Below are 72,089 nucleotides of genomic sequence, written 5' to 3'. Positions count from 1 at the left end.
TCTGGCTGCATCTACTGTGATTATCTTGCTGGCTGAACTGTTACTTGTACCTCCTGTATCGTTGGGGGCGGGCTGGGGGCCAGATGGGCATTGGGCCCCCGGGCCGCTCCGTGTGATAGCTGTTTGGGCTGGCTACACCCCGTTGATTACTATATTTCATTAATATTACAAGTGGCCGCATCACAAGACATGCGATGCGGCCGCCTGTGCGCCCACCGGGCTGAACTTTGCCAGCCCGCGCCTGTGTATCGTGCTGCCTTATTGTGGTCACATATACCTGCTGCATTACCATCTCTACTTTGTTGCTGGACTGTTCATGCTATTGCTATATTTGAATACACTGATTATACTGCTATATTGTATTCACTCATACTACATTGCCGGTGGCACTGCTCACCCTGTTCCTATGTTCCTTGTGCCAATATACCAAGACTGTTCTGTGATCATCCAATCATCATTAAATCGCTGATTGTACTTTTATCCTGCATCTGTTGTCTATTCGCTGTCTGGGTATAGAACTGACATTACCAGTGTGCCTACCCCACACCAGCTACTATTACTCTCCCAGGACTCTGCCCAACACTCCTGGTAGGGACTGCGACCTGCGGGCGAACGCCGCTAAACCCAAGTCACCTTGCGGTGACCGCTGGTGAAAACCATTCGCTTGTTAGACTCCTCGCTCTGCTAGGGGTAACATCTGTTGGGTGGATCCAAGAGTCCAGAATAACAAACCGTGACAAACCTGATTTTTATTGATTTGTTTTGTAATAAGTTTTGTCCAATATAATGGAAGGAGGGTCTATTTAAACATCCCTCAACACTTGTTTGCACTATCCTTGACAAAGTCCCTTGATCGGACGAAACGCGTTGACAATAGACTTTTTTGACAACAACAAGCCACCGCACATTGTACGTTCCATTGCTTCATTTCTGCATTCCAGACGCGGAAACACGTTGTTCTCATCACGGAGGACCGACATACAAAAACTTCTCTGCCCCGGGACCTTAACGATAGGGAATTCTAGGGTAAGATTCTTCTTTTTATGACTGTTTACTTGGATTTGGATTTGGCTTAGAAGATAATGTTATGCGTTATCGCGGACTTACATTTCCATTATCAAGTCATCACAGAAAGAGCTTAAACATTTCAACTTATTGTGTGTATTGTTTTTGTCTGTTTTACAGCCACTCAATCATATTGGTATCTTCTTTGCCCATAATTGACTATCGTAACCCCTCAGGAGGTGTTATATTAAACCTAGTATATATTCAGTATATATAAAGCACTGGTTATCTCACCATCTATATTTGCACATTGCGCCCTCCCTTTTTTTGATTGCTTTAACCCAGCAGACATTACAACCAAAATGCAGTTTGTACAGCAGTACCAGAAGAAGGAAGCTGCTGAATGCCAGGCTTCGGATAGGCGCGCGGCCATGGAGGCCACGGAGAAGCGCACAGCCATGGAGGCCGGGGAGCCTCAAGCTCAGCGCCAGACAGAAAGAGAAGCTGCCGAATGAGAGGCAGAAAGGAGATACCAGCTGGAGCTTGCTAAACTCCAATGCCAGCCAGAAGCCAGATGTTCCTTCATGAATCAGGCCCATTGTATCTGAGTTTTTACAAAACTGCACATCTAGGACTGGTATGTGGAACACTACACTTCTCGGACTGTTACTGAGAATACTTATCCTGCACTTCTCAGACTTACTGAGAATACTTATCCTGCACCTCTAGGACTGTTACAAAAGATAAATACTTCAGTACATTTTTAGCTGAGAGGTAGTTGATAACAGACTGTGTGGAGACAGAAAGAGAAAGGGTTTAATCAGGTAGCGTGGCCGAGCGGTCTAAGGCGCTGGATTAAGGCTCCAGTCTCTTCGGGGGCGTGGGTTCGAATCCCACCGCTGCCAAAGTTTTTTTTGCTTGTTTTTTTTAGTATTTTCACATTATGAATTAGCAAAGTGTTTCTCAAATCCAGTCCTTGTGGAGCCCAATCAGTGCAAGCTTTCCAGGTCACAAGGGAGATAATTAGTAGCACCTGTGGCTCTTTAAAAATGTGTCAATGACTAATGACCTGACTTGTGCTTGAGCATAGACAAAAATAAGAAAAAAATTAATTTTTCAATGTCTATTCCCAAAAAACCTATTAAATAATTAGTGCAACACAGCAATGTACCTCTAGCTACCTCTTGTGACTATAAGGAAGAAAATTATTTCTACTTTGTACAAGGTCTAATGGCCTAGAGATAACAGTAAACATTTTATTTTCTGATGCATTTTCTCTTCTGAAGTGACATATCGACATAACATATATATCACTACATATATATCACTGCATTAATTCTTATTAATGCAAAAAAACTGGGCTCGTCCGGGATTTGAACCCGGGACCTCTCGCACCCAAAGCGAGAATCATACCCCTAGACCAACGAGCCAGCTGCTAAAATATTGTTATTTGAGACCTATGAGATCTAGTCAAAGGTGGTTTTCAAAGTCAGGCAACATCAGACGAAAATAATTTTCATTGAAGACTTATGATTGCTCCTTATTCTATGCTGTGTCTGTGCCTGGGGGTATTCCACTCCCCACCTAGAATAGAGCTGTAATACATACATACATGACAACTGCTGTGAGCAGTAAAACCTGTTCAATCTATTGCTGGGTGTTCTGTGTGCTTGTGATCTCAAACAGTGAGTGTAGTGGTGAGACCACCAGCACTAATGAAACTCTCCTGTATAAGGTCGATACTCAACATACACTTCCTTCTTAAAAACTGAGCAGCAGCTCTTGCCTGCATGGTAGCGGTCCCTTGCTTCGAGACCCTCTTAGAATGTGGAAATGTAGAAAGAGAGTAATAATGTATAGGAGATGTAGTAATTGAGTTCTTGCAGAGTCATAAAATAGAAGAGGAGGCCAAAGTCAGTCCAAACCTCAGTTTCAACTCTTCATGCCAGGCAGAACTTTGAGCAGGCTTGATAATACAGTGATTAAATAGAAGACTCTGAATGAGCTGTTGCAGAGAAAGGGAGTGGCTGGGAAATTAGTACAGCAGGCTGATTAACAGGGGGAATTTTGCAAGGAAATGAACTGACAGATCAAAAAAACAAACTTTCTTGAGGTGAGAAGGAGATACAAATAGGAGAAGTCAAAACAAACTTCTTGAGGAATGAAGCGAGCAGTCAGGGAGAGAAGAAAACATCAAAGGAGTGCACTATGGAGTTATAGGTGGTTGTTGAAAGTTGTCCTCATGTAGCTGTGTTTCCTATTAGAATCTTCCCCTCTTGTCCACCACTAGTGTAACTCTTAATATAGTATATAAATCTGTCTATACACTGGTAACAAATCTACACTTAAAACAAAAACACATTTCCCCCGGGGAGATCCGGGAGCTTTGCCTACTCTTCTGGGAGTTCGCGAGGACTCCCCGAAATTTGGGAGCCTCCCGGGAATTCCGGGAGCGTAGACAAGTATGCACTAGCTAACACAGCCTACATCTGTTGATTAAGTAGTGTCAAAGAGTCATGTGGTCACTTTCTTAAATTAACCCCCAATAAACTCGCACTACAAAGATAGTAATACAATCCTTAGCAAACAAATACTAGAGGAGCAAGCAAACCATAAATCAAATAACAAAAAACTGCACACCTGACCCCTTGAAAGACAATTGTTGCAAGGTTGGTGAGAAATATGTAGCATAAGTCATTTTGTTCATTTGCATCATTTGTTTCAGTGGCGCACGCAGGGGGGGTTTCTGGGTCTCCAGAAACCCCTCCCCTCCGTTAAAGAAGTGCCCTACATAGCGGCACTGTACTATATAGCAGCCACAGCGCTGTCAAAGAAGCGTCCGCGGCGGTGCTATATTGTATACAGCACCACCGCGGACACTTCTTTGACAGTGCCGCGGCTGCTGTATAGTACAGTGCTGCCGAAATGGAGCTGCTGCGCATGTGCGGGCACTTTTTTTTTCGGTGGAGGGGAAACCCCCCCTTAAAAATCCTCCGTGCGCCCCTGTGTTTGTATGTTTTGTGTGCGCCTGTAGGTATAAGAATGTTCAGAGCGTGAGAGAAGAAGCCTCCCAGTATCAAGTTAATATTACTTAAGAGTAGAGATGAGCGCACTCGGATTTTGTGAATCCGAGCCCACCAGAACCTTTCCGACCCGAGTTGGATCCGAGACAGATCCGGGTATTGGCGCCAAATGAAAACTTGAAACCGAGGCTCTGAGTCATAATCTTGCTGTCAGATCTCGCGATACTCGGAACCTATAAATTCCCCGCTAGTCGCCGCCATCTTCACTCGGGCATTGATCAGGGTAGAGGGAGGGTGTGTTAGGTGGTCCTCTGTCCTAGTAAATCTCGTGCTGTGCTGTTTAGTTCTGTGCTGTGCTGTGCTGTGCTGTGCTGTGCTGTTTAGTTCTGTGCTGTGCTGTGCTGTGCTGTGCTGTGCTGTTTAGTTCTGTGCTGTGCTGTGTTCTGCAGTATCAGTCCAGTGGTGCTGTGTGCTGTGCTCTGTCAATTTTGAGTTCAGTGGTGCTGCTGGGTCCTGTGCTGTGTCCTGTTCAGTCCAGTGGTGCTGTGTCCTGTGCTCTGTGCTTCTAAGGGCATAGTTATTTCCCCATTATTCCCAAGTGTTTTAAAAAATAAAAAAAGTTATTAAAAAAAATACCAAAAAATAAATACTTTAAAAAAAAAATAATTACAACAAAATTTGCAAAACCAATCCTGCAGTATAAGCCCATTGGTACTGCAATATTACCAAGTTCACACATTCAACAGTAAAAGTCCAGTGGTGCTGTGTACTGTGCTCTGTCAATTTTGAGTTCAGTGGTGCTGCTGGGTCCTGTGCTGTGCCCTGTTCAGTCCAGTGGTCCAGTGGTCCTGTGTCCTGTGCTCTGTGCTTCTAAGGGCATAGTTATTTCCCCATTATTCCCAAGTGTTTTAAAAAATAAAAAAAAGTTATAAAAAAAATACAAAAAAAAATAATAAAAAAAAAATTAATTACAACAAAATTTGCAAAACCAATCCTGCAGTATATAAGCCCATTGGTACTGCAATATTATATTGCCAAGTTCACTGATTCAGCAGTATAAGTCCAGTGGTACTGCTATTACAAAGTTCACTGATTCAGCAGTATAAGTCCAGTGGTACTGCTATTACAAAGTTCACTGATTCAGCAGTATAAGTCCAGTGGTACTGATATTACAAAGTTCACTGATTCAGCAGTATAAGTCCAGTGATACTGATATATTACAAAGTTCATTGATTCAGCAGTATAAGTCCAGTGGTACTGCTATTACAAAGTTCACTGATTCAGCAGTGTACTATAAGTCCAGTGGTACTGCTATTACAAAGTTCACTGATTCAGCAGTATAAGTCCAGTGGTACTGCTATTACAAAGTTCTCTGATTCAGCAGTGTATAAGTCCAGTGGTACTGCTATTACAAAGTTCACTGATTCAGCAGTATAAGTCCAGTGGTACTGCTATTACAAAGTTCACTGATTCAGCAGTGTATAAGTCCAGTAGTACTGCTATTGCAAAGTTCACTGATTCAGCAGTATAAGTCCAGTGGTACTGCTATTACAAAGTTCACTGATTCAGCAGTATAAGTCCAGTGGTACTGCTATTACAAAGTTCACTGATTCAGCAGTTTATAAGTCCAGTGGTACTGCTATTACAAAGTTCACTGATTCAGCAGTATAAGTCCAGTGCTACTCTCCTGTGCCGCATATAATTTTTAAAGTGTCGAGTGTGTGTGGCTTAGGGGTACGCTCTCTTGTGCTACATATAATGGAAAACAAAAATTTGGAGGATAAAGTAGGGAAAGATCAAGACCCACTTCCTCCTAATGCTGAAGCTGCTGCCACTAGTCATGACATAGACGATGAAATACTATCAACATCGTCTGGCAAGCCTGATGCCCAATCTCCTAGTACAGGGCATGTAAAATCCAAAAAGCCCAAGTTCTCAAAAAATAGCAAAAAGAGAAACTTAAAATCATCTGAGGAGAAACGTAAAGTTGGCAATATGCCATTTACGACACGTAGTGGCAAGGAACGGCTTAGGCCCTGGCCCGTGTTCATGACTAGCTGTCCAGCTTCACCCAAGGATCTAAGCCCTCCTCCTCCCCCCCCCTACAAAAAATTTAAGAGAGTTATGCTGTCAGCAACAACAACAAAACAGCAAAGAACTCTGCCTTCTAAACAGATGACATCACAAATCCCCAAGGCGAGTCCAAGGGTGTTGTTGGTTGTGAACCCTGACCTTCCCATCAATGTACGGGAAGAGGTGACTCCATCCAGCATTTGCAGCACGCCCTCTGCATATGCTGGAAGGATCACCCACAGTCCAGTTACAGATTTGGCTAATGAAGGTGTGAATGTTGTACACCGGGAGGAGGATATTGATGTAGCTGGCGCTGAGGAGGATGTTGATGATTATGATGCAGACAGATACCAAATTGCCTTTCTCAATTTCTATTTATATTCTAGATTATATAATGGCTGAATAGTTTTCTATTTTACTCCTAGTGGAGAGGGGATCTGATGCAGACAGATACCAAACTGCCTTTGTCCATTTCTTTGTATATTTGAATTTCTAGTTCTACAGTCTATGCAGGCTGCTTTATTTATATTCAACTACAAGTGTAGGGCGGGGGGGCATAGATAGCCACCAAAGTAACGTGGTCCATTTAATTTCACTTTCTAGCTCCACAGTCTTTATCTTCAAAGTATTTATATTTACAAGCCTTGCAATCTAAATTAACTAGAGGTAGTGACGTGGTAGAACTCCAAAAGGCAGTTTGGAAGCCCCTGTACAAACTGGCTCTATTTTTTAACTGAGTTGTCCCCCCTCCAGTGTGTACTCGGAAAGAGTTTTTAGTGCAGCGGGGAACCTGGTCAGTGAGCGGCGAAGGAGGTTGCTTCCTCACAACGTTGAAAAAATGATGTTTATAAAAATGAATAATCAATTCCTCAATGAAGTACAGCACTGCCGTTCAGATAGTACAGAGGGACCTGTGGTTGTGGAGTCCAGCGGGGACGAATTGATAATGTGTGAGGAGGAGGAAGTACACACTGTAGGGGGAGAGGAATCAGAGGTTGAGGATGAGGACGACATCTTTCCTCAGTAGAGCCTGTTTAGTTTGTACAGGGAGAGATGAATTGTTTTTTTGGTGTGGGGGCCCCAAACAAACCAATCATTTCAGCCACAGTTGTTTGGTAGGCCCTGTCGCTGAAATGATTGGTTTGTTAAAGTGTGCATGTCCTATTTCAACAACATAAGGGTGGGTGGGAGGGCCCAAGGACAATTCCATCTTGCAACTATTTTTTTGGCATTATGTGACCATTCAACAGTCGTTTGCCATGTTCAAAAAGTAAAAGAAAATGCCAACAAATTCAATAAATTAAATCAAAAGTTAAATGCCCTGTCATTATTTAAAACAAGAGGTTTTGACGTGCTAGAATTAGTGTAGTGTTAAGATGTTATAAACACTACACTTGGAACTTAGAGGAGGTATTGTGGCCCCGGTATCAAATTGGGTACCGGGGCCACCCCACTACGCAGTCCAGATACTTGTTTGGTGGAATTCTGACCAGTTGAGGGTGTATTTATTTTATTGTGGCCCCGGTATCAAATTGGGTACCGGGGCCACCCCACTACGCAGTCCAGATACTTGTTTGGTGGAATTCTGACCAGTTGAGGGTTTTATTATTATATTGTGGGGACCACTCTATACCACACTACCACTCTATACCACTCTATTTAATACTTTAATTCTATTTAATACTTTAATTCTATTACTAATTCCCATAAAGAGGAACTGCCGCTTCTATTTAATACTTTAATTTTATTAGTTACCATAAAGAGGAACAAATTAAACAAATTTTACCAAAAGTATAATATGACTTACAAACACTACACTTGAAAGATGGTGCCTTTAAATGAAAAAGTCAGTCTTCATTGCACGACTATGTGCAACAGGGACAGTTTTTTGGTTTACAAAGTCAACCAATAACGCTTCGACCCTGTCCGTCTTTAACATACTTGATGGGATCTCAATGATGAATGCTCTGTAACATGGTTGGAGGAGGTATTGTGGCCCCGGTACCAAATTGGGTGCCGGGGCCACTCCACTATGCAGTCCAGATAGAGGTGTATCAGATATTAAACAACGTTGACTGTTGCTGCAAAATTTTTAAATAATATTGTGGGGAGCACTACACTACGCAGTCCATAAAGTTTTTGGGTGGAATTCAGACCCGTGGAGGGTTTTTTAATTATATTGTGGTGACCACTCCTCTACACAGTCCAGATACATTTATTGGTGCGAATCATACAAGTTCAGTGTTTTTAATTTATATTGTGGTGACCCACTCCTCTATGCAGTCCAGGTACATTATTGGTGCGAATCATACAAGTTCAGGGTTTTTAATTTATATTGTGGTGACCCACTCCTCTACGCAGTCCAGGTACATTATTGGTGCGAATCATACAAGTTCAGGGTTTTTAATTTATATTGTGGTGACCCACTCCTCTACGCAGTCCAGGTACATTATTCGGTGCGATTCTTCATACCAGTTGATGGTTTTCTTATTATATATATTGTGGTGACCCACTCCTCTACGCAGTCCAGGTACATTATTGGTGCGAATCATACAAGTACAGGGTTTTTAATTTATATTGTGGTGACCCACTCCTCTACGCAGTCCAGGTACATTATTCGGTGCGATTCATACCAGTTGATGGTTTTCTTATTATATATATTGTGGTGACCCACTCCTCTACGCAGTCCAGGTACATTTTTTGGTGCGATTAAGACCAGTTGATGGTTTTCTTATTATATTGTGGGGACCACTCCACTACGCAGTCCAGAAAGATACCTCGTTGCAACGTTTTGGACTAATAACTATATTGTGAGGTGTTCAGAATACACGGTAAATTAGTGGAAATGCTTGTTATTGAATGTTATTGAGGTTAATAATAGCGTAGGAGTGAAAATAAGCCCAAAAACTTGATTTTTGAACTTTTTATGCTTTTTTCAAAAAAAATCCGAATCCAAAACCTTAAATCCGAACCAAAACCTTTCGGCAGGTGTTTTGCGAAACAAATCCGAACCCAAAACATCACGGAAATCCGAATCCAAAACACAAAACACGAGACACCAAAAGTCGCCGGTGCACATCTCTACTTAAGAGCTCAGGGGTTTGATTTACTGACAACCTTGTGAATTCATTGCTGTATTATTATAACTGTCCTGTATGCTGTGCTACTGATTGTGTTTGTGATCTAATTGCGTGTGTTCGATATAGCATCCTTCTCTGACTTCACTAAAGTACATGCTGAGACCTCATATACACATTCTCCTTGTCAACTACATTCCTAGCCCCATAGCATGCAGTTTTTCAGGGGCTACACATAGACCCACCACTAGGTGGAGACATAATTATATATAATACTCCCAGGGAAGTAACATTCTGCATTAATGTTTGTGGAACGCTGGAATGACTTTCTCCTTTTATACATTGTACAGGTCTTTTGCGGCAATAAGCAAAACAATTCTTATAAGTAGCAATTACTGTGCAATTTGTAGCCATTTATATTTTATTTAATGCTACAATTCTTCTCTACAAGGGATACCTCTATAGTGAAGGAAAACAGGCAGATACCTTACATATGATGGTTTCTATGTGAATATTTTAGTATCTGCATTTGTTTGACACTGAACTGATGACATCAAACCTGGGTATAAGAATCAGAACTCACTCAGACTACTTATGTCTGTCTGTGTGTGTGTTAGGAAGTTTAACTGTAAGCTCCAATAGGGCAGGGTGTCACTCACCGGACTGTGAGTGCTACTTCTCGTGTGTTTAGGAACCGTGGCCGTCCACCATCCTGAGGGTCTGCGCATGTGCAGCCCTTTCAAACCTTCAGTACATGTTCCTTTTAGTTAATTGGCTGATCAGGCAACACTCCCTATTTAAAGCACCTGTTGTCTATACCTGGTTGCCTGATCTTGGAGTCTCATTCCCCATGAGCCTCTGAAGGTGTTCCTGTGTTTCCTCGTGTATTCAGCTCCTGCTGATTCCTGTTGTTCCTTGTGGTTTCCAGACCACTTCAACTCTCCTGTGTTTCATTGTGACTGCACCAGCTGATTCCTATCCGCTGCCTCCGTTTATCTGCTGTATCCTGCTCAGCTCAACTCTCCCGTGTTTCATCGTGACTGCACCAGCTGATTCCTATCCGCTGCCTCCGTGTATCTACTGTATCCTGCTCAGCTCAACTCTCCCGTGTTTCATCGTGACTGCACCAGCTGATTCCTATCCGCTGCCTCCGTGTATCTGCAGTGTCCTGCTCATCGCTACCCTCCAGTACTCCTCGTGTCTGCAGCCAGCTGATCCGCTCTCCGTGCTTCTACAGTGTTCCTGCCTGTGTCAACTCGCCTGTCTGCATTGGATCAACGCTCCGCTGCTGTCTTCTCTGCCATACCACTTCTTCTCTTCAGTGATCTCCAGGTGACCAGTCCTATATACTACTGCTTCCTGAGTATTGTTTCCATCGTTGCTGGTCTACCTACCTGTGCGCTGCACCTACTTGGTTACCGCTTCCATTTTCCTGGGACTTCGTATCCTGCCGGCCTCCAGCCGCTCAGGTATCTCTGCACTCCTTTCTGACAGCCTGCTCTTCTGAACCACGGTATGCATACTTATCATTGACTGTGCTGGTGTATTGCATACCTTGCTGGACTGAGTTGTTCTTCTCTGGAGTTGCCTATCCTCTGAGACTATTGCCATCATTTGACTGTGTTACCTTTTATTTTGGATAGTTCTTGTGACTTTGTATATTTGTGCCATGCTGCTCAGTTATTACTTTTTTGTGCATATCATCGTGGGATCAAGTTCAGTGTGCCGTGTATACTCTGCATTACATTTATCTCCCCGTGCTCCTCCTCACATATATATTTCAGTGGTACAACTTGCTAGAGGCAGACCACTGATCCCTGTTTCCTGAGTCACCTGTTTCCAGTATCCTTCCACATAGCAGTGGTACAACTTGCTAACGCAGACCACTGACTTCCCGGATACTTCCACCTGGATTCCATTCCCTCACTTAGACAGCGGTACAACTTGCTATACGCAGACCGCTGACTCTCATCACCTCCTCGTTACTTCTGGACATTCCTCCTCACTATAGCAGTGGTACAACTTGCTATCCGCAGACCACTGACTACCCTCACGTTTCCTTTGTCCATTCAGTTCCTCGTATACTATTATCTATATATTACCAGTGCTGCTAGTCATAGACTTTCCACGAGCATTCTCTACCATCTGCTGTCTCCTGTTCCGTGATCACCCCGCTACCAGAGTACCATATTACCACCTATACTGCTCTGGTAAGTCCATCATCTGGTGATCCCTGGGTAAAGACTTCTAGTGCCCGTGACACAGGGACTGATGTGAGTGAGTTCTCTGTACAGCGCTGCAGAATTAGTGGCACTATATAAATAAATGGTGACGATGATGATGCACATGGCAATTTACTTGCGTATTACAGAAAGATAAATTAAAGATAAAGTATGAAAAAACAAACTTATTAACAATGTGTATTATGCTTTTGTATATCAGTAGTATCCCTTTAATATCAGTATTTTCCCTGTTCTATACCCATCTCTTAGGTCCATATTTTGGCAGTACACAGAGACCTTGCTCTTGACCCAGGTGGTAAAAACTTTCCACAGTCAAATAAACTATTGCCTAGTTTTTGTTTGAGAGTAATAAATAACTTGGTATCTGTAGACCTTGGGACGTGTTTGCCTGCTTTATCATGCAAGTCATTATAAACAAATGGGATAGGATAAGTCTGAACTTACAGCCTGAAATATACAACGATCAGCCACAACATGAAAAAAACCTGCCTAAAGTTTTGTAGGTCCCTCTCGAACCACCAAAACAGCTCTGACCCGTTGAGGCATGGACTCCACAAGATCCCTGAAGGTGCTCTGTGGTACCTGACCCCAAGATATTAGCAGCAGACCCTTTCCTGTAAATTGTGAGGTGGGACCTCCAAGGCTCGGACTTGTTTTTCCCGCACATCCCACAGATGCTCAATCTGATTGAGATCTGGGGAATTTGGGTGCTAAGTCACCTTGAACTCTTTTTGTCACATTCCTCAAACTATTCCTGAACAAGTTTTGCAGTGTGGCAGGGGCATTATCCTGCTGAAAGAGGCTACTGCCATCAGGGAATACCATTGCCATGAAGGAGCATACTTGGTCTGCAGCAATGTTTAGGTAGGTGATACATGTCAAAGTAACATCCACATGAATGTCAGGACCCAAGGTTTTCCAGCAGAACATTGCCCAAAGCACCACACTGCCTCAGACGGCTTCCCTTCTTCTCATAGCACATCCTGGTGTATCTCTCCAGGTAAATGCTGGACACGCACCGGGACGTCCACATGATAAAAAGAAAACGTGATTCATCAGACCAGGCCTCCTTCTTCCATTACTCCATGGTCCAGTTCTGGGGCTCATGTGTCCATTGTAGGCACTTTCGTCAGTGGACAGGGGTCAGCATGGGCACTCTGACGGGTCTGTGGCTACACAGCCGCATACTCAGCAAGCTGCGATGCACTGTATGCTCTGACACATTTCTATAATACAAAATACTATAATAATTGGTATATCTGTGCAGGCCAACCAGAAGCAGGGCCATCTTAACAACATTATGGGCCCCCGGGCAAAGCAGTGCACCGTGGCCCCTAGATATAGATATAGATATAGATATATAGATGTATACAGATATAGATATAGATAAAGATATATAGAGATAGAGATAGATAGATGTACTTGCTCAGTGACCCTTGTAGGTTATTTTTGCAGGTTTTTTTATTTTGCAGGATTATTTATTCTCATTAAGAGCCATGCCTATGGGGTCCCCTTGCCCGTGGGGCCCCCGGGCAGCTGCCCATCGTGCCCAATGGAAAAGATGGCCCTGACCGGAAGCAGCCCTCTGTACACACACACACACAAACACACACACACACACACACCACATATAATGTGCAACAAACAACTTAAACAATAACTAATGGTGACAGAGCTGGAGCTCACAGTTCTCAAAAGTCAGTAGTATAGTACTGCATATATATCTTCTTTCAAACTTGGTATATGTCATCCACAAATTACAGGAGTTAGTAGTAATCACAGTTAATCTCAAATTTCTGATATTTTCTCTCCACAAATATGGTCATATAGAAAATGAGAAAAAAGAATCATATCATAGCGTAACATATAATATATGATTACATTGTAGACTACTTGGTGTCCCAAGGATCCGGTGAGGGTTAATAATTAGAATACACACCCCGTGATGGAGGTTTTCAATCCCCTATGGGGTGTACACTTACAAGATTTCAATCTTGAATCACACAGATCAATATATAGACATAGATAGACCAGATCTTTTCCTCTTACTGGATCCTCTTAGAATCGATACTCAAAAAGAAGAGTAAAAACTAATAGTGCATTATCTCACATAAAAGATATTTTATTGCACCAAAGGTTCATAAAAACAATATAAAACACATATAAAGAAAACTTCCAAAATATCCAGACCGGACAGAGATACCAGTGAAGCTGGACTCTTACCAAATTTTAGATGGAAAAGCGTGTGTCAAGAGAACATTGATCCCGTCCACACGGTCAGGTAGCTGGCTCGCTCTCTGCACGAGCAGTAGAGATTCTGGGTGAGTTCAGATCGGCTGGCGTGTATGTTTGTCAAGGTATCCGCCCCTCTCCTGCCGACGCGTTTCAATTTGTAAGAAAATGCCAAAGTCTTCCCAATCTGGTCAGCCCTAACATGATCAAATGCTATGCTATTTTATTGTGGAGAGAAAATATCAGAAATTTGAGATTAACTGTGATTACTACTAACTCCTGATATTTTTATAATAGCCAGCATTAACGTTTTCATCAGTTTGTGCTACTTTAACTCTTCTGTGGGATTGGACTAGATGGGCTAGCCCTTGCTCCCCATGGACATCAACGAGCCTTGGACACCCAAGACCTTGTCGCCGGTTCACTGGTTGTCCTTTCTTGGGGACACCTCACAAGACCTGCTGTTTTGGAGATGCTCCGACCCGACCCAATCGTGTAGCCATCACAATTTGGCTCTTGTCAAAATCGCTCAGATCCTCATGCTTTCCCTTTTCCTGCTTCCAACACATCAACTTCAAGGACTGACAGGTGCCATTGTAACAAGATAATCAATGCTCACTTTATTTGTCAGTGGTTTTAATGTTGTCACTGATTGGTGTACAGTTCTACAACAAGTTTAAGAAAGAATGAATTTAGAGGAACTAGATGGTTCAGAGTTCAGGGACTGTCATCCTTTATAAGAGAGCTGTCCCTAGCTGTAAAATGTCTACTACGTATGTCCTTGTGTGGTACCCTAATGTAGATGAGGTGTTCGGTGTATAATGGATAGCACAAGTCAGATGGTTCCTTGTGTAGGGTAACTTGTCGGACAGGCTCTTGCTGTGGAACCCTGATGTTGGCAGCTTTATTTCTTTCTTCTCCCCTTCAGTCACACTACAGCAGAGAGAGACAAGGGTCTACCCCCCCCCCCCCAGATGGAGAGTATAATAGATAAGTTACACAAAGGTGAGAGGCTGAATCATTTCTGGTTTTATTAACTCAGTCCATAGCTGTAAACCGGAGAGTCAAATTCGGTCAGCCTTAATATGCAATCATAAACATTTAACATGTAAACAATGTCTTTTCCAATATAGTACGGTATAAAATCAAAATAATACACTTTGTTTAGCTTACATATAAAGATAGAAATAACTAACAGTGCAAACAATCATCTGTATGGCAGCACAATAAAAATACACTTCTGAACACAGTATTTAAACTCGGTTTGCCAGCAACTCGATGGAAATGTATTACCTAGGCAGTAATGCTGAGACTTTAAACCTATAGCTAAATATTCATAGGCAAACCGAGGGGGGGGGGTGTTCCTAGTGCCTGGAAACCCCCCTCCAAGCCTGTGGCACTGTATAATTGAGGTGGCTAGACCGTTCCCCCCCTTCACACGGCTCTGCTTGAAAAGGGAGAGCTGCGTGCACCTAACAGTAGTGCACACAGCATTGTCCATGTATATTATGGGGATAGGAAGAGTTGGAGAGCAGCCAAGCACTGTCTAATATTATAGCCATGTCCCCATGCATGCTGGTCACGCCCACTGGTGGCGTGGTGTGGAAACCCCCCTCTACAAATCCTGCATTTGTCCCTGATATCTATATATGACCTGGGTTATCTTAACTGTTTAATATGCACGTTGGGGCTCTTGCTGTCTGTGAGGTATAGGATAGGAATTGTTGGTCTCGTCCACTTTCCTTACACTGATATGGATGTCACAGCGCTGTGAGTAAAGATGCCTATGGTGCACACATGGGACTTGCTTTATACAGTGTCCTAACTTATTCTCTGATCTGTCTATACCATGTAGAATAGGGGCTGGTCACAGCTGAGGTGAAGTGCAAATATGCGAATAAAAAAAGATAAACAGGTGTTTTACTTCTCACCACCGCAGACTGTCCTGGGAGCAGTAGATCTTCCCCTCTTAATCATCAGTCACAATGGCCTTGTAGAAACTTGTGGGTGTCAGACACCAGTGAGTCCTCTTTACAGAGGTGACTTTGTTTTTCAACTTATTGCTCTCTTTGCTGTCTCTAGCACTTATTAGACTGTCTCCTCTCTTCTGATCACCATCACTTTCCTCACAGCTCCAACTGTTGTTTTTTTTTTTCAGTGCATTCTAGGGAATTTTGTTACTATAAAGACTCACCCAAAATGGCCACCAGTTCTACATATGGGCTACTTAAAGATGGCCACCGTCGGCTCCACCAAGGAACTGACAGTCTGAATGATAGGTGAGTGAGGCACTGCATCAGCAGGTTATCACATGTATACTAGTAAGATAATTACTGATTTTTTAAACTTACAATGGCAAAGACAAGTAGAACCTGCTTTGCGTCCGTAAGCAATTAAAATATTTATCGATTGGCCAGGGGACTCGGCAGCTGTGGGTCAAACAAGCTAGAAGATTATTCCCCAAGATTGTAAGTCAGTGTCACATGATCATCTCACATGATACCTGAGAAACCTTCTTCGGCCATGGGCGACTTACTACTGCCAAGCCCCTTGACCTATCAAGACAACAAACACTTATGTTACTCATAAGAATTTAATTTAATGATATGTTATGCTCCCCTGCAACATTTACTAAATAAATAGATTTGTCTTTCTAGCTGTGTAACTCAAACAAGTTTTTTATGTCATTTAAACAGAGTTGTTTCTATCTGCTGACCTTAAATAGTAGACAAAATTGTTTTGTACAGGTCACAGAGAAGAGATGAGCTATGCCGTATTCCAAGAAACTCATTTAAACAATTCTTCAGGGCTGACATAAAGACCTTAGCGGAAACCACAGAAGGAAGCCATAAAAATAAAGCAATAGTAAAAGTCGCAGGAGGGCATGGGTGACAGGATGGACCTCCTATGCCACCCTGCTGTGGTGCTGGGGACTGGCTGGGCATGCCTTGCCACTGTCCCCTTTCTTTATCCCAAATGTGCCCCTCTAAACGCTATAGGAGGAGCTCTGCTGTCACCACTAGGTTCCTTCAAAGGCACCTAAAATTGCTACCTTGTAGGTAACTCTCGCTGCTAGTGACCCCCACCTGGGAACCTGGTTTGGTACAATTATTGCATGAATATAACTGAGGTCTTATGAATATTAGTCTGCGGTGCTTCACTGGTTTCTATCACATGGATAGGCTACATACTGAAACAGCAAACTAAATTTATGCCTGTGTGCAAATGAAAGGTCGACATTTATAGGATAATATCAAAGGAGAACAAACCCGGATACGATACGGAATGTGGGTTTGCAGAAAAAAACACACAAAACAAGAAGCTATACAGGGACGAGGTGGCCGAGTGGTTAAGGCGATGGACTGCTAATCCATTGTGCTCTGCACGCGTGGGTTCGAATCCCATCCTCGTCGAGTTGTCTTATTGTATATTTCCTCTCACATTTTTCTTTAACACCTGCAACCATGGTGATTGGGTACATAACTCCCAACATCCCCTGAGTCTAATTATTATTATTATTATTATTAATTTTTATTTATTGGTCGCCACTAGGTGTCCGTAGCGCCGTACAGGGACAAACGAAATTACAATACGATGTGAGACAGCACAGTACAGTAAACAATAATCACAGTAACTCAGTGAGCTCAAAGCACAGCTAGAGGGGCGGAGGAGGGGAGAGGGGAAGGTCCGCCAACGACGGAGTCCAAGAGGGAAGGCACGGATGACAGGGAGACCCCCAAGGGGAGAGGAGGGAGCGACAGGGGACGCGGGAAAGAGGGTCCTCAAGGAGGAGGGCTAAGTAGCTGGAGAGCAGAGTTAACAGTGGTGAAGACAGGAGGAGAGAATTAAACGTGCGACAATGGGACAGTCCTCTCAAATCGGGACTGTTCATCCAAAATTTGTGCAGTTTGGAAGTATAGTTTTGTATTTATGGATGAAGAGGAGACCGATTTGCTAATTCAAATTGAAACACCTCTGGCAAAAGTGCTATAATGAAACAAATGATATAGCAAATAAAAAAAACAAGTAAAAAAAGCAACTGACCCCGACGTGATTTGAACACGCAACCTGGAGTCAGACGCGCTACCGTTGCGCCACGAGGTCTTTTGGGGTTCTCATACAGCTTGTCGTGCTTTTTCTTATTAATAGTATACTTTCGAGTCAGTATTAGTATTTATTGGCGAAGAGGAGACCGATTGGAGCAAATGAAAAAAATGCAACTGACCTTGACGTGATTTGAACACGCAACCTTCTGATCTGGAGTCAGACGCGCTACCGTTGCGCCACAAAGTCTTCTGCTTAAGCAGCTTGTTGTGCTTTTTCTTATTAATAGATTAACTATTCATTACTTAAGTAGCACTTTAGTTATGCCATGTGGTCATGAGGTCACATGGAATTATCAGGCATATTCTATTTTTTACTGTTTCTTCTTTATTGATTGCAGTATTCTTATCTATAAAAATAGTTTTGGAATCATAGAATCAGTAAACATGGATTTATCAGACATAACATGTTTGTCTTGCTTCTTCATTGTTTGCACTACTCTAATCCAGAAAAAAATAGATTGAGAATCATACAAGCAAGTGGTGCTTTAATTGTAATCAACTGCTATTGCCTGTAATGTAGAGTTTAGTATGTATTGTGTGTCTTTTGACTGATTTGTTATAGCAAATTTAGAAAACCCAAGCTAAAACAGAATTAAAATAAAATTGCAACTGTTGGTGTATCGGGGTTCACCGATACTTCTATCAATTCCCTTCAATGTCAGTCAGATCTCCATTGATTTTCAGTCGACTGGTGAACAGAAAAACACACAACACCTGTATGATATAATGCTGAGTAATTCTGATTCTGTTCCAATCAGAGGTTCCTTCAAACTCTTTATTTATACAGTAAAATAATAGGGGTATAGTAGTTCAACTACCAATTATAATGCAGTAAATGATTAGAGGTATAGAAGCGTAATAACCAATCATAAAACAGTAAATTATTAGAGGTATAGAAGTGTAATAACCAATTAGAAGTTTTAGAGGCATAGAAGCGTAACAACCAATTAGAAAACAGTAAATTATGAATACAATAAGCTAATGATACATTATGCGTATTCTGCAATTAGTAAGTTCTAAACAAATCTTTCTTATGTTTTTATCTTCTCATGCATTTTCCCACCAGTCTAAATGTTACTTTTCATAAAACATTCAGCTGTGCGTCCTTGGCTTGTCCATATTCTCTGAGAACATCTTTTGCAACATTTAAAAACTTCAATCTTTGTCTTTTCTCATTCTAAGTAAAATATCTGCTCATTTCTTTTAAAGCTATAACACATTATTTTCTAAAGCTTAGCAGATATTAAATCAATAATCATACATTTCTACTCTAACACAACTGACCATAACATGATTTGAACACACAACCTTCTGATCTGGAATCAGACACACAAACCATTGCTCCACAAGGTCCTTTCCTCATAACTTAATGACTCCATACCCTTTATCAATTTTGTCGCCCTTCTCTGAACCCTTTCTAGTTCCAAATTATCTTTTTTGTAGAGTGGTGCCCAGAACTGTACTGCATATTCAAGATGAGGTCTTACCAACGATTTATACAGTGGCAAAATTACACTGTCTTCCCTTGCATCTATGCCCCTTTTTATGCATGCCAATACTTTGTTTGCCCTTGCAGCTGCTGCTTGACATTGAGCACTATTGCTAAGTCTACTGTCTACGAGCACTCCCAAATCCTTTTCCATTATAGATTCTCCTAAATTAATTCCATTTAATTTATAGATTGCGTTCTTGTTTTTGATCCCTGAATGCATAACCTTACATTTATCTGTGTTAAACCTCATATTCCATTTGGCCGCCCAATCCTCCAGTTTATTTAAGTCCCTCTGTAGAGAAGCTACATCTTGCTCTGATTTTATTACCTTACAGAGTTTAGTGTCATCTGCAAAAATAGAAATTTACTCTCTAAACCATCACCAAGGTCATTAATAAATATATTAAAAAGGAGTGGTCCCAGCACGGAACCTTGACGTACTCCACTTAAGACTTTTGACCAATTAGAAAATGTTCCATTTATCACAACTCTCTATTCCCTATTCTCTAACCAGTTTTCGGTCCAAGTACAAATTTTGATTCCTAGACCCAGTTCCCTTATTTTGTAAACCAACCTCTTGTGTGGCACTGTATCAAAGGCCTTTGCAAAATCTAAGTAGACCACATCTACTGTCCTTCCCTGGTCTAAGTTCCCACTAACTTCCTCGTAGAAACTAATTAGATTAGTTTGACATGACCTATCCCTCACAAATCCATGTTGATTCCCACTAATAATTTTATTGCGTACCAAGTAATCCTGAATACTGTCCATTAAAATACCTTCCAGTAGTTTCCCCACTATTGATGTCAGGCTTACAGGTCTATAATTCTCTGGTTGTGATCTCGTTCCCTTTTTAAACAACGGCACCACATCTGCTATTCGCCAATCCCCTGGTACTGAGCCTGATGAGATTGAATATCTGAAAATTAAGAATAGCGGTCTAGCTATTTCCTAGTTTAACTCCATAAGGACCCTTGGGTGTATGCCATCTGGACCTGGAGCTTTATTTATCTTAATATTCTTCAGTCGCCTTTGGACTTCTTCCTCTGACAACCAAGTATTAATTAATGGCATGGTTTCATTTCCATTTTTATGTATTACTCCTGCCATTTGTTCCTCTCTGGTAAATACTGAAGAAAAGAACGTGTTTAATACCTCTGCTTTTTCCTTAGTATCATTTATCAATTCACCCATCTCACTTCTTAGGGGTCCTATATTATCTTTTTTAATCCTTTTGCCATTTATATACTTAAAAAACTTTTTGGGGTTTGTCTTACTTTCTTTTGCAACGTGCCTTTCATTTTCTAATTTAGCCAATCTAATTTCCCTTTTGCATGTTTTATTACATTCCTTGTACCTACGGAAGGACTCCTCTGACCCTTCAGACTTAAACAATTTAAATGCACGCTTCTTCCTTTGCATTTCTTCCCTTACCTTTTTATTTAGCCACATTGGTTTAGACTTAATTCTTTTACATTTATTTCCCATAGGAATGAACTTATACGTGTATGTTTCCAACAACATTTTAAAGACATTTGTACAAGTAAGATAATTACTGGTTTGTTTTTTTAAACTTACAGTGGCAAAGACAAGAAGAACCTGCCTTGCGTCCGTTAGCAATTAAATATTTATCGATTGGTCAGGGGACTCGGCAGCTGTGGGTCAAACAAGCTAGAAGATGGTTGCCCAGGATTGAAAGTCAGTGTCATATGATCATCTCACATGATACCTGAAAAACCTTCTTCGGCCATGGGCGACTTACTACTGCCAAGCCCAGTGGTTCCCAAACTTTTGCAGTTCGCGGCACCCTTAGAGTCTCCAAATTTTTTCAAGGCACCCCTCCAAAATAATTATTGAGCAGTCCTGTTTTAGAAGTAGTTGGGTCAAAAAATTGTAATAAGTATTTAGGTCAGGACAGAAATACTTATTTAGTTGTATGAAAAAATGCCCCCTCTGCATCCAGACACTCTGCCCTCAGGCACTCTGTCCCCTCTGCATCCAGACACACTGCCTCCTCTGCATCCAGACACACTGCCCCCGCTGCATCCAGACACACTGCCCTCTCTCACACTGCCCCCTCTGCCCTCTGTCACGCTGTCCCCACTCCTCTGCCCTCTCTCACTATGTCCCCCCTCCTCTGCCCTCTCTCACGCTGTCACACTCCTCTGCCCCCTGTTACACTCCTCTGCCCCATTGTGCCCCAGCTGTCACCCTCCTCTGCCCCAGCTGTCACCCTCCTCTGCCCCCTGTTAATCTCCTCTGCCCCCTGTCACTCTCCTCTGCCCTCTGTTACTCTCCTCTGCCCCTGTGACACTCCTCTGCTCCGTTGTGCCCCAGCTCTCATCCTCTCTGCCCCTGTTACACTCCTCTGCCCCGTTGTGCCCCAGCTGTCACCCTCTCTGCCCTGCTGTCACCCTCTCTGCCCCAGCTGTCACCCTCTCTTCCCCGCTGTCACGCTCTCTGCCCCAGCTGTCACCCTCTCTTCCCCGCTGTCACCCTCTCTGCCCCAGCTGTCATCCTCTCTTCCCCGTTGTCACCTTCTCTGCCCCAGCTGTCACCCTCTCTGCCCCAGCTGTCACCCTCTCTGCCCCAGCTGTCACCCTCTCTTCCCCGCTGTCACCCTCTCTGCCCCAGCTGTCACCCTCTCTTCACCGCTGTCACCCTCTCTGCCCCAGCTGTCACCCTCTCTGCCCCAGCTGTCACCCTCTCTTCCCCGCTGTCACACGCTTTGCCCCAGCTGTCACCCTCTCTTCCCCGCTGTCACGCTCTCTGCCCCGCTGTCACCCTCTCTGCCCCAGCTGTCACCCTCTCTGCCCCGCTGTCACCCTCTCTGCCCCAGCTGTCACCCTCTCTGCCCCAGCTGTCACCCTCTCTTCCCCAGCTGTCACCTTCTCTGCCCCAGCTGTCACCTTCTCTGCCCCCGCTGTCACCTTCTCTGCCCCCGCTGTCACCCTCTCTGCCCCAGCTGTCACCCTCTCTTCCCCAGCTGTCACCTTCTCTGCCCCAGCTGTCACCTTCTCTGCCCCCGCTGTCACCCTCTCTGCCCCAGCTGTCACCCTCTCTGCCCCAGCTGTCACCCCTCTCTGCCCCAGCTGTCACCCTCTCTGCCCCAGCTGTCACCTTCTCTGCCCCCGCTGTCACCCTCTCTGCCCCAGCTGTCACCCTCTTTGCCCCAGCTGTCACCCTCTCTTCCCCGCTGTCACCCTCTCTGCCCCAGCTGTCACCCTCTCTTCCCCGCTGTCACGCTCTCTTCCCCGCTGTCACCCTCTCTGCCCCAGCTGTCACCCTCTCTGCCCCCGCTGTCACCCTCTCTGCCCCAGCTGTCACCCTCTCTGCCCCAGCTGTCACCCTCTCTGTCCCAGCTGTCACCCTCTCTGCCCCAGCTGTCACCCTCTCTGCCCCCGCTGTCACCCTCTCTGCCCCAGCTGTCACCTTCTCTGCCCCAGCTGTCACCTTCTCTGCCCCAGCTGTCACCCTCTCTTCCCCAGCTGTCACCCTCTCTGCCCCAGCTGTCACCCTCTCTGCCCCCGCTGTCACCTTCTCTGCCCCAGCTGTCACCCTCTCTGCCCCAGCTGTCACCTTCTCTGCCCCGCTGTCACCCTCTCTTCCCCGCTGTCACCCTCTCTGCCCCAGCTGTCACCTTCTCTGCCCCAGCTGTCACCCTCTCTGCCCCAGCTGTCACCTTCTCTGCCCCAGCTGTCACCCTCTCTGCCCCAGCTGTCACCCTCTCTGCCCCCGCTGTCACCCTCTCTGCCCCAGCTGTCACCTTCTCTGCCCCGCTGTCACCCTCTCTTCCCCACTGTCACCCTCTCTGCCCCAGCTGTCACCCTCTCTGCCCCAGCTGTCACCTTCTCTGCCCCAGCTGTCACCCTCTCTGCCCCAGCTGTCACCCTCTCTGCCCCCGCTGTCACCCTCTCTGCCCCAGCTGTCACCTTCTCTGCCCCAGCTGTCACCCTCTCTTCCCCGCTGTCACCCTCTCTTCCCCGCTGTCACCCTCTCTGCCCCAGCTGTCACCCTCTTTGCCCCAGCTGTCACCCTCTCTGCCCCACCTGTCACCCTCTCTTCCCCGCTGTCACGCTCTCTGCCCCAGCTGTCACCCTCTCTTCCCCGCTGTCACGCTCCCTCTCTCCTCTGCCGCGTGCCAGCCATAGAAAAAAAAGAAAAAGCACATAAACTTACCAATCCGCCGGGCGCCGGGACCCAGCAGCCTCCTCTCTCCCGCAGCAGCTTATTACTGACGTCGATATTCAGTGACAGCTGTGGGAGAGAAGAGTCTTCTGGGTCCCGGCGCCCGGTGGATTGGTAAGTTTATGTGCTTTTTCTTTTTTTCAATGCTTGGCCGGCGGCACCCCAGTGACAGCGCCGCGGCACCCCTGGGAGCCGCGGCGCACAGTTTGGGAACCGCCGGCCTTAACCTATCAAGACAACATACACTTATGTTACTCATAAGAATTTAATTTAATGATATGTTATGCTCCCCTGCAACATTTACTAAATAAATAGATTTGTCTTTCTAGCTGTGTAACTCAAACAAGTTATTTATGTCATTTAAACAGAGTTTTTTCTATCTGCTGACCTTAAATAGTAGACAAAATTGTTTTGTACAGGTCACAGAGAAGAGATGAGCTATGCCGTATTCCAAGAAACTCATTTAAACAATTCTTTAGGGCTGATATAAAGACCTTAGCGCTTGTAAGCTACTTTCAGCGGAGTAAGCTTGACGGAGCTGAATGAACAGAAATCGCAATGACCACACATGTAAGTGGAAAGATGGTTTATTTTGATGTGCGGCAACAAGGTTACTTATCAGATTTGTCAACATATGCCCTATAATATCTATTGAAATGTTAAGTGGAGAAGAATTGTGTGAATAAATATTATTATGCATATGCTGAATTATTAATAAATTATGTGTTATATACATTGTGTGTTACACCTTTAGGGTGGCTGAATTGGCATCCTGTGAAAAAGTTCAATTATATTGTTTCTGTACAAATATGCAAGGAGCTCCTAGATTTACATTAGAAAGTAGGAAAGCGAAGACCATCTTTAGACTTCATTGTAAAGCTGGGTACACACTACAGGGTTTTCGTCCAATAATTGTCTCAACCAGCCGACATACGACCGCTCGTTCGAAAGTGGGGTCAGTGTGTGTCGTGACACGATGGTTGAAAGTCTGCCCAAATGGAAGATTGTCGCCTCATTTGGTTGGTCGTACTGTTCAATATGTTCGTTCCATTCTCCTTTCCATTGTGTAGTGTGCAGGGCCGAACTGGAACTAAAAATCAGCCCTGGCATTTAAAGCACACAGGCCCACGTGTTGTGGGCCCCATGCACTATATTGTTGCACACTGATGCTGGCGCAGTGCGCGTTGGTGGTGCAGTACAATATGATGTAGTATGAGTGTGTGTGTGTGTGGGGTATTTATTTCTCCTAATGACCCTCAACATTACATTGTTAGCACCCCAATTACATCAATAAATACCATGACAATACATTATTAGTACCCAAATTACAGCAATAAATAACCCCCCACACACACTCATACTACATCAATCACCCCCACATTACAGCAACCAACATCACCCCCCACATTACAGCGTCCAGCGTCACCTCCCACATTACAGCAATACCCTCTCCTACTTATTAGCAATACTAAGCCCCAAATACACTACAACATTACCACCACCACACCACCCCATACTACAGCAATACCACCAATTATACAGACGCCACTGTAGGAAACAATGTTTTGCTTTTTTCAAATCTCCCACAAAATAGCAACAACGAACAGAGTACTTACACACACATATAGGTAACAGGTACCCTTTTCCCTCAATTAAATAGTAATGGCAGAATTTTCATGAATCATTCCACATGAAATAAAACTAACATATATCTAAAAAAAAACATAACTATTGAATGATCAGTTGAACCCACACGGCCGTATTAAAAGTATTTCCATCTGCAGCAAAATGTCAGAGAAAAATATTTTTGTTTTACTACAGTAATTGGATATGCGTCTTTTCTATTCATTTTAAATAACACAGTATATAAATTAAGGGGGATAGAGGAGGTGGGTGAGAAATAATTGGATGGGATCCATCAGGTTGATTAGATAGGAAACATTTTGATTGATTACCTGGAGACGTCTACCCCCTGACTCACAGGCAGGGCTGACAAGAGGAATTTTGGGCCCTGATACAGCAACTTCTTTGGGCTCCCATCATATTCAACAATCAAAGACTTGCCTTTGGCAGAAGTTCATATGATGGCCACACCGTAGTGTGCCCAGTTCATATTATGCCACATCGTAGTGCTCCAAGGTCATATTATGCCACATAGTATTACCCTCAATTCATATTTGGTCATGCAGAAGTGCCCACAAATCATATTATGGCATAGTAGTGCCCCCAAAACATATACCTTACAGTAGTGCCCACAAATCATATTATGTCACATCAGTGCCTCCAAGCACCCCCTGGCTCTCACCCCCTCTCCCAGCACCTCCTGGCTCTCACCCCCTTTCCCAGCACCCCCTGGCTCTCACCCCCTCTCCCAGCACCCCCTGGCTCTCACCCCCTTTCCCAGCACCCCATGGCTCTTACCCCCTCTCCCAGCACCCCTTGGCTATCTCACCCCCTTTCCCAGCAACCCCTGGCTGTCTCACCCCCTTTCCCAGCACCCCCTGGCTATCTCACCCCCTTTCCCAGCACCCCCTGGCTATCTCACCCCCTTTCCCAGCACCCTCTGGCTCTCACCCCCTCTCCCAGCACCCCCTGGCTATCTCACCCCCTTTCCCAGCACCCCCTGTCTATCACACCCCCTTTCCCAGCACCCCATGGCTCTTCAACACTCTTGACCCCCCACGCGAGAATGAGGGCACCCACGCGACCCCCCCGAAAATCGCGACCCCCCCAAAAATCGCGGCACCCCCGCGACCCCCCCGAAAATCGTGGCACCCCCCCTTCCTCTTCAGTAAAAAAACAACAGGAAACTCACCAGTGTAACAGTGCACCAGTGCACAACATAACGGGGGAGGGACCTGAGGAGCGCGCAGCAGAGGTGGCCCAAGAAGACGGGAGGAGTCGAGCCGGCCCATCCAGCCATCGGCCCTTCTAGCATTTGCCAGAAGTGCCAGATGGCCAGTCTGGCCCTGGTAGTGTGTATAAAATTCCGATCCACTACAACCTCAACCTGGAGCTCCGTTGGGGCCGTGTGTATGTAAATCTGTGATGCCTATACCTGTCCCACGTGGTGCAGTATCCGCACATCACTGACTTGTGTTTTGCATCATGTGTATTGCACCTGTCTGGTTGCAGACCATTACACTTGTGTAAAGCACGTGTGTTATGTAACCCTTTGCATCTATATTGGGAACCTATTCATATTTACCCTTTATAAACTTATACCTTTAGAAACGATTACACTTATAAAGTCATATTAACCTCTATTAATTAATATTTGTAAAATTCCCAGAATAAACCACGAAGTGTTAATGTAACAGTTTTATTACAAATAAAAGTACCAACATTTTTATTGTAGAATATGACAAGTGAAAAATATAGTATTACACTTTAAAGGTGCTAGTGGTTTGTGGAAGAACAGTTCCAAACAGCATACACATTTCAACAAAATTATTCTCAAGGTTTTTCATTTTTTTCTTGATGTCACTTATGATCCCTTTGATTTTGTTAAAATAATCCTGGAGCTTTAGAACGTCTTTTTCTCCCTCAGAACTTTCATTGGATATGACGATGGTATCTACGAAACAAGGAAATAAAAAATGTTTAGCATTAAACAGCTATATCTCTAATAAAGTTATCAAAAGTCTTAATCCAAGACCAGAAATAGTCTAATTTGCTCACCTTGCACACTGCTCGAGATCAGTTTATGTTGTGGTCCCTCTGGCACAATCGCAACAATAGCGGGCTTAACCTCCATAGATTCGGGAAAACAGGTGCCATTTTGGTTATTATAACGGTACAGATATGTGCCCAAAGCATTTAGTTGTCTACACATGTTCATTGAAATACCTTCGTGTATAACTTCTTTCATAACTTGGTATTCAACATCAATTTTTTCTTGTTTGATAACAGGTGTTACGTTAGTGGTATCAGTGGTATCTAAACAGGCCTTCTCACCATTAATTCTTTGTTCTGACAAAAAAAAAATCTATGTTACAATCAGGCGTTTGCATTGCTTCGTATGAAACTAGAATGAAATACATAAAGTCCTTCAAACAGGTACACTACACCTGCTACTTACGTCTTTTTAATGTTTCTATGAATTTGCACCAGTCTCCTTTCCTCTTTATTTTTAAGGTCCGACCACCTCTTCTGGACTTGGATTTTATTACTTTTCTTTCCAAGTATTTCCTTCAGTAATCGCAGTAGTTTTTGCATTATCAGTTCTTTTCTATTATTAACTTTTCTGTACTTTCGCTTTTGACAGTCGTAGTCATACTGGTCCAGTACTTTTACCATCATCTCCACCTCTCTTGGCTTTGCTCTTTTAAATGCAGTAAATTTTATTTCTTCGTCTTTTAGAGCATCTCCACCCCCCACCTTTTCATAATTTTTGGGGCCTTCCAGCACCATCTCTGTCTCCGTCTCCATAACTCCAACCCCCACTGACACCTTCTCCTCACCCTCAATTTTTTCATGTTCCTCGACCCCAGACAGGCTCCTCTGTAATTTTATACACTCAGATATGGGCGTTCATTTCTGCTGTGGACCAATTAGTGATAATGCCTGTAGAGAATGGAGCATTGTGGGAGATGCAGGGACATTTGAGAGAATGTGTCTCTCCTCTTGAATCAATCTTTGCTCCAACAAGATCTATTCTTTCTCCTGCTTTCTCTTTGGCTCCGTACCTGCAGTCTTCTTGCCACAAGAAGCAGGAAAAGTGCAGTTGCTTTTTCTTCTTCTACTTTATGCATTGTAGGTTAAAAAATAGGAATGAATGAAAAGACAGCTGTCAGGCGCCGTCCCGCTGTCTCCCAGGGACGGCCGCCTGTGTCAGTGCCCGGAGCGCCTGGTTGCCTAGCAACCAGACGCGGAAGTTCCGGCCGCTCGGCGCAGCCTTCTGCGCATGCGCGTCCCGTTGCTAGGCAACGGGACGCTACTCTCAAGTCCCGGCGGTAGCCAGGATTAGTGCTGCTGCCCATCAAGTTCCTATTGGCCCCTGATACTTTATAAGGCACTTCCTGTGACCTCATCAGTGCCAGAGTATCAGGTCTTCCTGCCTCCAGCATATTGTGTGTGTACCAGTATCCTACTTTGTTCCTGACTATCCCTGTGCTGCCTGTGACCTTATGACCCGGACCGTTTGACCACCCCTATTTGGATTCTCCCTTTGTACTGCGCTACCTGAACGTTTTCGACCCGGCTTGTCTCACCATTTTTCTGGATATCCTTGTGTACCGTGTACTACCAGAACGTTACTGACCCGGCCTGTCTGACACCTCCTTGTATCTCGCTGTTGACTCGTGGAAGGACCGCGACCTGCGTGTCCCTGCAGCGGAGTCCATAGCTCCTTGCGAGGGTTCCTGGTGAATACCAGGGGCACGTTAAACTCCGCACCTTCCTCCGAGTTGCGCCAACAATAGCAGGTACGCATATAGTTGTGACAACAGTGTTGTCTTTTCTTTTTATGCGATTTTGGATGTTAACTATAGTGAAAGCTCTGGCCCTTTATGCTAATGTCTTTGGTATATCGTTACATGCCCCGCAAATGTTGTTTCAGTCCATCCATCGATCGGATGTCAAATCGATTGGCATAAAAAACTGGTGGAAAATTCTGTAGTATGTACTCCTTAAGCCTTACTGTCATTTGTCTCGGAAGAAATGGTCAGCAAAAATGGATACCTTTGTGTTTTTCAGTCATTAGTTTGGACAGTTGGAGATAATCAATATGGTCCAGGGTTCCAACACTGTAGAGAAGCTCTGAATCATGCCCAAATCATTTCCTAACAAATCTTTTCTTGAGATTATAAGCTGAATTATTATATATGCAGTAGAGCTATATCATTTTGATAATAAAAAAAATCACAATCCCGATAGGGATTTCTATAATATTCCAATTTCCTAATTAGAGCCCCTGTATACTCATGGACAATTCATTTTGCGATGCAAGGGGTGAATATACAATTTTGCTGCAGAGAAAATAACGCCTGCCTTTGCATGTAGCACAAAAGTACTGAGCTGCTTGATTTCATGCTGCGATTTGGAAATGGGCAAAATTGCTAGATTTAGTCCTAGCTCTAAATTAGGCCCTGAAAGTGGTCCTTGAAACTACGTATAGCAAACTTGGTAACTTTACTCCTCTCCTCACCAAGAGATCCCGGAGGGGAGTTCAAGTGGTAAGAGATGAAGGCGTGGCACGGTGATTATCTGGATTTCGATCCCACACCCGTGGCACAATGCCGCAATTGCATCATCCTGCCTCCGGGGGCAGAGCCAAAATGACACCATTCACTGCAAATTGCGTCATATAGGCATATGGGCCCCTGTCCCGCCCACTTCACCAATTATTGGGTAAGATGTAGGAGGATAGCATTCTCTCCCGGAATGTCCAGGAGACTCAGAATTTTGGGTAGTAGGCACATATGATGCAAAGTGGAGGAAGCAATTTTGTGTACAACTAATACTCATGAGAATGTAATCTGTGAACTCACTAGGAGTAACTATCACATGAATATGTCAGGTCTTATGAATATTAGTCTGCGGTGCCTCATTGGTTTCTATCACATGGATAGGCTACATACTGTAACAGCAAACTAGATTTATGCCTACAGTGTGTGCAAATGAAAGGTCGACATTTATAGGATAATGTCAAAGGAGAACAAACCCGTTACGATGCGGAATGTGGGTTTGCAAAAAAAACAAAAAAAACAACAACATATACAAGGACGAGGTGGCCGAGTGGTTAAGGCGATGGACTGCTAATCCATTGTGCTCTGCACGCGTGGGTTCGAATCCCATCCTCGTCGAGTTGTTTTTTTGTTGTTGTATCATTGTATATTTCATCTCACAATTTTCTTTGACACCATCAACATAAAAGTTTATTACTAGTATGTGGCACCTGCCCCATGGTGTTTGGGTGTTCCTCCCAAGTTCCCCTGTATCGAATCAAATGGGACCGTCCTCTGAAATCAGGACTGTTCAGCCAAAATTTGTGCAGTTTGGAAGTATACTTTCGAGTCAGTATTAGTATTTATTGGCGAAGAGGAGACCGATTTGCTAATTCAAATTGAAACACCTCTGGCAAAAGTGCTATAATGAAGCAAATGATATAGTAAATGAAACAAATGATATAGTAAATGAAAAAATGCAATTGACCTTGACGTGATTTGAACACGCAACCTTCTGATCTGGAGTCAGACGCGCTACCGTTGCGCCACAAAGTCTTCTGTTTGGATTAACTATTCATAACTTAAGTAGCACTTTAGTTATGCCTAGTGGTCATGGGGTGACATGGAATTGTCAGGCATAATCTTTTCTACTGTATCTTCTTTATTGATTGCAGTATTCTTATCTATAAAAATAGATCTACAATCATAGAATAAGGTCACATGGATTTATCAGCCATAACATGTTTATCATGCTTCCTCATTGTGTCAACTCCTCTAATACAGAAAAAATAGATTGAGAATAATGCAAACAAGTGATGCTTTAATTGCAATCAACTGCTTTGGCCTGTAATATAGAGTTTAAGCATGTATTGTGTATCTTTTGACTGATTTGCTATTGCAAATTTAGAAAGCCCAAGTGTTTAAAACTAAACTAAAAATAAAATTTCTACTGACCCCGACGTGATTTGAACACGCAACCTTCTGATCTGGAGTCAGACGCGCTACCGTTGCGCCACGAGGTCTTGTGGAAGAGCAGTAGCTTTCAAAGCTTGCGCCACTTGATTTTACCAATAGATTTCACAAACTAGTTATAAGTCAATCAAGATGATGTGAATAAAGTTTCATTGATTGTTACATCATTTGTCTTCCCAATCTATTGGGAAAAGCGGGTTGTTTCCACATATATTACATATTTGTTATTCCTGCTAAGTTGAAAAATAAAACAAGTGGACTGAACTAATTTAAAAAAAAGTGGCTAACGGAAGAATCTATTATGTCTCTGCCAAAAAGACACTAAACCTAATCACTGAGGCAGCATGAAAATGTAAAAATGTCAGGGGTCTTTTGAGGCGCAATTTTCGCAGGGACTCAACTCTGCCCTCGTAGGATATGCCATGGATTATGGTTCTGTCAAGTCAGCAGACAGTCCAGATATCCCAAACCAACACCACCTATTTTATGCTAGGGTACTTGGTAATGCAATAAGGTTTTTGACCTTCTCAATCTACTCAGTATAGTCCATTCCTTCCTTTTCATTATGTACGTCTGTGGGTCACACCACATTTTGATCACCAGGACAGGTTCCTGGAGTAGAAGATTAGCTACATAGAACTAACTTATTGGTGGTAACTCAAAACTAACTCAGAGACAAGCCTAATGGTAGTGAACACTGGTGGAGCCAATCCTTAGAGAGGACACGTTGTTTATTGTTGTTCCACCTAGCTCAATTTAAGGACTTTTCACTCATTGGAGACTTTAAGAACGTCTTTCTTATATGCTTCTATTTTGGGTGTTTAAAAATATTTATCATAGTTCTATGGGTGTGCCAAGAAATGGACTTCTCCGAAGAAGTACAAGAGGACAGTGTGAAACGCATCATGTTTTAAGTATAGGAACAAGACCCGTTCTTTTTCAGCTTACAACTGTGTGAGTAGGTTAAACCTCTCTTCCTTCACTCTAAAGCCTGACTGGACACATTTTCCCAGGGCCAGATGTTAGGAGTCATAAGTTTAAAAGCTGGCAATCTGTGATCAACTTGAAAATGTTTATGTGGCGTGAGGGTATATGTTGACAGGTAATATAATGACTTGGGTATGAAAAGTCGACAGTGAAAATGTCTACAGTCATAAGGTCGACACAGTTAAAAGGTCAACAATCAGAATGTCTACATGTTCATAATGTCTACACAGTTAAAAGGTCGACATGTAAAATGTAGATAAGGTTGTCAAAAAGACAGTCAAAATGTAGATATAAATCACTATATTTAAAACGGCAATTCATGTAATAAAAAAACCTGATAGCAATGATAAAAAAATTTAAAAATTAAAAAAAAGAGTCCCCCCCCCGACAACTTAATCAACCTCAGTGCTACCAGAGGTGGCTGGTAGCAGTTTTGCCAGGGAAATCCATAGCAGGGGGTCCCCCTGACAGTGACAATGTATGGTCAGCATGGGGCTGGATTCCCGAGGCCAGTGTTTCCCAACCCTAGTCCTCAAGTACCCCTAACAGTGCATGTTTTCCATATCTCCTTGCTGGTATACAGGTATAATCATTACTGACTGACACATTGGAAGAGATCCACAGGTGGTACTAATTATTTCACTTGTGACCTGGAAAACCTGCACTGTTAGGGGTACTGATGACTAGGGTTGGGAAACAGTTCCCTAGGGTGATTGGGTCTGCAAAAAAAAAAAAAAAGTGGATTCCCCCCACCAGTTATACCCAGCCCAGTGCTGATAGCACTAGGATTTTTTCCACACTCCTGGGCAGTGAGTGTGGGTTAAAAATAATTTTATTTTGTATAAAAGCATTTTGTCCCTGGTGCACTGCAGGTCCCAGCATGCTCAGGCTGTCATTAAGTCTTTGTGCATGCTGGCGCTTGCAGTTCTACAAGCACCAGCATACCTATGGATGCCAGGGCATGCTGGCACTTGGGGAACCACAAATGCCAGCATGCCCTGGCACCCAGGGCAAGCTGGGATCTCTAGGGCACCAAGAAAAAATACAGAAACCAGACGATGCAGGATTAGCTCTGAAAAGCTTCTCGTGCAAAATGAGGTCTTACGGCATTAGACATATTTATAAAATGGGAATTTACCATGGCTGAACTCAAGTGCTAAGCCATCGTATGCGGATCTTCCCTCTCCCTTCACCTGCCCTCTCTAGCTGCCCATTGAGCTTACTGAGTTACTGTGCTTACTGTTTACTGTACTGTGCTGTCTCACCTTGTATTGTAATTCGTTTGTCTCTGTATGGCGCTACGGACACCTAGTGGCGCCCTATAAATAAAAATTAATAATAATTAATAATAATAAGCTAAAGCTGGGGGAAATCTCCATGTTATAATTACGACTAATGCTATGTCATGGTTTGCAAGAAAACACTTTAGCCACATGGACGAGGTGGCCGAGTGGTTAAGGCGATGGACTGCTAATCCATTGTGCTCTGCACGCGTGGGTTCGAATCCCATCCTCGTCGAGTAGCATTTTATTATTGTTTATTGCATCTAACAATTGTTTTTAACATGTGCAGTATAATAGTTTATTACTAGTATGTGGTGTCACGACTACTTCGAGTGATCTTGACATTTCATTTCAATTGCTAGATGAACAAGAATTACATAACAATGAAATATGGATTTTTACTGTAACCTATCCTCCTCCCAATTAGTAAAACAATAGTGTTGCCGTACATGGGCACTCCATGTCTTGGTGGAAACTCTCCCTTGCCAGTACTCCCATGATCCTCCAGGTCTCACAGCCCAGAGTTTAAGTGCAATCTTCTGCAGAAGTTCAAACAGTTGTATCAACAAACTGTATTTGCAGTTTGCTACTAAACTCCAGGACGTGAACCCTGGAAGACCATAGGAATACAGGCCCTGTCAGGGTTGAATATACCACAAATGTTTGTACTACGTGCACAGGAAGTCCTGATTCTGCAGACTGGGGGGAGGGGGCAGAATAAACATTTCCTCAGAGTTCTTCTTTAACACAGGCAGCTGCCAGATGGTGGGTGAGTTGCAGGTGCCTGTAATCTGGAAAACCAAGCAACCAGAGTTATAGCATTTTTACCAGTAATGGAGGCAAACCACAGCCCAGAAAATCAAACTTTGTCTATAAGAAAAACTGCCCTTAATAAAATATTTGAATACCATACCATCATAGTCTAATCACTTTTATTTTTATAAATTAGCTGTCATTTTAATATAATATTGAATTATTGTATATCTGCCCTCCCAACATTTGAAATGACTAAGATGGGCTATGCCTCCTCCAAGACGTCACACTAGTGTCTGTTCACATCCCTATGAGTGTGGCCATGCCCCATGAGCATGTCTAGTGCTTCTGAAGCACACACTGCTCCCCTAAAAGCACCCTTGACTTCCCACACAAGCAAGCCACATGCCTTATGGTGATTGGGTACATACTGCCCAACTTCCGGGCCTGTTGGGTCAAACGTGCCGACTGTGGGACAACAGGACAGTCCTCACAAATCTGGGCTGTCCAGCCAAAATCTGGACAATTTGGGGTTATATCTTGGACTCTAATTTAATATTTATTGGAGAAAAAGGGACCTATTTGTTAATTAAAACTGAAACATCTCTAGCAGAAGTGTAATAGGTTGAGTAGTAGCATGCTCAATTTAATACCACCTGTTTTATGAAAGGCAATTAGGTTTTCTGCCTTCCCACTCTTCTCAATACAGCCATTCCTTCATTATGACAATGTGCATCTAAGTGTCACACCATATTGCGATCACTAGGAGGCTGGAGTAGAAGATTAACTACATACAACTAACTCACTAGTGGTTAACTCAAAGCTGATTCAGAGACAAGCCTAACAGTAGTGAGGAGAGGTGGATCCAATCTTTAATGGCCCGGACGTGACCTACAAACCACCCTCTTTATATAAATAATAACCTTATATGGTAAACATATAGGATATTCTGAGAGAATAGGAAACTATGTTAAAAAGCGAGTATAATGGTGCAGTGGTGACAGCAGAAAATACTGGGGTGTAATAACTGGTAATTGTACATGATAGAAATGAGCAGGATCTAGAAAGATCCACATTATCTCTGCCCCATCACCCTAATGTCAGAGTATATGTGAGATGAAATAACAAAAAGTGAACTCGACAAGCATGGGATTCAAACCCACGCATGCAGAGCACAAGGGATTAGCAGTACATCGCCTTAACCACTCGGTCACCTCGTCACTTAGGTGCTAGATTTTTTTGCAAAGAATAAGTCGTCGCCAAAGAGAGCCAACTTACATTCCCATTCCCCTACCTGGATTCCTGCTATGTTAGGTTTGGCCATAATCGCCTGCGCAAAAGCTTCTATGCATAAGGCGAAAATCAACTGTGAAAGTAGACATCTCTGTCTAGGCAAATTCAAAATATCGAATGACCCAGACAGCGAGCCGAAGGGGAATGAATTGAGTATCAGAGTTGTGTGAAGACACCAAGGAATCAGACCCATGTATCTCAACATAAAGAGGTATGAGAGATACCCCTAACTAACCTCACTAACAAAAACAGTATAGTGAACAGCATGGCCAAGTAATAACAGTATCAGACAGATCTCACCCATTTGTAAGGGAATGTTCAGTTGCAGATCTTCTTTATAAAGAAAACACATCAAGGTTCTCCCGCCGTAGGCGGCAACAGTAGATGAGTCAGTTGTCAAAGTAGTAGACAGCACAGATAAAGAAGTGGGGGGAGACAGTCAAGGATCCCCAGGGGGACACGGGCTCCTTTCCTTCCTCATTCTCGTTTTCAGGCATTGGACTGTTTGCCATTGTGCCTCTCTAGACAAAGAAGGTAGGGACTCTAACTGGTGAAGGGAATCAGACCAGCCTGGAAGGTTAATCATAGGGATATCCAATGAGGCACAGGCCAGTTACAGTTCATATGGATATTTAGAGTAAATGATTTTCCATCTTGAGATACCTAAAGGTGAAGTGGGAAACCCCAGCAATACTTTTTTGTTATTGTTATCATAGATTTACAAAATGCCACAGTGCTCTGCAGCACCATACAATAGGCAATATAGAACATACATAAAACAGGGACATACAAGGCAGACAAAATAAATTCAGACATGAAAACAAAGGGTATGGAGGACTCTACTCATTAGAGAACTTATATTTTAAGTGGAAGAGGGCCCAGCTGAAACAAAAGAAGTGAGTGTGGCTCAGAGTGGAAAGTAGGATGGTTGTCAAGGTGTATCAGTGTGAATAGTATTATCATAGTATTATCTGGGATAAGGTAAGCTCAAAAAAAAAAAAAAAAGAGATGGGCTTTCAAAGAGCTTCTAAAGCTTTGAAGACTGTGGGAATTCCATAAGTGAGGAGCAGCACAGGAGACGTCTTGTAGGCGGGAGTGAGAGGTGGTTACCAGAGAGGAGACAAGGTGCAGGTCAGTGGTAGATCTAAGTGGGTGGGAGGGAGAGTATTTTGATATGAGATTTGAGATGTATGAAGGGGTGATGTTTTTGAGGGCTTTGTAGGTAAGGGTGAGTAATTTGAATCGGATTCCAGAGGACACGGGAAGCCAGTGTACAGATTTGCAAAGTGATACAGCAGATGTGAAACAATGAGAGAGGAAGAACAGTCTTGCAGCAGCATTTATGGATTAAAGTCAGAAGTCCATGGCAGTGTCAGGGCAGTTGTGTAGCTGGCGTCACCAGTGTGCTGAATTTGCGCCAGTTCTAGGCCCTGCAATGGGTGTTGACCACACTGGTATGTGGGTCAATATTTTGTGCAAAGCAACGTCTCTCTGTCAGTACTCTCGCCTCAGCTGCAGCAATAACTAGTATTCTGGCGGTGACATCCGTATGAGAGAGCAAATGGACAATTTTAAAGTCAGAAGAGTCAGAGCTCTAATCAGAAGCGACTGTCCATCTTGGCTGCCCAGCCGCGCCATTCTTGGTGCTTTATCTTATTAATAGATCAGTTAGTTATAACTTAAGTGCACTTTAGCTATGCCATGTGGTCAGTAGAAGAAAACCCTACCAGTTGTATTACCATCGCATCATGAGGTCACATGGAGTTGTCAGGCATAGCATGTTTATCATGTCTTCTTCATCATCTGCACTACTCTAATCCAGAAAAAATATAGGCCAAGAATCATGCAAACAAGTGATGCTTTAGCTGCAATCAACTGCTCTGGTCTGTAATGTAGAGTCTAGTATGTATTGAATATCTTTTGACAGATTTGGTATAGCAAATTTAAAGAAAACCTGAGTGTTAAAAAAAAGTTCTTAACTTAAAAAAGACACCTGCCCCCAATGTGATTTGAACATGCAATCTTCTGATCTGGAGTCAGATGCGCTAGCGTTGTACCACGAGGTCACTGGCAACAGTGCTTGACCAATGAATCTCATAAACTAGCCATAATTCAATCAAGTTATGTGCCATTGGTTCATACGTGATTTATCTTTTCAAATATATTAGGAAAAGAGGGTTGTTTCCACATATATCACATATTTGTTATCCCTGCTAATGTTATAAGTCGAAGAAGAAAATAAAAAACAGTAAATATAATTATTCGTGTTTAATTTGAGCATAATTCGCAGCATAAAAATGCAAAAATTGCAGCAAAATGATAACATTACATTTAGCAGAGCTCCTCACTGTGACTACAGAATAAAAGTCTTAGTGGTCATGTTTATAGCCGTAAGAGTTTTCACCCTTTCATAAATATGCCCCTGTAAACAATATAAACACAGCTGAGGGCAGCAAAGGAAGATACAACAAACACGCTCTTTTCATCAAGCCCACCCAATGTGAGGAACGGGTCTAGTGACCTACTTTGATAAATTGGTGTGCTCCTCTGGAGGTGATGGTAATGGACTTTTTATACCTTGCCTATGTGTTGAGTTTGAATTTCACATCTGATGAAGGAATTGCTAACAAAGCATCCCTAACCATTATATAATTGTTCCTGCCTTCCTGAATAGTAAAAAGGCCTAAGAGCCCATTTGCCCCAGCTGTTATCCTGATGTTCCTTTGTAAGCTTCTTTGTTCAGCTCTAATTGTTTGACAGAGATACTATTGCTGTTTCTGGAGGACAGTATCTAGAGTTCATAAATTTAAACATTACCTCTGCAATTTTCCCTGTAGAATACCCATTACTTTGTCTGACTGAAGACAACTCTGCCTTTGTAGGATACTCCATTTGTTATTTTCCTGTCATGGCAGCAGACTGTCCAGATATCCCAAAGCAGGAGATAAGGCAATCTTTCTTAGTTCAATATCACCTGTTTTATTCTTACGTACATGGCAATGCAAGAAGGTTTTCTGCCTTCTTAATCTACTCAGTACAGCCCATTCTTTCCTCCTCATCATGTACATCTATGGGTCACACCACATTTCGATCACCAGGACAGGTTCCTGGAGTAGGAAGATTAGCTACATACAGCTAACTTACTGGTGGTAACTCAAACCTGACTCAGAGACAAGACTAATGCTAGTGAAGACAGGTGGAGCCAATCCCAAGAGAGGACATTGCCTGTGGACCACTGTAAGCTACTTTATTTAGAGTTATTCCACCCTGCGCACTTTATGGTCCACACAACTCTTCAGTCTTTGTAGACTTTAGGACTGTCTTGCTTATATGGTTCTATTTTGGGTGTGTAATGATTTTTATCATAATTGTCACTCACCAGACTGTGAGTGCTACTTCTCGTGTGTTTAGGAACCGTGGCCGTCCGCCATCCTGAGGGTCTGCGCATGTGCAGCCCTTTCAAGCCTTCAGTACCTGTTGCTTTTCATTAATTGGCTGATCAGGCAACACTCCCTATTTAAAGCACCTGAGGTCAATACCTTGTTGCCTGATCTTGGAGTCTCATTCCTATGAGCCTCTGAAGGTGTTCCTGTGTTTCCTCGTGTATTCAGCTCCTGCTGATTCCTGTTATTCGTTTGTGGTTTCCAGACCACTTCAACTCTCCTGTGTTCATCGTGTCTGCAGCCAGCTAATTCCTATCCGCTGCCTCCGTTATTTCTACAGAGTTCCTACTCACTTCAACTCTCCTGTGTTCATCGTGTCTGCACCAGCGGATTCCTATCCGCTGCCTCCGTTGTTTCTACAGAGTTCCTACTCACTTAAACTCTCCTGTGTTCATCGTGTCTGCGCCAGCTGATTCCTATCCGCTGCCTCCGTTGTTTCTACAGAGTTCCTACTCACTTCAACTCTCCTGTGTTCATCGTGTCTGCACCAGCTGATTCCTATCTGCTGCCTCCGTTGTTTCTACAGAGTTCCTGCTCACCTCAACTCCCCGGTGTTCATCGTGTCTGCAGCCAGCTGATTCCTATCCGCTGCCTCCATTGCTTCTACAGAGTTCCAGCTCATCTCAACTCTCCTGTGTTCATCGGGTCAGCGCTCCGCTGCTACCATCTCTGCTACTGGAGTTCAGACCGCCTCAACTCTCCCGTGTTCTTCATGTTCCAGTTCCTTTTACTACTGCTTCCAGAGTATTGCCTCGTTCATGCTGGTTTACTTGCCGTGCGCTGCACCAACTTGATTACCGCTTCCACCTTCCAGTGGTCTCTCCTCCTGCCGGCCTTCAGCCGTTCAGGTATCCCTGCACATCTCTCTGACAGCCTGCTCTCCTGAACCGCGGTATGCATACTTCTCATTGACTTTGCTTGTGATTGCATATCTAGCTGGACTGAGTTGTGTTCTCCTCCGGAGTCCTTTATCCATTGAGACTATCGCTACCATTGACTTTGTTTCCTATTTGCCTGGATTGTTATTGTGACTTTGTATACTTTAGCAGTGCTGCTCTGTTATCATTGTATTGTGATATCATCGTGGGATCAAGTCCTGTGTGCCCGTGTATACTCTGCATAGCATTCATCTCCTCGTGCTCTCCTCACATATATATTGCAGTGGTATAACTTGCTATATGCAGACCACTGATTCCTGTTCCCTGTGACACCAGTTTCCAGTATCCTCTCACATAGCAGTGGTACAACTTGCTATCTGCAGACCACTGACTTCCCTGTTATCTATCTCTAACCTGGATTCCATTCCTTCACCTAGACAGCGGTACAACTTGCTATACGCAGACCGCTGACTCTCACTGCCTCCTCGCTACCTCTGGACATTCCTCCTCACTATAGCAGTGGTACAACTTGCTATACGCAGACCACTGACTATCCTCATGTTTCCTTGTCCATCTGGTTCCTCGTGTACAGTTATATACTCATTACCAGTGCTGCTAGTCATAGACTTTTCCTGAGCATTCTCTCACCATCTGCTGTTCCTCCTGTTCTGTTGTCACCCTGCTACCAGAGTACCTATTACCACCTATATTACTCTGGTAAGCCACCATCTGGTGATTGCCTGGGCAAAGACTCCTAGTGCCCGTGACAATAATTCTATGAGTGTGGCCAGAAATGAACTTCTCCAAAGAGGTACAAAAGGATGGTGCAAAACGCGTCATGTTATCAGTATAGGAACGATCCACGATCTCTGCCAGCATGCAACTGTGTATGGTCAATCCTCTTTACCTTCACTCTAGAGTGGCCTTAACACAGCTTTCCAATGTAGTCAGGGCCAGACGTTATTAGCCATCAGTTTTAAAAGCAACAATATGCGATCAACTTGAGAATTTTTAGATGGTGTGGGGATATATGTTGGCAGATACTAAAATAGGTTTGTCCATATTTAAAAAAAAAAAACATTTAAGCATGCATCCCAGTGTCAAGGGCACCTCATTGTATGCAGGTCCTAAGCTTACCTATATGCTACAAACACCCAAACACCATTAAAATGCAATTAAAATCAGATGCACTCACCTCCCAGGTATAGGGACTTACATCTAGCAAGTGCTGGCTTGCAAGCCACACCCAAAAGCCATAGAAGAAATAAGCCTGCGCTTTTCAAACAGACAGTCAAATGTTGACATAAATCACTATATTTACAATGGCAATACAAGCGCAGAGTTCAAGCTGGGGGAAATCCTCATGTTATAAATATGACTAATGATATGTCATGGTTTGCAAAATTAACCTGTTATAGGGATGAGGTGGCCAAGTGGTTAAGGATTAAGGTGGTTAAGGAGTTTGAATGCAATCTTCTACAGAAGTTCAAACAGTTTTGTCGACAATTAGCATTTCCATTGATTAATCAATGGAAATTAACGGCATTACATTGAAGATCATGGAATTTCAGGCCCTGTCAGAGTTGATGATCCCACAAATGTTGGGATCCCATGCACGGGAAGTCCTGGTTCTGCTGACTGGGGGGAAATAAACATTTCCTCAGGGTTCTTCTTTAGATCAGGCAGCTATCGGATGGTGCTTGAGTTGCAGGGAAGGTGCCTGTAATAAGGCAAACCGAGGCACCAGATGTATATAAATTTAAATCTGGATTAGGTAACATTTTTGTCAGGAAGGAGGCAAACCCCAGCCCAGAAATTCAAACTTTGTCTATAAAAAAGTCTATAACCTACTGAGCTAATAGACCTACCCAAAACGGATCTTATAATAGCTGGCTTAGTTCTATAGGGGTCATTTACAAAGCGGCAGGAAAGTGCAAATACCGTTTTGCAACATGATGCAGCTGTTTTTGCATCCGAATAAATGATAAGTGCGTAGATTAATCAAAATGATGGCGGAGAAATCTTTTTCCAGCATTTTATGCGGGAAAGAACTTGTCAAGGCACAGTTCTACCAATATAAAATCACCGTGTAATCAGCCATACACCAGAGGTACTGGCATTTCTAAATCCACAGTAACCACGTAATTGTGTAATGGTTCACTTAAGGAAAACAAGTGTATTTATAGGGTAATGGAATCAGTTTTATTGAAATTAATAGTATGCAGGTGGGACCCAACGGTCAGTATCAGTCTAATTGTGCTTCTAAAAATGAAGATACAGTGCAACCATCTTCTTAAATCACAGTCCATGCATTTAGGGGTAGAGAACGTGTTCCCCTAATGTCTATCCAAACGTCCAATGTTCAGAATATCAAACTACCAATGTAGGTGCCAAAAGTCCAATTATGATTGTTCAGATAATAGTACAATCCTAAAAGCAATGTATATTTCATCAATGGACAAAGTAATAGCTTGCTTCAAAGTCTGTGCTCAATACGGTCTTCCTATTAATTATGGCAATAGTCGCTGCACTGATGTAACAATAAAGCAGAAGCAGATGGTATTCAGAACGCAGGTGAGGGTAACTCACCCTATGATGTCTTGATCCTCCAAGACACTGGCGTCCTTCCGTTTGGTCCGTGCGCTTGTTCTGCCTTCCAGGGGCCTGATTCATTAAGGATCTTAAATGGAGAGGTATCTTATTTCAGTCTCCTGGACAAAACCATGTTACAATGCAAGGGGTGCAAACTAGTTTTCTGTTTTGCACATAAGTTAAATACTGACTGTTTTTTCATATAGCACACTAAGGGGCACATTTATCAATCTTTTCATAAAGTGAAAAATAGTTTTCAATCCTTATCGCATTGATAAGGATTAAACTATTTCTCAGATTTATGAAAAACGGAACACAGAAACAGCAGTTCCGATAAACTGATGTTTCTGTGATAAAAAAATCATACTTACCCCCCTCTTTGGAATGCGCTGTCTCCGGATATCCTCCAGGTCTTCTTCGCTCCTCTTCATACATCAGTTGCGCATGTGCATTTCTTCGAACTGCACATGCGCACAAAGATCTCCGCTCTGTCTCTGCAGAGAGCGAGCGGTGAGTGACAAGGAGGGATCATGTGATCCCTCCACACATGCGCTGTCCAGCTCTGCTCTTCTGAGTAGTGCTGACAGCATTGGAAGTTTTCATTTATAATAATGTATGCCAGCTGGCGTACATTAACATGACAAGTTTCCAAAAAAAAGTTTTTTCGTAACTTGTTAGATTGCGGCCGGGAGCAGTCACCATACTGTAGAATGGTGACTGCTCCCAAAAACGAAAAGGAATGCAAAGCAGCAGATATCCATGATCCACGGTTCTGTTCGTTGCGCATACGCATGTGGTGGTATCCAGATGTCAATAGAGCAGTGCCGATTGCAACTGATAGCAGGGAAAATAAGCGTAGTCCAAATGCAAATGGTTTGAATGAGTGTGAATTAACGTGTTTCAGCTTCAACTCGGGAAGTTTTCCTAAGGGATACAGTTCTGCCAATGCATTTAAATAATTTGAGACTATAAATGACACTAGAATATAAGATTGCCCTAATATCGACTTACTCTCATGTCTTATTAAATACATGCATGAAGTTTGAAAGGAGCAGTGTTTTGAGAGAAAATCATTGTGTGGAGTATATTAATCTATAGATGTAGCAAAATATCTCAAGGGATTAAGGGGTTAAGGATATGACTTTTTCTTTTAGTAATGGGACTTCACAGATTCCCTCACTAGCCAAGCCCTGGTCTGTTACCATGCCTTTCTGTCTGGCCATAACTGGTTCTTCCACAAAGAAGAACTGGCTTTACAACATAGTAAAGAAACAATACTGTGTCCGCAGAACACTTTGCTGGTTTTGTTGTTAAATGCTGTCCGCGTGTAGTCTCTTCATTTCAACGTTATGAGTCCCACCCGGCCTAGCCTCGATAAGGAGGAAGGTATTTAAATTTACTCCAATTCTATCTATATCTGACTTGCTTTTTTTTTGTCTGATTACCCTTTATCTTAAAACTTTCTTTTCTAGTAATCCATGATATTTTCTTATTTTCTCCCCCTAGTCCTTTCCTATTTACTCTGATATTCAACACATATACCTTTCCATGTGTTATTTAGTGTTGTAGTGATGGCTTTCAGGGACAGGGGACCATCTTAAGCCACCAGAGAACATAGTCTTCTTTGTATACTGGCCAACAGAAAGCGTTTTTGTATTCCAGCCACCAGCAATATCTCTGCATTGTAAACCGGTCTCATTGTAGACTAGTCAAAAATGGGTTTCCACTAGATGGTAGTAACATGAGATTGTCCTGTACTAGAAAACTATTTAAAATGGCTAATTTTTCTTAAATTTGTATGGATTGTGCCAAGTTGCTGTCTTGTATATGTTACACCTTTTGCCTTTATGACTTTCAACAGACAAGTCTTTATTTAGACACTTATTATATCTACTGTACAGTTATTTTTATATTGGTCAGGTTTGTTTCCTGATTTAAATGGTAATAGTGTTTGTTGAGCACATGTGTTTTAAACACGTGTGTATGTTTGAGTGTGTTTGAAGGGGACATTTTCTACGTTGTCTCAAACAGCAAGCGCGTTGGGTTAGATTTGCTGAACATTCTAAAAAGGTAAAGTGGAGGTGTTGCCCATAGCAACCCTTCAGATTCTAGCTATCATTTTCTAGAATGCACTAGATAATTGGTAGCTAGAATCCACCGGTTGCTATAGGCAACACCTCTTCATATCTTGTTTTAGAAATATTGTAAATCTGTCCCTTAGGCTCACCACTGGGTAGGGGAACAGGCATTTTCTGTAATGCACAGAGATATATGTATATTAATCTCTATAACACACTATTTCTGGGGCAGTAAAATATACATCAGTTACCAGAGAGTAAAAAGTCCTTTTTATACTCTAGTATTCATATCCACAACCTACGGACAACAAGACAATTAATCAGATATATATGCCCAGTGCACCGGTCTTTTACACCTCCCCTTTTGAGAATTAATTTTAGGCACTATAGGCAATTTTTTCTCTGTATTTTCGTTACTAAATATTAAGAGATGAATGTACAAAATATTTTTAATATAGGACTTTACTTAATTCCATTGGAGGTGTCATTAAGACTGCTGCTGAAATCACTAATACTCAAATGCATTTGAAATCGAATGCACTCACCTGTCAGGTATAAAGGCTGACATGTGACAAAGAGCTGTTTTAAAACCACACCCAAATAGCCCTCTATAGGCTGGATGGACAACTTTAGGCAATATTTGCAAAGAAATTTGAAATTAAATAATCCTCTGCTCAGTTATTCCCGTACTGTCCAGGGTTCCAGCTCATGGCAATATAAATGTCCTATATGTAAACAAATTAAGTGGTCGTTATCAGCTCTTATTCTTTTGCAATTCTGTAAGTATTTAGCAAATTGTAAGTATGAGGTATTGGTTCAAATTATGATCAGAACATTTAAGCTTGGAACCCAATGTCAAGGGTCCTCACGTTGCAAGTCGTACACTAACATCTATGCCTCAAAACAGTATCCTTTATAACCACTAGGTTCCTCTAAGAGATGCTCAAACTGTTCCATCAAGTTCAAAATTCACTAGAATCAGGATGGTTTGTCTCAAACTTGTTCTAGTTTCACTCGTTATTAGGGGTTGGCTTGTTTTTCGCAAGTTAACCTAAATTCTCAAAGATCAAGTTTAAAGTTCAAATTTTAACTAGACAATGAAAATAGAGATTATGATAACAATGGTGGTGGAATGGTTGTAGTAATGGACTTACTGAAGGCCCAACTTGATAAAATCCAGACTAACATTTGATAAATAAACCAATCTCTCCTTTACTGTCATTCTCAAGATCTACATGTCATATAACTACAACCCCCAAACTTCTTATGAAATCTGAGACTGACTTGTTCAACTTTTTTGACATCTCTCTCTTGGATATTATTTGATAGCCAACTTTAGTATTCCCTCAGACAATACAAACGTGATTTGTTATGTGTTATTACTGGTTGGTCCATGGTATTGATTAATTCCAGTGTTTGATCTTACCAATATCAAATACTGCATGAATAACAATTATGGAGGTGACACCATGGGGTTGGTTGTCCACTACAACCCAACTATAACGAAAAGTTCCTTATCTTTAGCAGTGATTTTGACCTTGTTTAACTCTAATATACTTTAAGATCTCTATAACCAGTTAAAACTGTATTGAAGTGTAGTGTATATAGTATTGCTTGGTAGCAGGCTCAAGGTGTCTCCCGATTTGATTAATGGTGGCTGGTACCCCATTCACGGCCCGCAAGTTAACAAGAGAACTTGTTTGGAGGCACCACGCAAAGAGAGATCTTCGAAGAGCATATGTATTAAACATAGACACCCTTCAGAACCAAGCGCTGCCCTCTCTCTGGTCGCAATAAATGGTCAATAATCCAGAACATGCAGATCTCTGGACTGCAAAAATGGAATTGTACAAAATTATAGAATTAAATAAGCCCTCATATATAACATATCTGGAGGAATACACTTAAAAGTCTTGTAGTCAAGTGACTTTTGCAAACAGGTTCATGCTGGTTTTTGTGTAATGTGTACAAAAGGCACTCATGCTCCAAAAGTCTCTTGTTCCCTGTCAGGGATTACTAACAGCCAGGTGGATAATTATAGGCTTGTAATTCTCTTCTGGTTTTATTGGACTTTTTCATGTAGAAACGTATGCCATACGAGTTGGCAGAGGTAGTGTGAATAAAGTGCAACAAGCAGCTTAGACATCTTGCTTCGTTAATGATTATATGAAGGATGGCTGTGAACTTCATACAAACTATTTAATGATCATGATTCCACAGTTCCAAACCACAAGACATGTGATGAAACATCACAATCTAGCAAATAAAACTAGATAAGTCATTATAACCAACAAAACAGTCACCTGGCACTAAGAAAATTTTATTTAAAAATTAAAAAACACTCAATGGAATCAGATAACGCAGCTGTATAAGGATGGTGTCACATCCCAAAACAGAAAATATCAAATAAAAAAATAATAAGACAGCGCTGAAAAATGATTCCAGAGTAGTGAATCTCCCTCGATAATTTATCTGAGTGATGAGTTAAATATTTATCCAAGGCAATATGGAATACAATACAACGTTTTAATAACAATAAAAAATCACATACTTCAGTATCAAAAAGGTATATACAACTTCAGAAATGAACAGTAGAGAGATGTATACATTAATTGGAAACAATTGATCGTTACACCAAGTGCAACGCCAATAGAACTAATATAGGATGTACAGACCATCAATCATATTAACAATTGATCACTAGTGAGAACCGTGATAGAAGTAAAATAAATCTCTTTGAATTTGTATGGCATAAACAGATCTTAGCTAGTTCCCATTTCCAGAGAAAAGCGTTTAAAATATCCTAATTCTTTTGTAGACATTTGGGACTAGTATATTAACTCCTCCATAAGACAAATAACGTTCCAGATAGAATACATTGGTAGCCGTAGATAAAGCAAATGTAATGAACGGAGCTTAGGTGATATTGCTAGAGGTTCAGTCAAGTGTATAATATGGCAGGAGAAACCCCCCGCAGTTCCTCCGATATCTCTCCTCCAGAGAACTGACACTTTGTGTCTAATGAGGTATACACGTAGCCATCCAAACAAATAAAACTACTGAAGCCACAGAGATTTGCCAGGGATTGAGATGGATCTGGGAGAAAATAGCAAAATATGCACTCACAGTCTCTCCGGTGTCGCTCCACACAGATCACAATCTCACGCTGGCTCTCCGCTGGCTCTCCGATTCACGTTTGGCTATAATGAGCTCCTATTGATGTTGCAGGTGCGCACCTGTATAGATTCCATGTAACAGAAAACCGGCTGAAAAGAGTTCCTGTTGTAGATAGTCTAATCCGTTCGGAAGACAGTAAATAGGTGTAGAATCAGATGAATTGTAGGCAACGCGTTTCGTCCACCACCTGTGGACTTTCTCAAGCCTCTTAAACTTCCATACCTCTGATTCCTTAAATGCATCTCTGATTCCGATCTCATTGGATATCACACATTCATTGCCTAATTAGGCTTAATGGTAGCACTCCCCTTCGGTGAGTATCATGAAGGAGTAATCTCTATTCTTTTTTGTTGTTTGTTTTTTGTATTTTTTGTATTTTGTATTTTATATTTATATAGAGTTTATATCTTCTCATCTCTTTCTATTAAAAACTATCAAGACATGACTATCAAGAAGATTATCGGGGATAATTTCAGGTTTCTAAAGCAAGATAATATCCTGCGGGACTTGATAGGAGAGAGACCTAATATTGTATTTAAAAAGAATTGTAATTTAAAGAATTTTTTGGCTCCTAGTTTCTTTAAACCTGAAATGAAGTTAAACATAGAACCATCCTGGATACCATCAAAACCTGGAGGTTGCTTCAGGTGTAATAAGAAAGTCTGCCTTACGTGCAAATATATTGTCAATGGGGCAAAAGAAGTTATATCCACCACTAATAAGACAGAATATAAAATCACACAATTTATTAACTGTGAAACAATTTATGTGGTTTACGTGTTGAAGTTCCTGTGTGGCCTTCAATACGTGGGAAGGACTACTCGCCCATTAAAAAATAGATTTAGAGAGCATCGTTTAAACATCATCAAAGGAGTCTTGACACATGGGGTTTCCAAACACTTCGCTGAGAAGCACAACAGCGATCCATCTCATATCACCCTTATAGGATTAGAGAAAATAGAGTGTACTTTTAGGGGGGGTGATAGATATAGCAAACTGTGCCGGAGTGAGGCTATGTGGATTTTCAGATTGCAAAATATGTATGGAACGTTATTTGTCTTATGGAGGAGTTAATATACTAGTCCCAAATGTCTACAGTAGAATTAGGATATTTTAAACGCTTTTCTCTGGAAATGGGAACTAGCTAAGATCGGTTTATGCCATACAAATTCAAAGAGATTTATTTTACTTCTATCACTGACCATTACGGTTCTCACTAGTGGTCAATTGTTAATATGATTGATGGTCTTTACATCCTATATTAGTTCTATTGGTGTTGCACTTGGTGTAACGATCAATGGTTTCCAATTAATGTATACATCTCTCTACAGTTCATTTCTGAAGTTGTATATACCTTTTTGATACTGAAGAATGTGATATTTATTGTTATTACAATGTTGTATTGTATTCCATATTGCCTTGGATAAATATTTAACTCATCACTCAGATAAATTATCGAGGGAGATTCACTACTCTAGATAAGTCATTATGGTAACTAACTGTGACTTGAAAATGTAACTTTTTATTAAAAGAAAAATATATATTTTTTGGTGATTCTTTAAAAAAATAACTTTAATAAAAATAACATTATCCAAAAAACAAAAAATGCAGGAGAGAGGGAAGTCAGTTGTTTGTTCTCATCCACAGAGAAGCTACTACAACCCAACAAAGAGGAGAGCAGAAGCAATGTATACCATCCAACTCACCATTACATTATACTAATAATGTATAATGAATGCTGTGCACCACACCACAAAATCTAAATAAGCACCTACAGTCAGGTTTGGTATACTATACCTATAGACAATAATATTACATTTCTAAAATTATATGGCAGTCCACCACCAGCAATCAGAAATAAGGATGTAATGTAAGTGAAGTAGACAAAAGTATTTAAACATAAATGACAAATGGTGACAAAGCTGACATGTTAAGGGTGTCTAAATCGGATGAAGGATCTTCAGCTATGGGAATAGGAGGCATGGGTAAGGGCATCATTTTAACTCCCACATGTCTTAGGTGCATCACATCCCTCTTCAAACTGAGGAACCAGATTAGATAAATACGGTAAAGAGAGGAAAGTTAGGATTCATGGGTTCTGATCCCACTCACTGCTGAAGATCAGTTTCTAACAGTGTCCACAACCAGTAATGCCAATTCTGAAGCTATTTCTGAAGCATCTGGCTCTTGCTACTTCGTCTACATCCATGGGTTTGCTGAATTAGAGGCAGTGAAAGTGATGGCCGAGGTAGGGAAACTAGAGAGGAATCTTCAGGTGACAGCTTAGCTTTACTGGAGCCAAAACAATGACCAGGACTTGAGTGACAACCTGCTAATTCAGATGCTCTCTTGTGACTCCTTCAACATCTACAAGGTGCTAAGCAAGAGGTGGGGATTCCTCTACTTCCACCTCGTGAATAAATTTATATGAAACATCTTCCTTACCTACCTAGCACATTTCAAGGCCTTCCTGCAAATAGCACATTAGGGCAATTGGTCCCATATGTAATCCTGCCTTGCTCTGTACAACTTCACTCTAAGGGATACCTGTACATTTTCTGCATTAGTTAAACTATCTTTCGCCAAAAGCTGTAACACAATCTTTGCCAACAGTGACAATTCAACAGTCAACTCTTAAAGTGGACCATTGCCACTTTTTAACAGAGCTGTGACAGTCTCTGCAAAATGCTTACTCCCGACACATCCTCTAAAACAGTCAAATGTCCATGTGCTGAGGTTGAAGAAGACAAAACTCCTCTCAAGTCAAGCTGTGCCCATATTTCTCCCACTAAATCTGGCAACCCACTAGAAGCATCAATTGGCACCTCAGAGGGGCTGAGGCTGCTCCTACCAGCAGGAGTTAATGCAAATGCTGTTCCTGCTGCTGCCACTGTTCCCTGTAGGCTGCAGTCCAGAAAGTCAACTCAAGTGCTGGTCCTGCTGCTGCTGCCATTCCCTGTAGGCTGTGGATCAACAGGTCAACTCAAGTGCTGGTCCTGCTGCTGCCGCCATTCCCTGTAGGCTGTGGATCAACAGGTCAACTCAAGTGCTGGTCCTGCTGTTACTGATCCCTGTAGACTATGAACCAGAAAGTCAATTCAAGTGCTGGTCCTGCTGCTGACGTGGGTGTGGTATGTTAAAGCAAGCATGACAAAGCCGATACTACTTACCCCGACAGGGATTACCCGACCGTGAGTTTTCCTACATACTTATCAATCTCATTAAATTATTCGTTTAAGTGCACAAATAATACTGTCGGCTTTAAAAGTAACGTCATTTACAGCTGCCGCCCTGTGAGCTCATCGTAATTCTTCAAAATCACTATAATAAACATTCGGATTAACAAGTATGTAGGAAAAGTGGAGTTCGGGTAATCCCTGTAGGGGTAAATAGTATCGGGTTGGTGGTAGTCGCTGAAATGACTACCATCAGCTGATACTATTTCCTGAAGGCTGTGGACCAGTAGATCAACTCAAGTACTGCTCCTGCTGCTGCCACTGTTCATTGTGGGTTGCAGACAGCATCTTTCTTGGGCGTCAACTTCACTCTCATATTCCACCTAAAAGAAACTAATGTTTACACAAGTCCTGGTCTTCCAGAAAAACAAAACACAAATCTAAAATTAAAAAAAGTTGTAATTTTTTAAAGAAAAAACAAGAGTATGAATGAATGTGTTGAAGTCTTGGTGTGTTCCTTTTTGTTTACTTTTATTTATTGTCCACTGGCAGTACCTTTTATACTCATCAATCTCCATCCTACCCTCTTTAAATTGAATCTAAAATGACAAGCAGAAGTCAAATGCATTTGTTGAATGTGCTAGATGTACAGAGACGTGATCATGACGAATGTCAAAAAGACTCGAACAGGTTAGAGGCTTTTTGAACACTCCCGAACCTTCTAGAACAGGCTCAAACTGTGGTCCAAACTTTCCAAGCTCGAATAACAACCAATATTCTGAGATCATATATAAACTGAATATCCTCTTCTGTGACCTTCTTATGCAACCTGTTAATTCTTGCTGATTTCTGATCTTTCAGTTAAAGCCAAGGGATGCTGCCCATGTCCTAAACAAGAGGTCACTGCTCAGCTGGGTGCGACTGTTATTCTAAGATGTTCACTTAACCTGGGCCCCTGGAACTCAAAAACTACAAAACTGGTTTGGGAGAAAAAACTGGAGCCTGATCAGAAAGTTCTGGTGCATTCCCAGAACTGGGATGGAGAAGAGGTCGAGCAGAGTGCTGCCTATGCTGGTAGAACATCCTTGCCCTCATGGAATGACAGGAAAGGTGACCTAGAGTTGCGAGAGGTCACTGCATCTGATTCTGGGGAATACACTTTCTGGATTACTGAGGGCACTGAAGAACAAGAACCGAAATCCATGTGTTGCCAAGTCATCCTAAATATCGATAATGCAGGCAGAAATTGCTGTCAAGGTGTGTCTTCAAATTGTACAACCAGTCTCTACATGCCAGCAGGGGTAGATTAAAAGTGTTAGTAAATTGATGCAAATGTTGGGTAGATGGCTCTTATTTAAACTTATAACACTTTTCTTTGTAATGCCACATATTTTTAGGAGGATTTCCGCAGTATAGGAACATTGAGTCTACAGACACAAATGGAAGCAACATAATAGCAAAAGATCTGGGGCCTGATTCATTAAGAATCTTAACTTCAGAAACTTCTTATTTCAGTCTCCTGGACAAAACCATGTTACAATGCAAGGGGTGCAATTTAGTATTCTTCTTTGCACATAAGTTAAATACTGACTGTTTTTTCATGTAGCACACAAATACTTGATAGCTTATTTGTACACTGAAATTTAAAGTTGATATTTGTGTGCTACATAAAAAAAAAGTCAGTATTTAACTTATGTGCAAAACAGAATACTAATTTGCACCCCTTTCTTTGTAACATGGTTTTGGCCAGAAGACTGAAATAAGAAGTTTCTGAAGTTAAGATCCTTAATGAATCAGGCCCCTAGATTCTAGCGTGATCAAAGCTAAGGGACGGTTTTTCAAATTTTATAAAGGAGCAAGAGTCAATTGTTTTGGGGAACTTCTCTCAATGTGTGTTAATATAAGATCAAACCCAATTATTAGTCTCTGAGTATTTTAATCATGTTTTCTTCTTCCTTTCTAGGTTGTCAAGGAGGAGGAGGACACTAGAAGGACCAAATACATATCATAAATTCTCTTGACCTAGATTTTTTAAAATCTCTGGGCATCGCACCAAACAGACTTTTTTGGACAGCTTTGCACAAGTGTAGACTCGCCAACGTCATACGACTTTCACGGGACACAAAAGCTGATTCCTATTTTTTCCTTGCATAATGAATGTATACATAATATTATATTGTATGGTGGTTGCAGTGAATGAAATGAGACACGAGTCAAGTTAAATGCCAAAATGACCCATTTTGCTTGGCAAGGTCTTGTTCCTTGTTGATAATGCAGCACTCTGATTTAAATAATTGCTGTTCAAATCAAAACTCCATTCCCATTAAACATCTATTATTTAATTCATTCTTGGTCAACTGGTTCCTGCTCTCGGCCATCCCTTTCTTAAAAGCAATTCCTTTGCCACAAGGATGTTCTCTATTTAGTCACAATATAGAAACATGCTCCATTTAAAAACCACAGGTTAACCCTATTCTCAACATCACCACCTGTCCCTTTCGCATGGCCCGATTAAGTGTTCTGGCCACCTTAGGCTAATACACAAGTAGCGACCCTCAATCCCCAAATATTCAGGAGTAATCTCAAGCATTCAAATTTAAACAGAATGTGCTATTCTCTCTTACCTGTTCTTGCTCTTCTCTCTTTGGTTGTTCTTGCAGCTTTGTTGTCTTTTAGCTGGCTTCTGGAAAGTTGGGGTCCTGTTTTCAAAATATGCTAAATTATATTATAATGCCAAATGTTAATAACCCTGAAGGATTAGGCTCTTTAGTTTAAACACAACACTCCATGCTAGACACACAAAACTACCCCATAGCACAAGCATATATAGGCAATATATGAACATTTGTGGTCAAAGAGCTACAATCAATTACAACCCTGCATCATCTGACTAGTATTTAGTATTCTAGTGACCGCTGAGACCACAGAGAGCATGAATGTAAAAACCACACAATACAGAAATCATGTCCACCCCCCAAAACTGCTGTATTTTTTACATACCTCCTAAGTTATTTCATCACCCCCTTCTGCATTTTCCTTACCTCCACCCCTGCTGCTATTTTCCGTACCTCCTCCTTACAGACATTGCCCCCCTGCAGCTCTTTTCCTTACCCCCCACAACCATTTTCCTTACCTCTCCCTTGCAGATATTTGCCTTAACATCCTGCAGCCAATTTCCTTATCTCCTTCCAGAAGACTTTGTGCCCCCCCCCCACACAACCAACACCCCCTCCAGACTCACTTACCTCAGTCACAGCAGTCTTCCTCTTCTACATGACAGGCAGCCTGGCAAATTCACTTTCTGTTAGCTGCCTGTCAGGGCAAGGGCGGAGAATACTTAGTCCAAAACTACAGCAATTATAATGGATGTTCTGCAATGTTACACCACTTTTATTTTCAGCCACTGCTGTGTGGAAATGTTTCCTAGATGTGCTATGAACTGCGGTGTGGACTCTCCCGATGATATGTCATTTGTGATAACGCCACCAATATTGTGAGAGCATTACAGCGGGGAGATTTCCATTGCACTCCCTGTTTTGCATATGTGGTACCCCAAAGCCCTGTTGAACAGCACAAAGGAGTGCATAAATGCTTTTAAAACGCAGGGCTACAAGGGGTTAATTGTGCTCCTGAAAACTTGTGCCCAGGAGTGATTGACAGGAGGAGGATGAAGGCCCTGATTGGCTGTGGGAGTAACAGGAAGAGGATGTGCAGGAAGGAGGAGAAAGAGAGAGCAGCATGGTAGAAGGAACAAGGGGGAGGACGTGCAGCTGAGCAGAGAGAAGACTGAGCTGCTGCCAGAACTGGTGACATTGCCAGGAGAGCAGACAGAGAACAGCTGGGGACACGCAGCGGGGCGCCAAAGACAGTCTCCACTAACTGCAGAACCCTCTCAAGGTAAAACCCTAGCCTGCAGTGTATTGCACACACCCCAGTGTCAGAGGGAAGAGTGATGAGAGAATCTACCCAAAACTGCCATTGCATGCTTGTACAAGGAAGGATTGTGAGAGTTTTTCCCCCAGATCATACCTTTACACAGGCTGCAGGGAACAATTAAGACTGTCGTTTCAGCTATATCCTATGTGTTGCTGATATCTGGACACTATCCCCTGTTGCAGAGTACTAGAACCTAGGGACAAAAGAGAAAACTGTTTCTTTTTATTGTCATTGTGCATTTTAACTGTATTGCATTGCTTAGCGTATATTTCCTGCTGTGCGTACGCGGACTTCCGGTAGATTTGCCACGTGGTTAAACAATCGTTTTAATAGTTATTATATGTGTATAGTATAATTACTTGTGAAAGCCTCTGAGACATTATTACTATTGTTGGGAACTTTTGATTTTCTGCGCAGAAAAGGTGTCACTCACCGGACTGTGAGTGCCATTTCTCCTATCTTCAGGAACCGTGGCCGTCCGCCATCCTGAGGGTCTGCGCATGTGCAGCCCTTATGAAACCTTCAGTACCTGTTGCTTTTAATTAATTGGATGATCAGGCAACCCTCCCTATTTAAACCACCTGTGATCATTACCTAGTTGCCTGATCTTGGAGTCTCATTCCCCATGAGCCTCTGAAGGTGTTCCTGTGTTTCCTCGTGTATTCAGCTCCAGCTGATTCCTGTCTACTACGATTGTGGTTTCCAGACCACTTCAACTCTCCTGTGTTCATCGTGTCTGCACTCAGCTGATTCCTATCTGCTACTGCTGCCGGATTCCAGACCGCCTCAACTCTCCTGTGTTCAGCGTGTCTGCTCTCCGCTGCCTCCGTTACTATTGCCGGGTTGCAGACCATCTCAACTCTTCTGTGTTCATCGTGTCAGCTCTCCACTGATTCCTATCTGCTACTGCTGCCGGATTCCAGACCGTCTCTACTCTCCTGTGTTCAGCGTGTCTCCCCTTTGCTGCCTCCGCTACTACTGCCGGATACCAGACAGCCTCAACTCTCCCGTGTTCATCATGTTTCCAGTTTTACTTACTACTGCTTCCTGAGTATTGCTCCGTTGATTACCGGTTACCTTTCGTGCGCTGCACCAACCTGATTACCGCTTCCATCCTCCGGTGGTCTCTCCTCCTGCCGGCGTTCAGCCGTTCAGGTATCCCTGCACTTCTCCTTGACAGCCTGCTCTCCTGAACCGCGGTATGCATACTTTCCATTGACTTTGCTATTGTATTGCATATCCGTCTGGACTGTGTTGTGTTCATCTCCGGAGTCTTCCATCTACTGAAGCTATTGTTACTATTGACTTTGTTTCCTATTACCTGGATCTCTATAGTGACTTTGTATACTTCAAGCAGCGCTTGTCAGTTATTATTGTATTGTGGTTATCATAGTGGGATTAAGTTCCGTGTGCCCCGTGTATCCTCTGTATTCCATTCATCTCCTCGTGCCCCTCCTCACATATATATAGCAGTGGTACAACTTGCTGAACGCAGACCACTGACTCCTGTTTCCCATTGGCACCAGTTTCAAGTATCCTCTCACATAAGCAGTGGTACAACTTGCTGTACGCAGACCACTGACTTCCCCGTTACCTACTTGCACCTGGAACCCATTCCTTCACTATAGACATTGGTACAACTTGCTATTCGCAGACCACTGACTTTCACTACCTCCTCTCTACTCCTGGACATTCCTCCTCACTATAGCAGTGGTACAACTTGCTGTACGCAGACCACTGACTCTCCTCACGTTTACTTGTCCATCTGGTTCCTCGTGTTCATACATCTAAGTCATTACCAGTTGCTGCTAGTCGTAGACTTTCCTTGAGCATTCTCTCACCATCTGCTGATTCTCCTGTTCCGTTGTCACCCTGCTACCAGAGGACCATAGTACCTGCTATATTACTCTGGTAAGAACATCATCTGGTGATATCCTGGGCAAAGACTCCTTGTGCCCGTGACAAAATGTGTATAGTGTGTGATGTTGTAACATAGATACACTGTTTTATTGTGGATTGTGCTCAGTTGCAGTCTGACGAGGCAGGTTGCCCAACTGAAGGCCGGTATACAGGGCAGGTATACCGAGTGCGAAAACCGGGTTTTCACGAATCGCCACCAATAGATCGCAAGGTTTACTGATAATTAGTATTAGTAGGTGATGCGATCTAACCGCACGGTAAACACAACCGCGAGGGTAAAATTGGAAGTGCGTGGAGGAATTATATTGGAAAGGCTGGTTGATTGTATCGACTTGATGCTACCAGTTATAATAAACTCAACAGAAATTTGAGATAGCCGGGCTATCGAGGAACTATTTCTGTGTTAGGGATTCTTGTTCGGAACAAGAGTAAGCGAGTGGATGCGGCTATTTGAAAATACGTCAACCGGGGCATTAGAGATCTCTAGCGTTGATTGTAGCAACAGGGTTGAAATTGTTGGCCGGAAAGAACAGAGCATTGCGGTGTGTCTGTGTTCCGTGTAGAAGGTGTTGTTCAACATGGGTGCTAAGCATACGCTAGAGATGGCCAGTGTACTGCCTAAGGAAGGGCCTATTGGTTCAGCGAGGTTTCTCATGTGTAAGAAATATGGTGCATACGCAACTGTGTATTGTGACACGTCGGTCAAGATGACCAAAGATTGTGATAGGCCTTTCCCAACAATAGAGAGTTTTAATGCAGAGGTACTAAATACTGTAAAAGATAAAGTATGGTTGATTAAGTCAACGAAAGTGAGGAATAAACATAATGATTGTTTAAAATTGTGGCAAATGGAAGGTAACACGTGGCAGAGCAGCGAATGCACAGCGGAAGTAGGCGTGGCGAAAAGTGCGCACACGGCGGAAGTAGCCGTTGAGAAGCGTGGCGGACTCAGCGCAAGCGCCCCCGCCACCTTATGTGGCGGGAGGGGTAAGTACAGCCGTTATTAAAACTGAAAAAAGAGAAATTGCTAAGTTATATCCTGTCTTAAGCCAGTTTAAAACCAGTGTATCAGAAGATGAAGATGAACCCACTGTGATTTCAGCCATTGCTCATGCTGTTAATATGCCAGAGGTTCAGCGTAAGTATGGGAAAGGAGCAATGGCTGAGATAGGTGAGAGTAGTGTGATCACTAGGAGTGAAGCAGTCTAAATATTGAAACAGCAAATCCTGTAGTGTCTTCTGAAGACAGTGAACCAGTGGGTGCGTATCCAGTCCGCACAATATCAGTTCCCAATGGGAAGGCGGACAAGGATGGTGTAGTTCCTTTAAAGAATGTTACAATGCATTGTCCCTGGACTAGATCAGAATTACGTTCCATTATGACTGAATTCCCAGATCCTAGAAAAGAGTTGGCAAAGTGTCAGAAATTTGTTAAAGACTTAGGAAATGCACACGAACCAACCAATAAGGATTGGCGTGTAGTGTTGAGGGCGTGTCTTCCTCCCAATACTGACATACAAAAATGTATTAAAGATTGTTTGTTGGATGAAGATGACACTTTGACTGATGAGATTAACCAAGAGAATATAGAACAAATTGTCAAACATTTAGCCATCTATTTTCCAGTAGTGGTAAATTGGAGTAAGATTTTCACCATAAAACAAAAGGATAGTGAAACAGCCTCAGATTACTTTGCTAGAGCTATAGCAGCGATAACACGGTTCACTGGGATATCCAACATAGGTGAGGACCCACATCACAAAGAGGTAGCTGTAGGAGTATTAATGGATGGCCTTAGAGAAAATTTAAAGACAAGAGTACAGACCACATTACCTAATTGGAGAGGCATCACAGTAGATTCTCTTAGGGAGTTTGCTGTGGAGCATGACAAAAACCTCTTTAGAAAAAAGGAAGAGAAAAGTGATAGGTTAATGACGGTAAGTATACAGGCTTTAGAGGGAGTGCATACACGACCACCAGCATACAACCCACATAATAAGAAATATAGAATAATCAGGTGTTTCAAGTGTAACAAAGAAGGCCATTTCGCAAGAGATTGTAAAAAAAGAAAGACAGTATACACATACGGGTGGGTCACGTAGATATCCTCTAAAGGGGAATTTTCATAGATTAGAAGACTCACATCTACCCGCGCATATTATAGCAGCAAATGCTGCGCGGGAAAAAGATAGTAAGCGCTAGGGGTCAGGTCATACCTGTAGTCTACAGCCAGTGAGGTTAACTGAGAGTCAGATAGAAGAACCAACAATGATAGTTGACATAGCTGGTAGGAAGCAAACTTTTCTTGTAGATACAGGGGCGGCCCGATCTGTGATAACCTCTCCTTTCAATCTACAGGTGACCAGTAAAACTGTTCCAGCTATGGGGGTAACGGGAAGAGTGTTGCATTATCCACTAACTAAACCTGCTGAAGTTACTATCGGGCCCCTGCATACCAAGCATTCATTTCTCTTGGCTGCGGCGGCTCCTACTCACTTGCTGGGAAGAGACTTGTTATGTAAAATGGGATGTGTCATATACTGTACTCCAGATAGTGTGTTCTTAGATATATCGGAGAAAGTCGCACATGAGGTACAGGATATATTGGACACCCCTCAAAGGTTAATGTTACACTCTCCTGTTATAGAACAAAGTCCATCTCAAGTAAAGGGGATGTTACTGGAAATACCAGGTTCACTATGGACCAGAGATGGACAGGACACTGGGCTGATGGCAAACGTAGCCCCTGTCATGGTCAATCTAAAAAGTGGTAGGATAGCTCCAAAAATCTCACAGTATCCATTAAAACTGGAGGTGGAACTAGAGGTATATCCTGTTATTCTCCTACCGGGGAGTGCAATACACATGGACCAGACCTCCCCAGGGGTTCATTGACAGCCCCAGTATTTTCTCCCAAGCCTTACATGACTGTTTGCAATCCTTTGAACCCCACAATGGGTCTGTTCTAATTCAATATGTGGACGATTTGTTGCTGTGCTCTGATTCTTTTATGTCATGTTTACATGATACTAAATTGTTGTTGCTCCATCTCTCACAAACAGGGCACAAGGTGGCAAAGGACAAATTACAGCCATGTCAGACTAAGGTCAAATACTTAGGACACTGCCTCACTAAGGGGCTAAGACACCTGACAACCGACAGGATTGAGGCCATACAACACATGACTCTGCCTCAGAGCCAGAAGCAGATTCGTACCTTCCTGGGGATGTGTGGATACTGTAGATCCTGGATCCCAGGTTTTTCTATTCTGGCATTACCATTGCAGGAGCTAGTCTCTTCTTCAAAACCAGAACGTGTTGTACACACAGAAGAGTCAGAGCAAGCATTCTTTAACCTTAAAGATAGTCTGACTAGAGCACCTGCATTGGGAATACCTGATTACGAAAAGCCTTTTGAGTTATACTGTACGGAAGCTGATGGTTGTGCAGCAGGTGTCCTCACACAGAAACATGGTGATGCTAGCAGACCGGTAGCATACTACAGTGCACAATTGGACAATGTGGCAAGATCACTCCCAACATGTCTCAGAAGTGTAGCAGCAACTGCTCTTCTGTTAAGTAAGAGCGAGGACGTAGTATTAGGACATAATTCAACTGTCTATACACCCCATGCTGTATCAGCTCTGTTAAATTCAGCCCAAACCAGACATGTTTCTTCAGCTAGATTCACAAAGTGGGAACTAGCCCTGATGGCACCCTCAAACATCACCATCAAACGATGTAGCACCTTAAATCCAGCTACATACCTTCCATATGTGTCTCTAGAGACACAAAGGGTGGGAGGTGAGGAGACCCTGGTCGATGATGAGTTAGGCAAGAATACTGACACGCATGACTGTATGGAACACCTGAATCAGACCTTTACTGCAAGGCCCGACATATGTGACACCCCCTTAGAAAATGTAGATTTTACGTTTTATACAGACGGGAGTTGTCATAGACAGACAGAGACGGGAGAGCTATGTACTGGTTACGCTGTTGTAGATGATCAGGATGTGGTAGGAGCTGAACCCCTTGGCCCACCTCACTCAGCCCAGGTGGCGGAACTAGTAGCATTAAGGAGAGCATGTGAATTGGCAGAGGGTAAATCAGCCAATATATATACTGACGATTTTGGGGCCCTTTGGCGTCTTAGAAACTTTACGACAGCAGCAGGTATGCCAGTGGCACACTCACAACACATAAAAGGACTTCTGACAGCGATACAGTTACCCAAAACAGTAGCCGTCATAAAGTGCAAAGCCCATACCTTTGAAGAACACCCAGTGTCACTGGGCAATAACAGGGCGGACGAAGCTGCTAAATGGGCAGCAGGGCAACCTATGACTGTATCGACCGAGACTATGATGGTTTTTCAGACATTAGACATGCAGAAATTAATTGAAATGCAAAATTTGTGTTCCCTGCAGGAAAAGGCGGTCTGGAAGGCGAAGGGATGTGGTCAAGAGTCCTCAGGACTCTGGAGGGATGGACAAGGTAAGCCTGTAGCTCCCCGAACGTACTATCCAAGCCTGGCTGAAGCAGCACACGGTCTGACTCACCTGGGTAAAGAAGGTATGTGCAAACTGGTGAGAGCATACTGGTGTGCTCCCGGATTTTCCTCTCAGGCTGGTAAGAAGGCAATGTCATGTCTTACTTGTTTGAGGAAAAATGTTGGGAAAACTATTCCAACTGAGCCATCCCACATCCCTCCTACAGACGGACCTTTTCAGGTAATACAAATTGACTATATCCAACTACCACCATGCAGGAATCTAAAGTATGTATTAGTGTGTATTGAAGTGTTTTCCGGTTGGGTAGAAGCATATCCGGCAGCCACTAATACTGCTGTGTTCACTGCAAAGAAAATTGTACAAGATTTTGTATGTAGGTTTTCGGTATCCTTAGAATCATTGAAAGTGATAGGGGTACCCACTTTACTGGTGATATCTTTTCAATAATGTGTAAACTCATGGGAATCGGTAGCAGACTTTCCACCCCTTACCGACCACAAGCCAGTGGTAAGGTGGAGAGAGTAAATGGTACTATAAAGAACAAGCTTGGTAAGGTAATGGCTGAAACTGGGTTGGCATGTTCTGAGGCTTAGCCATTGGTCCTCCATAGCATTCGGACCACTCCTAGACCTCCTCTTAATCTGTCCCCCTTTGAGATACTGTTCGGACGACAACCTCATTTGATCGTGAGTCCACAAGACGACTTGAAGTTTAATAATGAAGTGACGGTACAATATCTTATAAGAAGGAGTAGACAGCTAAAGCAACAACAACAAAAACTAAAAATGCTGTCACCTGGTATGCCAGAAACTAACTGTCATGATGTTGAACCTGGAGACTATGTTATGATCCGCAATTTCTTACGTTCAGGTTGTTTAACAGACCATTGGGAAGTATATAATAATATTCTGCGCTAGACCTAAATAGTGAAATAATGATGAAATGTCCTAATATGCTAATATTTAGCTTTATCAACTGATAATAGATAATACAGTCAGTGGAATACAAGACATGTAAAACATTAAGCAATGGTATAAATATACATCATGGATACATCATAGCATGGAAATATAAATCATTATGGTTAACATAGTGCCATGCTGCACTGATGCTGAGAGATTATTTGAATCGAATGAGGGATTGATCAATATTGTAGCGGAAAAATCCTGGAGATGTAAAATGTCCAGAAAATACAATAGTGCCCAAAATAAAGGGGGAGGAGAGAAATAGCGATACTTGCCCTTGGAGACAGTCTCAAGTATTCCAGCAGGTTAAAACAATGTCCAGAGGAGGAGGAAAAGAAAGGGGGTTGTGTTACTTGCGCTTGAAACAATCCAGGATATAGCGGTGATCCTCAAGATTTCCAATATAGTCCGTGTGAGGTCCAGATGCTAGATAGGTAATCCTCGCGATAGATATTAAGTGCTGGATATACGGGATCAGGAGAATGTTATGGTAGGTGTGGCGGGCAGAGTAACGAGCGGGATGTCGGCGTGCGTGCCAAACGTGGAACGCACGCTTCCTGAGTGTCCACGACCGGATGTGCACAAAACCGGAAGTGGCGGGTGATAGGCCGACGCGTTTCATCACCTAGGTGACTTTTTCAAGGCAGTGGTATACGTGTAGATGGAGGCGGGTCTTATATACACTGTGCAAAGATATTCAAACAGTCTGAGTCACGTGTTTTTTGTGATTCCCCGTCTGTTTAGTGTCCTTGATGTTCAACAGAATATGTCCTGTCGCGTTGATGGATGTTGATTTGAACAAAAAAGACATTTAAAACATTACAAATATACATATATATAAAAACTGATTGTAAGCGTTATTGGTATGTGTCAAAACACTGGGATAACATATATGCATTGCAACTTGAGCAAACTAACAACACAATATTATTATGGTTTTATAAAAGGTGAAGTGCCGCATATTAGATATAAGGAAAAAGGGGGGGGGGGGGGGGTAACTGATCGAAACATTTTGGGTGCGATTTGGGGCATATGCTTGATATACCACTACATGTGGTACATATACATAGAGATGCATATATAAGGTGTAAACATGTATACAAATATACATGTATTTTACAGAAATAGACAGCTATGTCTATATATAGATAACATACATATGGTTCATATGTCTGCGATTTGGAACGAAAAAGTTGACTGCAATTGGAGAGATATAATAATGGAGGAGATATTGTGATACTGCGCTAATCTAAATGTATCTTCATTGAAACAATGGGGAACGAGTGTATATTGGTAATTAACAATATATAGCTAATATAATCACTGTGATGATTGTAAATGCTAGCAGTCACACGGTGGTGTTAGTTCCGTTATAAGTTAGCGTCTGTTCTCTGTCACTGGGTAGGGAGATCAACTCTCCAGATTGCGCACCGTGCTGAACCTGATATTCCCCACCGTTCGCACAATGGGTACTTGTCAGGCCCACACAGTATCGCTTCCGAGTTCGGATGAGATCGGGCATGGACTGTGTGGTATGTCAGCACGGTGCGCATCTGAACTTGCCGTACGTGATGAGTTTCACAGACAGCTACAGATATCGAACTCAATATTAAGTCCTTTGGGGGTCTGCGTATCTAATTCAAAAATCCATCTATGTTCTTCTTTGTTTATATTTTTGGCGAGATCACCACCTCGCCAATTCTTCTTGATTCTTGAGATTGCCATAAATGTAAGAGAGGGTGGATCACTGTTGTGTTTTAAGTGAAAATGGTGTGAGACACTGTGGGTGTGTAGGCTCCATTTGATGTTCCGTATGTGTTCCGCTAACCTTACTTTTAGCGGTCGGATTGTTCGCCCTACATACTGTAATTTGCATGGGCACTGGAGGAGGTAAACTACCTCTTTAGTTTCACAAGTGATGAAGTCCTTAATATAGTATGTTCGGTCGGTAGTGGTAGATTGGAAGGTGTGGGTGGGCTTGGTGCTTCTCACACCACATGTTCTACATGCTATGCATTTTCCGCAACTGTAGAAACCTGACTGTTGTTGTTGTGGGATCAGGGTAGTTTGTATTGGTAGTCTTGGGGGAAAGTGATTTTGTACTAACTTCTTCTTCAAATCAGGGGCTTTACGGAAAATAATACTCGGTTTCTGTGGGAGAATTGGACGCAATTCGGGATCTTGTTTGAGTATGTTCCAGTGTGAATTTATGATTTTCTGGATTTTGAAAGCTTGATTATTGTAGTTAGTGATGAAAAGTATTTTTCCTTCTTGTTGTGTGGATTTAGTTGGAGAATGTCTTGGATGGAGTAGGGAATCTCTTTCTCTGGCTTCAGCTCGATTGTATGCTGATTCAATGGTATCTATGGTGTATTTCTTCTCTAAGAATTGTTGCTTGAGCTGTTGCCCTTGTTCTGCAAAATGGTGTGGTTGTGAACAGTTCCTCTTAATTCTCGTAAATTGACCATATGGGATATTGTTAAGCCATTGTGGGTGATGGTTGCTAGGGGCAAGGATGTAGCTGTTTACGTCAACGGGTTTTTGGTATGTTTTGGTTTCTATATAGTTATTCTGGATGAAATCAGTAGGTCTAGAAATTCTATTTCGTGGCGACTATACTTGGTGGTAAATTGGAGATTGAAAGGGTTGGTATTCAGTTCCTGCATGAAGGAGGTGAGTGATGTTTCATCACCTCTCCATATGGCAATTATGTCGTCTATGTATCTGTGCCAGAGGACCAGATTTGCCCCATGTTGGTGGTTGGACCAAATGTATTGTTCCTCCCACCTGCTCATGAACAGATTAGCGTAACTCGGGGCAAATCTGGTCCCCATGGCAGTGCCCCTAGTTTGTAGATAAAAGGTGTTTTGAAACCAAAAATAGTTGTGAGTGAGTATAAACTGAATACTGTCTAGGATAAATTGAGCTTGAAGTGGTTGCATTGTAAGATCGCTGGAAAGAAAATGCTCGATGCTTTGTAGTCCCTGGTGGTGAGCGATGACAGTGTAGAGCCGTGATGGCTAACCTATGACACGCGTTTCACTCGTGACACGCCGAGGCATTTTGACTGACACGCCAGGCGTGACAGTCAAACTGCCTGTTTTAACCATGCCAAACATTTTCTTTATACAGCACAGCCGCGGGCGCTTCTTTGACAGCGCCGCGGCTGCTGTACAACTCCCCATCGGCGAAATGGAGCTGCTGCACATGCGCTGTCGCAGCAGCTCCTCCCTTGCATATCTCCCGGCATGACTTCCCTGGCTGGCTTCCTTGGGGCACCGTAGGGCTTATAATGGATATTTGCAATATTTAATCGTAAAATAGCCTCAGATACTGGCCACAAGCAATCTTATGTAGTGTTTTATTAATAGATCAAAGACTCCATTTCTGGTGAGCCTGCAGGGTATGGAGAGCTGTGTGATTATATATAAATATTGTATTATAGGATTAAAAAAGTATTCCTCTACTTTCTTAATCCTATAATACAATATTTACAAATAATCACACAGCTCTGCATACCCTGCAGGCTCACCAGAAATGGAGTCTTTGGTCTATTAATAAAAGCATTACATAAGATTGCTTGTGGCCAGTATCTTGTTTCACCCTGTAACCCAATACCAAATATATATATATATAATCATTATATATATATAATTTTTTTTTTTTATTATTGAAATGACACGCGAGCCAAGGAAGGCTACACTATTTTACGATTTTTGACACACCAAGCTGAAAAGGTTAGCCATCACTGGTGTAGAGGTAAGTGACGTCGCTGGTTATGAGCCAGAGATCATCACCCCACTCTACTTTAGACAGGATGTATAGGATATGTGTCGTGTCTTTAATGTATGATTGTTGGACTTTGACGTAAGGTTGTAAGAAATGATCAATGTATTGGGATAGATTGGAAGTGATGGAATTGATACCGGAGGTTGTATGGCACTCTTATGTATTTTTGGCAGGTAATAAAATACTGGGATGGTTGGGTGTGTGATAGAGATGAAATCGTGTTCTTTCTTGGTTAGAATCCCTGATTCTAGGCCAACATTGAGCAATTTTACCAATGATTGTTGGAATGAGGTAGTTGGATCTGTGCTTAGTTTGGTGTATGTGGTAGAGTCATCTAGTATGTCGTTGGCTACTTTAATGTAATCTTGCTTGTTTAGCAGAACTATCCCGCCGCCTTTGTCACCGGCTTGAGGACTATATCGGTGTTTTGTTGCAGTTCTTTTAGAGCACTTGTTTCAGCTATAGTGAGGTTGATACGGTTGGATGCAGTGTTTGTATTCATTTTTTGAATATCATCCATGACCATATGCTCAAATGTTTGTATGAGAGGACTTTTAAGAAAGGTGGGGTTAAACTGTGATGATGGTTTAAGGGCGCTATGTTTGTATATAGACGTGGTTGTCGCGTTCTTAGTCTGTAGTGGATGTCTGAGGAAGTATTTCTTTAATGTGAGTTTCCGAGTAAATTTATGTAAGTCGAGGAACATTTCAAATTTGTCTGGTTTGTTGGCGGGGGCAAATTTTAGTCCCTTGTGCAACAGGGATGCGTGTGGCGTTTTTAATTGAAAGTTGCTGAGATTGAAGATACCTTGAAGTAACTCCTCTTTTGAGGGTTTGATTAGATTATTTTTTACTTTTTTTGCCGCCTCTTTGGCCTCTATGTCGTTTTGGTGGAGTTTCCTTTTGATCTGGGGAGTTAGTGTGGTCTGTTGGTGTATGGAGGCTAATGGTGGATCTGGTATTGGGTTTTGAAGAGTGATGTCTAAAAAAGACCATTGGGAAGGCCCGTACCAAGTGCTGCTGACCAGTACTACATCACTGAAAGTTGCAGAGAGAGACACTTGGGTCCATTCCACCCACTGCAGGAGAGTCCGTAACCCGGAGAAAGTGCAAGATAAAACTGAGACCGACGACATAGATCTGTCACTTGTGAATCTGTTCCAGGAGACCTAAAGCCTGCAGTCAAGACACCTGAACCAGAGACGTTGCCTCAGAACTATCTGTCCAGCGATGAAGTGGCGGTTTTTGTTTTTCTTTTGTTCCAGGATTTTCCTTTTTTTTCCTTTTTCTAGGACATTCTATTTTTGTGAAGGAGGATGGAGGACGGAGGAGGGTTCTGGTAGTGATGCGGATGAGATGGAGGCAGAGAAAAAGTTATTAGAATACTCAGAGCAGCCCATTATCAAGCTTGGGCCGGGGGTTATGAAAAGGTCTGCTAGCTCAGGAACTCGGAGACAGTGTGAGGGGCTATTGTCTGATGAGTATTGCATCTGCAAGTTCTGTGACTCCCTAGTTGAAGAGAGATGCATCCAGCGATGCCAGTCCACCGATAATCTGAATATGGGAGGGCATCCTTTGGAAGATTATCACTCCCTGGTGGGTAAGGTGCTAAACCAAACCGAGTGCTGGGTGTGCTCTCAAGTGTCGCAGGAGCAGCATAATATAGGACTAGTGCCATTCCCTCTAAACATTTCCGAAGTACTCGAATTGAGGGGTGGGAGGCCCATAGACGGGAGGTACAATAACACTAGGTCCCCTAGTCTGACGCTTCGACAATACTCCGTAGACAGATCTTTGCTGTGCCTAAATATACCGTATTTCCCCATGTATAAGACGCACCTTTTTCCCCAAAATTTTGGGTCTAAAAACTGGGTGCGTCTTATACAGGGGTAGTAGCACTTACCCCATCAGATGATTCCTCTGTCCGGTAAAGTCTTTTTTCTTCTGTCCGTCTGATCCTGATGCTGGAAAGTCGCTTAAGGTCCTTTTTGCGATGACCGGATGTGGCGCGTGAACCGCAGGTGGAACGCACACTTCCGGTTTCTGCATTTGGTGTTTTTCCAATCAGGACCTTGTAAAGGTCCTGAAAGGACATCCGGACATCGCGTAGAGGACGGTAAGCGGCTTTCCAGCATCTTGATCAGACAGAGAGAAGACAGAAGACTTTACCAGACAGAGGAATCATCTGACAGGGTAAGTCAGAATCCACTATAGCGTTGTCTCTCCTCTGTATAAGCTGCACAAATACTCTGTGAAAAAATTGAGGATAATGTTTAACCTCAATTTTTTCACATGATTTATATAGGTGCGTCTTATACAGTGGAGCGTCATATACATGGGGAAATACAGTATCTCATGCAAAGCGTCTGGAGAATTGGGAGGCTGACCTATCAGATCAGACAATGGCTCGCCACGCTCATGTTGGAGGGAGACTCACAAGGTCACTACTAGGCAGGAATGTTGATGGAAGTCACAAGTTAGGGCGTATAACCAAACATAAGAAGGTATCCATTGGAAAAGTCTCTACAGATAAATGTGAAAATGTCATTAATGCCGACACATGTCTAGAGCAGATGGAGACACTAGGCATGGGTAGTTTTATCAAAACTCTGTGTGACATAATTCATGGGCATTCCGTCCCTTATGTTCTCCCAACAATGGCTCGCCACGCTCATGTTGGAGGGAGACTTACAAAATCTCCCATAGGCAGGAATGTTGATGGAAGTTATAAATTAGGGCATATAACCAAACATAAGAAAATGTCCATTGGTAAAGTCTCTATAGATAATTGTGAGAATGTCTTCCATGCTGACACGTGTCTTGAGCAAATGGAGACACTAGGCATGGGTAGTTTCGTCAAAACTCTGTGCGATGTAATTAATGGGCATATTGTTACTTATGTACTCCCTGATGATGTGTACTTTGTTTGTGGGAGGAAAGCTTATTCCTGGGTAACTCCGAGTTCCAAGGGCTTGTGTTTCTTAGCTAAACTGGTTCCTGAAATCATGACTGTTACTTATGAAGAAATGGTTGATATTCACAAGACTACATCACCACCATACATACACACACAGTATGAGCACCGTGGCAAGAGAAATATGATTCCTGGTGAGGAGCCCATAGCTACAAACTTGATTAGTGAAACCGCTGGTTTTCAAGTTATGTTTGCTCTAGAGCTCACCAGGACTGCTCGGGGAACATTAAACTTTAAATATATCCAAGACCTAGCTAAATTAAGAGATAATATCACCGAGATGTATGATGACACTTTGAGGTATACTGGAAGGGAGCTACAAGCGTACAAGAAGGAGTTGGTGCAACATAGACTGGTACTAAATTATCTCACCTCTATTACTGGTGGGTACTGTGTAACACTGGCCACCCAGTTCGGTGTCAAATGTTGCACGTACATCACCAATAATTCAGATGACCCAAAGGAGGTTATAGACCGGAAGATGGATGAAATTCTGCAACTGAAATGGGAATTTCGAAGGAACCATAATTCTTCAATATATGAGGTCGGGGAAAAGGTGGCGGGTTGGTTCTCGTGGTTGAACCCTGTGAAATGGTTCTCCAGTCTGGGGGAGTGGGTACAGGAAATGGTTGCTAGTGTAGGTAAGCTCCTTCTCCTTATACTGGGTGTCATTTTAGCGATTGGTTTATGTGTCAAATGTGTTCCAACTGTGTTGAAGTGTGGAAAATGGTCTCCTAGGAGAAACACTGAGATTGAAACTGAAAGGGTGGTACCAGATTCCGAGATCATGGTCTGTGAAGAAGTGTTGTATAACCCTGAACTTGAAACGGTGATTAGGTGATAGTTTATTACACTATCAAAGGGTGGAGCTGTCGAAGTCAGCATATTGGATAAAGTCATTTCAATTAAAATCGAGCAAACTTGGTTGTCTTTGTCTGAAGAGATGCGTACGGCACGCTACGGTGTAAAAGGGCATGCTACGGCGTAAAAGGGAGTACGCAGCTGCAACACGTGGCAATAACAGTATTTAGTCTTTTACATACATTCGCACACACACGCACACTTGTAAAATAGTACACATTAATGGTAGTTGCAACACATAGTCATTTATGTCGAAATATAGTAGTATTTATGTGTAATATCATAAGTTATATGCATATCAGTAAAACATATGTTACAGGTTGAAGGAATCATATCATGTGTGGTATCATAATACTCCTCTTAACATTTGCAACTGTCCGGGCCACTCTGCGAAGGAATCGCAGAGTGCATACGCAAGTTATGAATAATAGGGAATTATGAACTATTTAAGACTAAGGAATCTTGGCGGAAAGATCGGAGCATACCCCCTGAGGAGATGACCCCCTCCTTTGGATTCTTTAGGTTGAACTAGCCAATGATTGACAACCCCTTGGACCTTCCTGAAACCTGGACCAATAGAAGCAAGCTATACCATTCTGCATTGTTTTACTGTATTTCTGTGTGCATATAAACAGCAGCTCCTCATCTAGTGTGCAGACATCTCGTCCCCAGACTTCAGGATTGAATAACTGTACACTGGATCCAGAGCGCCTGCGATAAGTAACGGCTGTACTTATTATAATTTTCGCTTGAATATCTACTGCTACTTTTTGAGAATAAATCTTTGTGCGTTGGAAACACAAATCGAGATTCGACAATCGTTATTGGTTAGCGACAATACGCACTTAACAGCAGGAAGGAGGAGAAAGAGAGAGCAGCATGGTAGAAGGAACAAGGGGGAGGACGTGCAGCCGAGCAGAGAGAAGATTGAGCTGCTGCCAGAACTGGTGACATTGCCAGCAAAGTGGACAGAGAACAGCTGGGGACACGCAACGGGGCGCCAAAGACAGTCTCCACTAACTGCAGAACCCTCTCAAGGTAAAACCCTAGCCTGCAGTGTATTGCACACACCCCAGTGTCAGAGGGAAGAGTGATGAGAGAATCTACCCAAAACTGCCATTGCATTCTTGTACAAGGAAAGATTGTGAGAGTTTTTCCCCCAGATCAAACCTTTACACAGGCTGCAGGGAACAATTAAGACTGTCGTTTCAGCTATATCCTATGTGTTGCTGATATCTGGACACTATCCCCTGTTGCAGAGTACATGTGCTAATAGAGCTTCATTGACTGTTGAGAGAACAGCGCCATCTTGTTGCTGAACTGAGCAACAGCCCTGCTTTCTACTATAATACTTAACCCTTCTGGAAATCTCTGCAGGACATTGGAACACTACCAAATTCATGTGCACAGGTCAGCCCAGGACTGAGTGGAAAATATGGTAACGTTACCAGGGATAATATTGGTGCACCAAATGTTTTAGATGATGTTAATGTTATGTGATTTACCTAAGAGTTTATTTAGTGATATTGAAGGTGTGACATTCAGCATTAGCGGTACCGCTGTGATTCAAGTTAACCAAGAGGGAGTAGCACGGTACCCCAAACACCTGAATAAGAAGGAGCCCTCTAGTGGGCGCGGTAGTGACCGTAAGAGTCTTAATGGGTTATTATTGATGGTGCTTGCATCATCACCAGTCAGATATTGTTAACTTGAAAGTAGTAACTGTGATTACCAGTGTGCCTTATTAGACAATGTGCATTGAAGATGTTGTCGCTATTGTGCCTTATACTCACCAGGTGTATGTTATATGTTAAATGCTATTGTGCTCTATGCTGATCAGATGCATTATTTTGTCATTACTATTGAGCTGAAGGGGTCAGTGGCGCGGTGGCCTACCAAAAATATCCTTACCGCATTCGCAATAAACCCAAGTTGTTTGACCAATCCTTGTCCCTTTCATTGAAGTATTTATCTCCTGACCACCAAATATCCGAACAGAAAAGAACCTGACTCGTGTCTGGAGGACAAGGTAAGGGAAGGATTTCCCATCAGTACTCGACTACCACACACACACAATCAACTTGGCGGTACCGAGCTTTTTAAAAAATAACAGTGACATGCAGGAGATGCTGTCTGTGTCCAGAAATAATTCGGGTAATTTTCAGCATTCTGCAACAGCATGGTGGAGATTGCAGCTGCTGCGAGATGAATTGAATTTGAGGGGGAAAGTACTTTAGCCCAACGCAATGGAGAATACTTTCTGTGTTGTGCAAGGTGCTGAAACCACTCTAATTAGTCACCTGTGAAGTGAGTTTAGACACTGTTATCTTGAGTCAAGTGATTCCCCTAATTAGACTTTTGGAAAATCAGCTAGAGAAATTGAAGGAGGAGAT

General features: G+C 42.6%; 8 non-coding genes and 1 pseudogene across 8 annotated transcripts; 4 read left to right on the top strand and 5 right to left on the bottom strand.

Moving 5' to 3' along the window:
• Positions 1–1,828: 1,828 nt before the first annotated feature.
• TRNAL-AAG (transfer RNA leucine (anticodon AAG)) lies at positions 1,829–1,910 on the top strand. The gene has a single exon. It is a non-coding gene; the product is annotated as a tRNA-Leu (tRNA).
• Positions 1,911–2,363: 453 nt separating this feature from the next.
• TRNAP-UGG (transfer RNA proline (anticodon UGG)) lies at positions 2,364–2,435 on the bottom strand. Its single transcript has one exon. It is a non-coding gene; the product is annotated as a tRNA-Pro (tRNA).
• Positions 2,436–16,984: 14,549 nt separating this feature from the next.
• TRNAS-GCU (transfer RNA serine (anticodon GCU)) lies at positions 16,985–17,066 on the top strand. The gene has a single exon. It is a non-coding gene; the product is annotated as a tRNA-Ser (tRNA).
• Positions 17,067–17,874: 808 nt separating this feature from the next.
• Positions 17,875–17,946, bottom strand: TRNAW-CCA (transfer RNA tryptophan (anticodon CCA)). Its single transcript has one exon. It is a non-coding gene; the product is annotated as a tRNA-Trp (tRNA).
• Positions 17,947–30,163: 12,217 nt separating this feature from the next.
• Positions 30,164–30,245, top strand: TRNAS-GCU (transfer RNA serine (anticodon GCU)). The gene has a single exon. It is a non-coding gene; the product is annotated as a tRNA-Ser (tRNA).
• A 345-nt stretch (positions 30,246–30,590) lies between these two features.
• Positions 30,591–30,662, bottom strand: TRNAW-CCA (transfer RNA tryptophan (anticodon CCA)). Its single transcript has one exon. It is a non-coding gene; the product is annotated as a tRNA-Trp (tRNA).
• Positions 30,663–31,057: 395 nt separating this feature from the next.
• TRNAW-CCA (transfer RNA tryptophan (anticodon CCA)) lies at positions 31,058–31,129 on the bottom strand. The gene has a single exon. It is a non-coding gene; the product is annotated as a tRNA-Trp (tRNA).
• Positions 31,130–33,502: 2,373 nt separating this feature from the next.
• TRNAS-GCU (transfer RNA serine (anticodon GCU)) lies at positions 33,503–33,584 on the top strand. Its single transcript has one exon. It is a non-coding gene; the product is annotated as a tRNA-Ser (tRNA).
• Positions 33,585–63,502: 29,918 nt separating this feature from the next.
• LOC142155631 (5S ribosomal RNA) lies at positions 63,503–63,619 on the bottom strand (annotated as a pseudogene).
• Positions 63,620–72,089: the final 8,470 nt, after the last annotated feature.

This window comes from Mixophyes fleayi, chromosome 4 (assembly GCF_038048845.1).
Source record: "Mixophyes fleayi isolate aMixFle1 chromosome 4, aMixFle1.hap1, whole genome shotgun sequence".
NCBI lineage: Eukaryota > Metazoa > Chordata > Amphibia > Anura > Limnodynastidae > Mixophyes > Mixophyes fleayi.
The sequence above is the reverse complement of the archived record's forward strand: the minus strand, read 5'-3'. Positions and strand labels throughout refer to the sequence as shown.